The 72089-nt window shown below is 36.1% G+C and overlaps 2 long non-coding RNA genes across 6 annotated transcripts; one reads left to right on the top strand and one right to left on the bottom strand.

Annotated features, from left to right (window-relative positions):
* The first annotated feature begins 21062 nt into the window (after window positions 1-21062).
* Window positions 21063-55917, top strand: LOC138708029 (uncharacterized). Of its 4 annotated transcripts, XR_011334544.1 has the most exons (7): window positions 21063-21684; window positions 25083-25121; window positions 26055-26177; window positions 27737-27888; window positions 31197-31355; window positions 37243-37349; window positions 54275-55917. It is a non-coding gene; the product is annotated as an uncharacterized lncRNA (long non-coding RNA). The 4 variants fall into 4 exon arrangements; XR_011334542.1 differs by lacking the exon at window positions 25083-25121 and having other exon boundaries at window positions 21066-21684; XR_011334543.1 differs by lacking the exon at window positions 25083-25121 and having other exon boundaries at window positions 21068-21441.
* Window positions 55918-58888: 2971 nt separating this feature from the next.
* LOC138708028 (uncharacterized) lies at window positions 58889-69102 on the bottom strand. Of its 2 annotated transcripts, none has more exons than XR_011334540.1 (3): window positions 69005-69102; window positions 66742-66859; window positions 58889-61813 (listed from the first exon to the last, which is right to left on the bottom strand). It is a non-coding gene; the product is annotated as an uncharacterized lncRNA (long non-coding RNA). The 2 variants fall into 2 exon arrangements; XR_011334541.1 differs by lacking the exon at window positions 69005-69102 and adding an exon at window positions 68805-68985.
* Between the last annotated feature and the right edge of the window lie 2987 nt (window positions 69103-72089).

Raw genomic sequence — 72089 nt, 5'->3', positions numbered from 1 at the left:
AATATAAAAAAACGTGAATATTATTCATATCGGAATTTCACAGATTTATTACTGATGTATTTAAGAATTGTAGAAGAATAGTAATTAGTAACAGTGTCCTATTTATTCTTCTTGGAGCCAAATTTGTAACTTTTAAAAGTGTGGTTACTATGTTGAAGTGTATGTGTTGTAACGGATGCTTGATTTGTTATGTATGTGAGTCAGTTATGTGATGCTTGGTGTCGTCGCAATGTCGTAATTATAGTTTGATTGTGTTTGTGTGACTATTGTGTATTAATTTATAATGTATGGTACGGAAAGCTGCGTATTTGTGTTATAGAAGTGTTACGTATGTGTGTTGTTAATGTTTTTTTATGTTTCAAATTGATACCTGATATTTATTTTGCAATCGCAATGTCTAATTTACGGTTTGTTTATGTTTTGTTTACATCGCGTAAGCTAATTTAATTTTCTTTTCTATTTCTCTTTATGCTTATCTTTTTTGTGTATGAAACTGTAGCCCTAACATACATATGTAAAATAGGGCTAACCGCCATTGGAGATACAATAATAATAATTGTTATTCATATCGTTATAAAACGATAACAGAATACAAATGATGACTTGAATTTTATTCATATCTCTAAAGAACGATAACAAAATATAAATAACGTGATATCCATAAAGAACGATAACTGATTATAAATGATAATTTGAATATCATTTACATCGCTAAAGAACGATTAAAAAATAAAATGAAAACTTGAAGAAGGCCCGAACCCACAACCTTTGAATCATTAAACAAGCACTCTACCAGTCCACGCCTGTGGAGTAACGGTTAGCACGTCTAGCCGCGAAACCAGGTGGCCCGGGTTCGATTCCCGGCCGGGACAAGTTACCTGGTTGAGGTTTTTCCGGGGTTTTCCCTCAACCCAATATGAGCAAATGCTGGGTAACTTTCGGTGTTGGACCTCGGACTCATTTCACCGGCATTATCACCTTCATCTCATTCAGACGCTAAATAACCAAAGCTGTTGATAAAGCGTCGTAAAATAACCTACTAAAAAAAGCACTCTACCGCTGGCCTACGAGGCGCAGACATGGAACACTTTCATAGTTCGGGAACTGCTTGTACAAGCACATGCATCGTGTAACATCGCCGCGACCCGAAGTGGACTTTGAAAATATTCGCTGTTCACGAGTGCGGCCACTTTTTTTTTTTTTTGACAGCTGTACAATATCATTTTGTTATATTTTTATTTATCAGTACATCAAAACGAGGTTTTATGCTGTTGGCAGCTGAAAGGAACAGTAGCCTACTGATCGTAATGATCGTTACAGATGTTCGATGCCTGCCTTTATTAAAGTTGATTATAGAAAACAGTTGCTCACAAATATAAATGTTAAGCCAAACATAGCAATCATTTTCACAGCCAGCCTGTGTAGTCCTGGATATTATTGCTAATGTTTAGTCTTGTAAAACTCAACCAGGCTAGTAGTATTATTCAAACGATCTTTAGCCCTTAGGCCACATTGAAGATCAATAAGTCCGAGCTGTAAATCGTTAAATGTTATGTTTTATTTAACGACGCTCGCAACTGCCGAGGTTATATGAGCATACTTAAATGCAATCGACCTGACCCGGAATCGAACCCTCAGCCTCTGGCATAGAAGGCCAGCGCTATGCCAACTGCGCCAACCAGGCCCACCTATAACTTATATGGCATTGTTTCAACTGGTGTTGAAGAAATTATTATGATAACTTTAAACTTCTTTCCAATTAAGACAAGATTTTTAGTAGGTTATTTTACGACGCTTTATCAACAGCTTATGTTATTTAGCGTCTGAATGAGAAGAAGGTGATTATGCCGGCGAAGTGAGTCCGGGGTCCAGCACCGAAAGTTACTCAGCGTTTGCTCATACTGAGTTGAGGGAAACCCCCGGAAAAACCTCAACCAGGTAACTTGACCCGGGAATCGAACCCGGGCCACCTAGTTTCGCGGCTAGACGCGCTAACCGTTACTCCACAGGTGTGAACTTTAAGACAAGATCTTGGAACGTATAATTAAATTCATTTTGAATTTCAATTAATATTGGCACATAATCGTTTAACATGGCTTCATCACGAGCAGTTTCTATCGTTCCAAAGTAAGCCGTATTACCTTCCCGAAACTGACTTACGAAAAGTGTAAATTTACGACTGAAATCCCGTAATTTATTCAACATATCAACACTGAGCTGGCCTTTTTCCTGAAGAGAGATATTAAAATTGTTGAAGATTAATATCTTTAGTATCTTTATGTCTGGACTCGTAATGACGCATTATGTTATGTTTCTTTCTACCTTTCAAAATGTTGTGGCAAATAAAGCACTGAGTATTTACTCCAGCAGCTATGAAACAATAAGCATTTTCCTATGCAACATTGAAAGAATTTGCCTGATCACTACTTTTTCGTCTTTTAGATTCCTCCATACCGTACTGTAGCAGTAGGTAAGGAACGTAAAACAGTTACTGAGAATACACACTGCACTCCACTAGAGAGCTGAGTGGTCGTTTCCCTCTCCTCTATCTATAGCAGGTCTATGTCATTCTGACGTATCTTCCTCTCCGATTCGGCGAGCGGTAAACACAGCTCTCCCGCTCGTTGAGCGCTGTTTGTGCAGGTATGCTTTAAAGCAACACATGGCAATAACGAGAGATACGTATAAAGATAAATCGACACTTTATGCCCAAAGTTGAACCAGGGTCCTCTGGACTTGTAGGTAGAAACGTTAACACTTTTCAGAAAGCCCTACAGATTTTAATGTTTGTCCTTCACCTTGAATCCCAGTCAGCGAGTCTTCCTAGCTCTGCTATCGCTTTCCAAACGCCATATCCCCATAGTTTTGAGAAAACGAAGCAGCTGTCTACTTTTAATTTATGTTTATGTTCTGGACCATGCAGTACAGTCGCGGTCAGACGGATGTACAGTACGCATGTGTTACGAGCTGTGTTGGTTACTGTGCGACCACGGTAAAAAAAAAACATGCGGAAAACATGCACTATAGCTGTAGCAGCCTAGATCTAGGGTAGCAGTCAACATGTCGCGTCTCTGGCTCAAGCCCTAGCGCGCTGGTCTTCAATCCAGGCGGCCAGTGTTCAATCCCTGGCCAGGTCGTGATGTGGGCCCTGGTACTTTCAGGCTACTTACTGTATATGCGGATGGGATCTGGTTCTATCAGGAGCTAAGGCAGGATAATTCACCTGTTAGCGTCGGCTGATCAGGAAGGACTTGGGGCTTCGGGCTCTTGGACCTTATCAGGTTACTCGTCCGCGATATGGGACCTGGGGCCTATTTCACAATGTTTACAATCTTTGTAAATTGTAAACTTTGTTTGTAAATTGTAAACTTATGTTTCACAATCTTTGTTTGTAATGTTGAACTTTACAAAGGAAATCAAATCTTTACAAATTAAATTTTGCGCACTTTGCAAGTATTTTGTTTCACAATGAAGAGTAATTTTACAAACGTGTAAACTTTACTTGTAAAGTTAGCACATTTTCTACAATAGCTCTGAGATGTGTAAAGTTTGATATTGCAACACATTGTGAATAAATACAATACAGATAAAAAAAGGTAAAAAGGTAAAGGTATCCCGTAACATGCCATGAAGGCACTTGGGGGGGCATGGAGGTAGAGCCCCATGCTTTCCATGACCTCGGCACTAGAATGAGGTGGTGTGGTCGGCACCACGCTCTGACCGCTTTTTACCCCCGGGAAATACAATACAGATATATTTATTAAATTAATTTTTGAGTAAGTAGATAATATTAAGAATTAAACTAAAGCAATTTTGATGTTATTAAGTAGTTCTAATGACTCAGACGAAGATATTGAATTTAGGCCTAATCAAAGACGTATACGTAAAATTGTCCGATCAAGAATTAATAACACGTTCGTATCATTGTATGAATTTAATGAAAGGTTTCGAATGAGTTCCGCGCTATACTTCAGAATACCACGTAAGTATTTATATACGAAAACTGTATTTAATAAATACTCGCCCTGCACCAAAAATATATAATTCAATAATTCAATAATGCAATAATGGCACTACTTACGCGGTATTCTGAAGTCGTTTCGAGTTTCGCTGGAATTTCTCCTACAAGGTATGGGACATCACATCCAACATCCAAAAGGGAAAAGTGGTGCCCTAACCTCAAAGCGAGAACTGTATTGTTTTGTATTGGTTGTATACTAGCTGTCAGTTCCGTGCGTTAGCAGATAAGTATGGGATTTCTAAGATATCAGTGTGCAAAAGTGCCCACTGGGTAGTTGATGTTAAAAGAGTTGAATTCGAGGCAGGTTTTTATCACCAAATGTTATTTACTGTAGCACAGGATTTTTATGCTGCTGCTGAGTTCACTAATGTTTGTGAGGTTATGAATGCAACATTAATAAATACTAATGGATCAACACCTGATTTTGTGGTTAGACATTGTAATTATTTTATCAAGTGCATATTTGTACGTGGACCAAATATGTTATTTACTAGACTGAATTTGGCGCTAACTTTGGTCATTTAAGTAATAGTCGTATTGGTATACTCGACCAATCACATCACATGAAACTTCATTGTCACCAATATATAAAAATCTAAATACTTTTAATTTCTTTAACAATACTTTATAGTTTCCGTTGTTGAAATATGAATCAGCAAGCTTAGAATAATATATTTTAGTACAAAATATAAATATATGTATTGATAGTGGTAAACTACAGCGACTTTAGCTGTGCTCCTTAGCGATTTTTGTAAACTGTCGTTGGTAATATTTTATAACCAATGATGCTTATTAGTAAATTTCTTTAGCTGAGTTTGTAAAGTTTGTCAAATTTTACAAATTAATAAGATAGCATTGTGAAACACAGTTTACAAGCATTTGTAATCTTTTATTTTTTATTTTTAAATTGTTAATTTGTAATTTGTTAGGATTGTGAAACGGGCCCGTGGCTCTATCAGGGGCTGACGCTGAATGGCACACCTGTCAGCGTCAGCCACCTGTTAGTGATAGCGACATGATATTTACCGAGATGAGGCTGAAGATTCGCCATAGACTATCTGACATTTGTCTTACAGTTTGGGAAAACCTCGAAAAAATCCCAAGCTGGTAATCAGCCCAAGCGGGAACCGAACCCACGCCGTAGCACAACTCTGGATCCGAAGTTACAGCCCTGAATTTATGTGAGTGCGTTTTGGACTGAATCACACTGCTGGGAGCTAAAGAGGTTTCCTCTTTTGTCGTACCTACAAAAAAATAGTACAAATAGGTAAATTAATAATAATAATAATAATAATAATAATAATAATAATAATAATAGGCCATTATTATTATTAGTATTATTATTATTATTATTATTATTATTATTATTATTATTATTATTATTATTATTATTATTATTATTATTATTGCATAATTTTAACAAGGTGAAAAGCCTTGAATAACTTTCTGAAAAACTCTGTAACCTCATAACACTGTGAATAACATAGTGAAAAATTTAGTCTTTAGCTACAACAATTTCTCCAGAAATAGGCTATATCATCAATATGTAACACTTCAACAATGTTTATATGGGCTGTTGGATGTCGCCTTAAAGATTTAAACTTCTAACAAATCAAAATAACATGTACAGTGTATTTAACGCACATTAATAGGGATTACAAATATTGGGAAGTGACTATACTGTGTAATCGGTTGTTAAACAAAACACAAAACATCAGTGTTCAGAAAGGACGTAATGTCGCCTCGATAATGTAATGGTAACTCGCAGCCAAGCTTTCAATATAATAATTTTATTTCAGACGTTAAAATCGCTGGCGCTAGCACTAGCTATACATAAGCAGTATGTAGTGTTAATGGTGGTGATGGTAATTTTTGTATACCGGTAATAAATAATAATCACATTATGATCAAAACTGCTGGGTACAGAAGAATATTAGGCTATGAATTAGCATACAGAATTCTGATACTTTTCGTGTCTGAGATAGTATGAATTCGTTCTTAAAACAATTTAAATTGACGGTTAATTTCCAGAAAATTCTAAACGCACATACGCTGCTTTCTGTTCCCGGTGATTAAGTACTTCATGTGAAGTTGATTAGATCACACGCATCGCAAACATGTGAGAATTCCTGCGCTGCATGTCATGTGTATAACAAGACTCGTGTTCTAGAAGCCAGTACCTCTGTTCTATAACGTCGAGTCATTATTAGCTTATCCTATGAAACACCATGTTTTCCAATGTGTTACTCAATGTTACGTCATTCGTTACAGTACCTTCACTCAGTTCAGTACTTTCTAGATGGCAGAACAGGCCACAGCACTCTCCTGACATCTAGTTTTCGTAACTGAACTACGCAAAGAATGTTCGTCAGTATCGATTTTGACTGAGCATGCTTTGTGTTATTTTGTGTATTTTACGTCCCCAGAATTTATATTTAATTGGTTGTAATATTGTACTAAAATGTAATCTTCACTTTAGCAATTAATGTTTGTTTCCAATTCAATGAGAATACAAAATTACACGTCTGCCCCTGTCTCACTGACTTTATTAATTATTCTTTACCAGGTCATTTGGACAATAACTCAAGAAAAAGACCTGTAAACAGTAATGTTATTCGAAACAGGAAAAAGCAGGGGCATAATTCCAGTTTTTGCTTGGGGGATGTAAGATTTTTTAGGGAAGATCTTATTTGGCTTGGCTTTTAAGTGTGGTGGACCCGGGACGGGTCAGTACACTTAGGCTGAGCGCACACTTTTCTAGCAAAACAACTTTAAGCGAAAACGTTTTTGCTTAAATATGTTTTTCCAATGATTAATATAGGAATGCTGCACACTTACTAGCAAGATTACAAAAACGCTGTACAGCATGTTTAAGCAAGTTTAAACATGATTGAGCAAAGTGCAATAGCGACGTATAGCACGATTAAACAAGTTTAAGCATGATTGAGCAAAAAGCAAAAACGCTGTACAGCACAACACAGCAAATTTGAGCAGAACTGTGACTGCTCGTCACATAAACACTGACCATTGTTTGAAGGCAAAACATTTCGTTGTGCGCATGCGCTTGGAATATGCAGAGCAGATAGAGAGAGACCAGAGGCCAAAGGGGTCAGGTACAGCTGATAAAGATGTGAGATATCACTCCAGTAGGAGCATGAGAAAGAGTAATCTACCAGTCTGCCAGGTAAAACAAATAATCAATGCTCTGTGTCTATGACAGTAGAGACGATACAAATGCCATTACGAATACGAAGTCAAACTAAATATAACTTACCGTACCGGTAGTTTACTGTCCTGGATGGGTGCTGCTAATCGTGCATGCATTAAAATCTTCGTGTTATTTTTTTTAATCAGTACATAATTCAATACATTTCCAGTTTCCGAACACAGTCTAGTTTTAACTTCTTATCCTACTTAGGTGACACGTGACTTAATGCACTCAATATTAATATGACGTAGAGGTGGTAAAAATGAAAACACAATTTTATTCATAAAGCAATTTTAAATCCAGTTAACAAACAAATCATAAAATTTACAATTGATAACAACCATTAAAGTAGCAAAACCTAACGAGACGGCCATTAAATAACTCGTCTTTTTATTTCTTAAGCCTTTATAAGAAAAATACCCATGCACAATAGAACCTTATGCTCCAGGCAACCTGGTCAGTCTGATAAGATTTGTCTTTACGTAATAATATGAATAATAAAGGCAATATGCTGATAATAAACAAATATTGTTATATTGTCGTTCGGAGAACATACATAGGCAGTAGTACAGGTGAACTAACATTAAATTGTTAATGGAACAGTAGCAGATCTGAACTGTGTAATAGGGTCGAGTGTCACCGATCTACACTCCATACATACCTACACTGCTGAGGGTCGCTTGGAGGCTTTAGGAAACCAAACGGAGTACTCTATTCATAACTCTTTACCAAACGATTACAATTACAACAAAATATTATGGACAATTTTCTGCAATGAACTATATTGTACCGCCTGTATAATACTAACAGTTACACTGTATAGAATAACACCTGCAGTGGGGCGCTCAGAGCATAAGGGAATCAAGTCACTAAAATGAAGTTTTCAGAAAATTAGACTTAAAGGCCCATATTCATAGACATTCTTAGCGCGGGCTTCCTGTGGATGATCAGCGAACTAACGTGTTTCGTATTCATAAACCAGTGTTAGCGATATGATATGATATGAATCCTGCACAAGTAATCAGTCGATAGCCGGGGCTAGTTTAGCGCACTCATAGCGCGGGCTAGCGAAATGTCTATGAATAGCACCCTATGTCTTTATGTATAGTTAACTACCCATTAAAGGTGAGTGTGATTCTAAACATCTGCACCATTGCAAAGATTGTGAGGACATGATTCTTTTATGCTCTGAAAGTAGCCTCATCTGAGGTACCTATGTACAGACGAACTATCTCCCAATTGACCAAAAGTGGACTCGATTCTCTTGTGCTCTGAACCCCCAGTTCTGTCTTCCGAAGCTTTTGTGTTGCATATCGCGATTACGTACAGACCTGTTGGAAGTAGTCACTTTCTCGCTTTACTAACATTCACTCTATTGCAACACACGGATAGCTTCAATTTTCATACTGCAAATTGTATGTGACTAGAAGACAGTAAGTAAGAATAATATAAGTATTAGTAACCATTTTATACATGTCTTCATCTATCAGCTGGGAACTGGTTCTTTTCCAATTACAAGCACGAGAACGCAATGGTCTCCGTTTCTTATATTTTCTGTAACAGTAAAATTAGTTGACATGTTACAATTTAAATCACAATCAAATAACCAAATTTCCTTTTTTAATGTAACAAAAGATGATAGCATTAGATTAACTTTCTGTCATGCTATGAATTTTGAATCACACAATCTTGTTGTATTGTTTGTCTGTTTCCAACATTTGCATATAATTTTGGTCAAAATCCTACTTAGACTTCGAATTGATATTCTGAATTCTATCTATAATTCTATCCAGTTTCCTCGTATGGCATACTTAAAAATTGAAAAATCAAGAATATAATATGTGAAACTCAAGGAGTAGCCTGCCTTATTTCAGTGGAATTCGAAAACCTACTGATCACAGTAATTCTTTGTCATCTCCCTTTTCGAACTCCAGTGGTTAAAGGTGATATTAGAGCAATGGAGGAATGAAAATATATATTTAGAGGAGTGTAATCTTACAGTCAAAGAATATATCTGCAGTGCCCGCAAAAAGTGATATAAATCAGTTTCCACAAACCTTTTTTTGGTAATTTATTAACAACTTACACTGGTTTATGTCGATTTGATTTTTTTCTGTATGAATTATTGTAATGGGAGAAATACTTATGTCTCTTTTTCCAAGCGAGCAGATGTTCCGTAAGTTGTCAATAAATTATCAAAAAAGGTTTGTGGAAACTGACTTACGTCACTTTTCCAAGGCACTGAAGATATACACCTGCTCTTAAATAAACCGCTTTCTGCCCTGTAATGAAACATCGTTTCCGGTCGCGAGAGGTCTGGCCAAGATAGCTAGAATACCATTGGGTCTTGCATATGTGGAACACAGCGCAAGAAGACGCCATATTTGTATATTGAGTGCTTTAGGAGATGTGATTCTTAATTGAAGAGCTGAGATCAAAAATGGGACTTGTCATCTATTTTCGTGTATCCGAGTTAAGAGTTCTCCCATATTATATGAGCGACCCTTCAGCGTTTAATGTAAAAATGTAAGTCACTTGCGTGGAACATGGTAGAATTCTAACGTTAAGTTGAAAAACGGAACTTGTCAAGTGACTAGTCCCCTTCTTCTGACCAAGTGTTTCATGCACTTCGAGATGCAGTGTTAAGCAAAATGACCCAGCATTCCAAGATTCTAGGAGTGAGTTGTGAGGCAGCGAACGTGACCCAGTTGGATAGTGTTTTACTGAAGTGTCAGTTTGTTTATAAATCTAATTTTGTACATCTTGATTACACAAATTTTAACACTATATCACATGGAATATGTATTATATGTCTTTCTCGTGTTAAATTTTACCGTATCTGGTTAACATGTTTCAACCTGTTATGGGCCATCTTCAGAACTGGTTGGTGCTGGTCTTGGCGCCTTTTGTTTGTGTTTCCTCTGGAGGTGTGTTGTGCTACAGAGACATAAACACAGACATGGAAATTCTACATATTCAACCAAAAAGTCAGAACAATATGAAATATATAGACACACAAAAACACATCCAAATGAAATTCTCAACACACAATTCAATTTCAGAACACACCCACTCTTTGACTCCACATTACACTACACAAATACACCCCCACAGGAAACACAAACAAAAGGCGCCAAGACCAGCACCAACCAGTTCTGAAGATGGCCCATAACAGGCTGAAACACGTTAACCAGGTACGGTAAAATTTAACACGAGAAAGACATATAATACATATTCCGTCTAATTTTGTCCTTTAATGGTTATATAACAATAGTAATATAATACCAAAAAAAAAGATTACCGTATTTAATTTATTTACTATTTTTTATGAAATTCTGTTCCTTTAGACCAAAAAGGGGATATGTCAACAGTTTTCAAAAGTATTTTCTATATGTTACGTTTTCTAAAAAAAAATTAACTCCTTATGGAACAATTAGGCCTAGATCTGGCAAAGTGCGAAGTTACAATACCAAAAATAAGTGGTTAAAACAAGTACAATACAGTGTGTGAAGTTTTTGTGTTTTTCTCAAAATGACCTCTGCATGACTAGTCCTGTTTTTATCTCACGTCAGTGCCTCAATTAGGCTAGTAACTCAAATTATAATTGCTTGCTCGCTTCTCAGTTTCTTCTAAGGCGTTGTTGCTTGTCGTTTAAATTGCTAAATTTTCAGTACAAAGCTGCCAATAAATGAAAGCTCAGATCTATTTTTAAAATAGTTTATTAAAATTTGTTCGATAAAAAGAATATGCAATATTTTTACAAGATGTTACTTTCGTAGTTGGTCGTGAACTAACTTGAGTCAGGTACTACTATTGAAGGAAAACAAATGCATGTCTCTTTCATATACAGTATAGGTCTAGGTGTAAAAGGTATTGGAGATTGAAAGTTGTTAAAAATTGGTTTTTCCGAAACAGCAAATAAATGTGATCAACATAATAGTTCAATGTAAAACCTATAGACTTTCATACAAGTGAGATATGTTAGACATTTAGACTGCAATGTAGTTAAAATGACTAAGCACATTATTTGTATGTTAGCCATTTGTTGAACAATTATTAACCAAAATTAAAAAGGTTTGAAAGTTAACAAATTGATTTTCAGTAGTAGGCCTATATATTCTCTGCTTCACAAAATTCTGTGAATTTAAACTAATATGCCTAATTTCTTGTTTCTTTCATTGGGATATCGATAACGAAAAAATGCGATATTTAAATTAATAATAGAGTGTCTGAACAGCAAATTCCAATACATGTACTTCATAGGCGTTCATGGTCGACCACTTAAAACAGATGACATTTGAAAACCGCATCGACATTTAGATTACTTGGCTACGCATCAGTTATAGCTGGTATTTCGTCAGTGAGCCAGCCAAGTGTTCAATATTACACAGATTTATGAGGTTTGAAGGATGGAATAACTATTATACACTTTTTATTGGTCATTTAACCTCCTCTGTTATAGATCTTGCATACCAATGTCTCTAGAAGAGGAAACGATACTAAGGACACGCACTAGATAGACATCGACACATCTGGGGTCAACAGACCATAGAGGCCTCCACTGAAATATCTACAGAACAGAATATTAACAAGGAATATCCACCCATGGCCGTGGCTGGATTTGAACCCACGAACCTTTGGGCCGCGCCACTTAAGGGGAGTGCGCCTTACACCGCGTAGCCAGTAGCTACCTGGCACTTTACACATTTTATCTTTATTTATTTATTTATTTATCAATGCTTCCTCAAATGAGAGGCTGCCATTAGACAAAGCATACAAAACAATACAAGAAGAAATAGAAGATGAGAGCTAAAAGAGTAAGAAAAAAGGCAAACAAATACACAAACAAACAATGACAGTTTACAGAAAAAAAAATTCAAGTAAAGAATCAATGAAAGCTAAGAATGAAAAAGAAAAATGATAATGGTGCGTCAATTTTTTCCATACACTGAATTAGAGTCCATACACGTGGTTCCGTAAAAGTTTGACTGACTCTCTAGTTATGAGGAGGGCCAGTTCATTCAGAAAAGATTTGTGCAGTCCTAGGGTCTTACATCCTCTTGCTCCAAACATCAATCCCGTAACACTGATATCGTGAAGTTGGTATTTATCTTTATAATACGGGATGGTTGGAACGTAGATTGCTCGTTTCTCCTCATGTACGTCTTCGGGCTGTCCTTTATAGGTTTCAAACCTGATGGTGGGGTCGATTATCATACCCTGAGACAGGGATTCGCTAATGGCGATTATGTCAATTCGTCTGTTACTGCCATTGTCGGCGGTTCCGTGGACTTCTTCATAGACGGTGTATTTTAGTTTTCTAAGGGCATCGGCCAATTTAGTTCTAATTGCATGGTGCCTATGTATACGCAATGTTTCGCCATAAGGCTCCCAGGACATGTCCAAGGGTTTCTATCTCACTGAGGCATCGCCTGCAGTGGTTATCCTGAGACCTACCGGGTATGACTCTTACAGCGCTTACGTTGGCAGTCATCTTGATAGCCTCCTTCCATTCACCGCTAGTCATTCCATCGGGCTTAGTTATCCATTTGTTAGAGGGAGTGAATTCACTGTACAGAATAACGCCTTTTCCCGTTTGAGGTAAGTTGCACCATGCGTTGTACTTTCGCTGGCGTAATTCGGTCCTAATTTTTCTGGTGTTTATTGCTCCTCTCGTAGAAGTTAGGTGTTCAGTTTCATCGATTTGAAGGTTGTTCAAACAATGTTTAGCTTCCTCCATTAGACATCTAGTGTTGTTTATGTACATATTATTACACATATTCAACTTCATGCAAGAGTTGACGTGTTGCAAGTAGGCTTCCCAACGTGCGCAGAAAATACCTAAGCCTTTAAATTTTTTGTCGGAATACAACATATTGTCTGGAATATCTCCAGGAAGTTGTAGGATGTCCTTAATTGAGCTTTTAATGAGAAGATCTACATCTTTGAGGAACTTGACAGGTAATTTATCGGGAGGGGTTGTTTGAAAAGGGTATACAAGCTTCGGACAAATGAAAGAAGAAACCACGTTGTATTTTTGGTAAGGCTGGAGCAAGGGTGAGGTGGTCAGACGTTCTAACTCAGATCGGAGGGCTTCCATAGTTCTCGCGGAGTCGAAAACGGTTTCGTCATTGTAAGTTACTCCAAGATATTTGACGGTTTCATTGATGTCTAATGCGGGTACTTCTGTAGTGGAATCGAGGAAAATAGAAGACGTATTAAGTTTGCCGTTTACAATAGAGATGCATTTAGATTTTTTCGCGTTAATCTCCAATCCAATTTCATGAAGTCTTCTAGTTGCTATTTCGGCAATATATTTGGCAGCTTCAGAGTCTTTCCCAACAATTACCATATCATCAGCGAAGCTCAGAACGGTTACATTGGGAAGACCTGATACGAGTTTAAAACCATATTCTTCGGCAAGTTCTTCGGAAGTAAGCTCATGAAGGATGTGATCCGTCGCGATGTTGTAAAATGAAGGCGATAAGGGTGAACCTTGCATCACACCTCTTGATATTAATATAGGTTCCGTTTTTCTGTGGTTAACCTTGATCTGAGTGGTATTAACTTCCTGTAATTTAGCGATGAGTTCGGCTAAGGGAGATGGCACATTGAGAGAGGATAAAGTGTTTCTCAGATGGAGGTGGCCTATATTGTCAAACGCCTTACGAATGTCCAAGAATACCAAAGTGGTGTTCGTTTTTCTGGATTTGGCCTCTTTTAAAATAGAATTAAGTAAGGAAGTGTTTATTAAAGTACCGGGGCTGTTTGTGAATCCGCGTCGGAACTCGTGAAATGTAACAATTTTTCTAAGACGTTTGTCGAGTACACGCTCGATGATTCTTCTCAATATGGAACAAATGGTAATTGGTCGCCAGTTGCCTAAGTCAGTAACATCGCCTCCTTTGTAGATTAATATAGTCCGTGCTTTTGTGAGGCAAGGAGGTATTTCACACAACGACAGCATACGTGTTGCAATTAAAGAAATTATTTCATTGCAAACTGCATTATGAATTGCTCTCATAAGCACGTGGTCGGGTCCAGGTGATGTATCAACAGCTATTTTGTTAGCAGCCGCTACAATTTCTTCTCTGGTTATGGTAGTACTAAACGTTTCAGTCGGGGTTAAATCATCTGTATCAGAGACATGTTCGTAAGAAGGACGAATACAATTATTAGGGACGGAAAAATTCTTCGAGAAGGAGTTGTGTACTTTGTTGACGTTAATAGTACAGCGCTGATTATTTTGTCTCAGTATCGAATGGACAGCCTTTCTTCTTTGATTAAAATATTGGAATTGTGTAAGTTGGTACATGTATTTCGATCGACGTTTTTCCCTATCTCTCTTTGTGGTGCGTTCGGGATTGCTAGACTGCTCGTAAGAGCGTTGATTGTTGAGTAAACGTTTATCCTGTCTTGCTTCGTAATATTTACGAACTGGGTGTTTCGGGCCAGGGAGTAATGTAATGGCGTTAGCAAGAAATTTGGAAAAATTGTTAACTTTACTATAGAAATCCTCTTCAGTAGTAATATTTTCAAATTCAGCTTTCCAGTGAGACATTTCTTGATGATATTGATTTAACTGCCTAGAAGAGGAGTTATGTGGAGTTTGTCTGACAGGAGACTTCTCTGTGGTGATGGGATGCAAAATAACGTCAGGACTAACTGACGATATTAAAGTTGTATCATTGTGTTCATTGCTACTATGTTTTTTATTTTGCCAGTTGGGCTGTCTTTCGACTATAGCAATCCTATGTTTTTCTGGATGGGCACGTGCTATATGAATTTTAATGCCATGTTGTCCACGATAAAATTTTCCACAGTGGGGGCAAGGCGTAGTAGAGGAAGGCATGCTCGTACATTGTGAATTGCATTGAGTATTATCCTGTGTGGAAGAATTTTGAGTGCGGTTAGGTTCGTTATATAATATTAAAGCAGGAGATGTCTCTGAGTTTAATTTGCAACTCATTGTATATGATCATATATAACATTAAACGACTTTGAAGAAGCTAAGAAGAAATCATAAAGTTGTTCCATGTTTTCTAATTATTATTTCACACTAGATCATAGCTTTTTCCTGTTATATTTAATATGCACGTACACAGAAAGAGTTATATAATTTTCGCTCACTTTGTATAGCTGTTCGCATTCATTTACTCGTCTCATCAACTGAATTATATGCAGCCCATTATTAGCTGGAGGAGGAATAATCATGGCAATGAGATTTCTTCGAAAATTTACAAGAATATCTTCAAGATAGGGCAGTTTTAACTTAATTTAAGCGTTTTAAAAGAAATAGCTTGATTCTTGAAAAGTGAATGAATATACAGTAAATAAAATGAAAACGTAAAATATTTCGGAGTTGTCCTTGGTTACAAACGTAAACAGATTGTAGCCATGTCTTCTTCTAATATTTAAAACACTATAACATAATGAAAAACACTCCTAATATTTTCAGGATGCACTGACACACTATTTCACCAATACACAAAATATCCACCAGAATCTTCGAAGAAGAAAGCGTTAAAATTGGACTAATTGTTGTATGCAATAGGAATCTTGCAATAACAAGTCTTTATAGCATTAGTCTATATTTAAATTCTTTTATTGACTCGCACATGTACATTTCACATGTAAAATTATTACCGTGTATGACTAGTTTGGTACATGCTAGAAACCTGTTGAAATCGCTGTTCTTCAGTTGGTTCCCAAACAAAATATCAACAACGTGAGTATGTTCCCCATGTTCGAATATAAAAAACGTGAGTAGGTTCCCCATGTTAAAATATCAACAACGTTAGTAGGTTCCCCATGCTCAAATGAGTACCTCCATGGAAAAGTGTTGGATGTAACATGTTGCGCATCAGATATCAATAACGCGAGTAGTCCCATGGCTGTGTGAGACGGGAATGTTAATCGATCATGTAACACAGTAGTACCCTCATAAACTCAAGCTTCGTGACTGTATATACCAGACTGTGCTAGCGCTGTGTATTACAGGTGGTATGTTCGGTGCTTTATCACTAGGGATGACACTTTGTCCCAGTTCCCCACGAGGTTCACTGGTACTGGTGTATAGAGTACCTGTGTTTACTAGTTGATACGAGCAGAGTCCAACGACAGCACGCGACTGTTTGCTGGTATAGATTGGAGGAATGAAAATGCAGCGTTTCTACAGGTTACCACTGCCATATAATATGTATGTGCGTAACATATGCCTTGATTAGTTACATGTTTACAATATTACTTACACATATTTACAACAACGACGAGTTAGTCAAATTACACGCAAGTATTTGCAATCGAGGCACAACATTATTCTGATACAAACTGTAGTCCGTTACAATATATAATAATGTGCATTTTTAAGTGTGAAAAAGTGAAATTCCTTCTGTTTTCACTAAAAATACGCTTGTAGTGCGAGAAAGTTCGCTCAACATCGCACGATGTTATACAGGGTGTTCAAAAATACGGGGCATAATTTCAGGTATGTATTTCCCACATGTAGACAATCAAAATAGTTCCTTACAACATGTGTCCGGAAATGCTTTATTTCCGAGTTATGGCCTTCACAACATTGAAATTCACCGGAACGTTTTTCTTTCCGCTGGTCGTTGCCGTCAAAGGAGACATTAAGAGGGCACTCTGACAGTTCATTCCGAGGCGAAGGTTACATTCATTGTTGTGTAGGCGTTATACTGTGCGACATGTATTCAAATCAAGAGCTGGCAGAGATACACTTCATGTACGTTAAGGCGGACGGCAATGCTGCGCTGGCTTGTCGTTTGTACCAGGAGAGGTACCCACAGCGACAATGTCCAGATCGGAAGACATTTGTACGTCTCCATTACCGTCTGTGTGAGTATGGAAAATTTAACTCTCCTGGTTTGGGAAGGGGACGACCAAGATCTACAACTCCAGAAGTACAGGAGGAGATTCTGGAGGCTGTGAACATGACTCCTTCTATCAACACACGAAGGGTAGCGTTGCAAGTCAATGTTCCTCAAACGACTGCCTGGAGACTGTTGAAAGAGTATCAATTGTATCCTTATCATTTGCAACGTGTACAGGCCCTGTCACCAGCAGATTACCCCGCACGAGTTAGGTTCTGTCAGTGGTTCTTGCAGCAGTGTAGTGTAAATCCAAACTTTCCTGCCTTAGTATTATTTACAGATGAAGCACAGTTCACACGAGATGGCATAACAAATTTCCACAATCAGCATGTATGGGCGTATGAAAACCCACGTGCAACTGTTCCATCTCATCACCAGGTGCGGTTCTCCCTCAACATGTGGGCCGGTATCATTGGTGATCGATTAGTTGGACCCCATGTACTTGTAAACAGACTTACGGGGCAGGCGTACACAAACTTCCTGGAAAACACCATACCTCATGTTTTAGAAGACACTCCACTGATCAATCGTCAACACATTCACTTCTTGCATGATGGCGCTCCTGCACACTTCAGTCGTACGGCTCGCCGGTACTTGGATCGAAGGTTTCCTGATCGATGTATAGGTAGAGGTGGCCCAATTGCTTGGCCTCCACGCTCACCTGATCTGAACCCTCTCGATTTCTACTTGTGGGGCCATTTAAAATCATTGGTTTATTTGTCTCCGGTGCCTAATTTGGAATCCCTTCGGAATCGAATTGTGGCATGTTCTGAGGACATACGCAATACTCCTGGAGTTTGGGATCGTGTTCGCAGGAGGCGGACATTTTGAACATCTTCTGTAATGACAACGACCTGCGGAAAGAAAAACGTTCTGATGAATTTCAATGTTATGAAGGCCATAACTCGGAAATGAAGCATTTCCGGACACATGTTGTAATGAACTATTTTGATTGTCTACATGTGGGAAATACATACCTGAAATTATGCCCCGTATTTTTAAACACCCTGTATATAGGTGCATTTAAAAAAGATTAACAATAGTTGCACTGTTTACTTTTTCTAGTATTTCCGATGTCAACAAAAATTGCGTTCCTGGTTCATTGGAGAACATCACTCCTACAACAACGCGAGCTACTTATCGTCCCACAGCATCCGATGTCTCATCTTTAGATACAAATATTTTGTTATTACATACAGCTGTTCAAATGGGTTCAGAGTTTTTTCGTACACAGACGATAAATAAGTTGTACGCATTGATGTTATACTAGGCAGTTTTCTAGACGTGTATTTTTCCATAAACCGCTGAATATGTGGATTACTGAGCCGATAGCATCACCTTGCACAAATCATTATAAAACTCAAAGTTTGTAAACCTTGCAGATGAGAGAAATAATAGCAAACGTTCACTATGCTTTTTCGTTTCACAATGCTTTTGCAAATCTTAACGAACGTTTACCTTTAGTTCTGTGTTGCACAGTTTACAGCGTATGTTGTCGCCCTTCACACTAAAATACTCACTTCCAATCGCAGTTGCAATTACATTCGGTTTAGACTCTTGTCTGACTACATTGTATTATGTTTACACTACTGCACACAGTCATGATCACAACCATCTTGCCATTAAGTGACAACGGCACCAGTAGTACTTAGGAACTATAGGTAATGAAATGAAAAACAAGCAGGCAGCGGCAGAGAGCAGCATAGTTTCGAATCCTAAACAAATCAAACGTACTTATGTTCATTCTCCAGTGCAGCACACACAGGTTGCCCTTTCCTGTCACAGTGCTGTACCTTCGAACCCATCGCCTCCGTGACGTCAATATAGGCAAGGAACAACCAACCTAAAATCCATCCACGCTGGGACAAAGTGTCGTCCCTGCTTATCACAATACACCAGGGGTTCGGTTGAAGTTCGCGGAGTATTACAAAGTTCGGTATTCGCCAATGTTAAATCTGCGTAAGAAGACCGATCGTGTTTGTTTCACCATGTTATAAAAGTATTCGCTGCTTGCATTCCTGTCCCCCGCTTAATTCTAAATTTCGATAATGCGAACAGTCCCTGCCCCCTGGTCTCAATTAGTTCGGACTATCGGGGTCCTACAGTAGTTCTATGGATTTGGATGTATGTACGTTATGATGTGTATGAAATAAGTAAAGATGTGTTATTAAGTAATTTTATTTGTATTCTTTATGCTATGTTGCGGGTTGCATCGGTCCGCTGCCGCTAAAGCCTCGTTCACACTTTTCAAGCTGTTACTTGACTTCAATTCAAGTTACTTGAAAAGTGTGAACGTCACTTGATAACTTGAATTCAAGGAGAAAAGTATAACAGCTGATAGTAGGAAGCCAGGGAAATATAAATATATTGAAGAAATGGAAGACGCGTTGTTCAGTATGGATTAGTAAATACATTAGTAAGAGAAATACATTACCATTGACCATTACAAATAGAATAAGTGAAATCTTCAAGCAGATTTGATAATTCTTAATGTAAATGTAATAAAATATAAGCAGGTCTGATTTACCATAATTGATAATGATTATCTTGAAGCTGTTACAGTTCCCAAAAAAAAAAAATCAATCAGCCACATTGAACTATGCCAGTTTCGGCCGATAAATATCATCTCTTCAAGCAACACTCTTCTTAATCCCTCCTATCTTCCTCACTGCTTCTCTATCTACAGTTTAATGGTTTTTAATTGTCTTTCATATTTCATCTGTATCCATGTTAAAATCTCTACTGTTCAATTCTTCAATGAACTCTTCCTTCCTTGGCAGCTTCCTTTGCATTTCTGTCACGAAACTTTATAATCCACAGGCCTTCGTGGAAAATTTAAGTAATACAGTAGAACTCCTCTAGTCCGAACCCCGCTAATCCGAAATTCCGGATAATCCGAACATGCCAAAAGAGAGGGAAAAGGGAAAGGAAAAAAGAGTTTAAACTAGCGCCACAGTCTAGTATATACAGACACGAAGCTCAATACATAGTAAATATGCATCCATAGATAGTTGCTAACCACTAGGATCGCTACCATCGCCTAATTACAGACAAAGCGATATAGTACCTGCACAGTCTATTATGTGTTTTAGAACATCTGTGTACTTCGCTGGTAGCCAAGAGGACTAGAGAACAATTCCAGGATACCACGATAATATATTAGAATTATTACTGCACTTTCTGAAAGGCAAGCAATGTAGTGTATTATAAAAAAAAAAAAAGTAAATTATTTACAAAATAAAATGTCACTCCATGTAGAGGAGCATCCCTCCCATAATAGCTGCATCTACACGGTTCAATTTTCCATGCGCGTACGCATGCAATCAGGGAAGAATATTGAAAGAATAAAGTATAAAACGCGCTTTCAAATAAGATGCATGAAAATTTTGTGTCTACATTGTGCGCGGTTTTGAACGTAATCTTCACTACGTATATATATATATATATATATATATATATATATATATATATATATATATATATATATATATATACATATATCAATCTTGTCCGCATTGCTTGAATGCGTAGAGTTGAAAGAAAAGTTGAACTGTTTAGATAGACCTTATAGGATTGCTACATAAACTGTATGCCTTAAACCTCTTTTCGATATTAAAGGTGCTGAAAATAATATCTTTTAAAAATGCAAATTTATCTTTCTTTTAGTACCAATGGTGTCACTATTCTTCGTGTAATGAAACATCATAGAAAAATCTCTGTGTAGGGAAATTTGCTTCTGCGGGTATATTTCTAATTTGAAGCATGTAGCGTAGGTTTAGCGTCGCCAATTCAGCAATTTTCCAGCTAGATCTGGTGTATTTTCCTGTTAGCTTAGCGATAAAATTTATCAAATTTGTATTATTAATGCATGGAAATAACGATTTCTGAACCATCACAGCAGAAAAGTAGTGTCTATTTTACATTAGTAATACATCAATTTAGAGCTTTCTGTACTGTTTAACAGCGAATTTTCTAGAATCCAGTTGGCAATACAGTTCCCGTTCCATCTTGTCTGTGGGGAAGGGGAGGGGGAATTTACGGCGGTGAATAAGAAGCATGTTGTAGTTCTACTGTTTCTCTTACAGAAAGTTTTGAAGTTTATTAGTGATTCTTCGCGAATGCTTTTAAGATAGTTGTTGTCACTGAGGTTTCCCGTATACTGAAATGGATCCCTGAAATGTTTCCCTGTTTTAATTCATGTAAACTTATGCCTTTATTATATGAAACTAACCAAACCCAACCTGTTACAAATTCGTATAATTACGCGATGTGTATAAGCAAATAGCTTATAAGTTATTTGGTATAAGCGGAGTACGAAGGTAACTACCTCAGGGCTAGTTTAGCCGTAATGGGTGTGTACTGCATTGCCCGAAAATTTATTTACTTAGTAGTACCGTGAGTTTATTGTATTTCGCACATATTAGTGGTAGCGTCTGATGATCATGTTGCACTATGTTTTACCCCCCACTGGCGTGTATTTCCGTAAATATTGCGAGTTAAATGTTAGGTTAGATTAAATTAAGGGATAAACGAGTGGACATGAAGCCGAGGGATGTGTCAAGGTGAGAGTGAGTTACATGAGGGGATTGGTAAGTAACAGAAGACCGAGGACTATGACAAGGTTAGAGTGGGTTGGGGGTAAGAGGGGAAGGGTGCAATCCATGTTCTGGAGTTTATCTGGTTAGGGTGCGTTAGTTGAGGGTTAGGTAAGTTTGTGTCGCTGAAATAAGAAATACCTGAACTCCAGTGAATGGAAGTCAGCTGGGTAATTATTTACTTTAGCTAACTCCTTGATTTGACTTAGGGATTACGTACAAACTACTGAAATTGAACAAAATGCAATAATAACTCTAACCTTGACAGAGTTCTTGGTCTCCTGTGACTTAATTATCCCACCATTCATTCATTCATTTATTTTATTCCATAGATCTTACATGAGCAATGAAGCTTTAAGATGTGGAACATGTCAACATTTTACAATATTACAATTACAATTTTTACAAATTTTTATAGTTTTACAATTTAGTAATTTTCTACAATTTTTACAATTTTGTACAATTTTTTTACATTTTTTTACATTTTGGCGAGATGTAGTGAGATGAGATGAGGTCCGTCGGCATGTTCTTTGGCCTCATGTCACTTAGCTAGCCCCTCATCCAAATTTTGTAATTAGCCACTTTTATTATGATATGATCTGCAACAAGCTCTTCTGTAGAAAGATCAGTTTCTTGTATGAAAGTAATAAACCAGGGATGTCAAAACGCCTGTATTACGTGCTCATACTACAAGCAATACAAATCCAACAGGGTTCACTTTCCAGCAACATAAAGTACAATCATCGCTCTTAAAGAAATGTTTTGCGGGTTCTTGAGAGCACGCATTGCAGGTGCTTTGACATCTCTGTAATAAACAATTGTCGTCGCAGCAATAAAAATCAAGAAAAACTATCAACTCTTGACATTAAAATTATTGAAAGTAAACTGTTTGAAAAATTGCGCTCTGAGTCTCTGCACAAATTTTGGGGGTGTTGTCATCTATGTTTTTGCCTGAGGATCCAGCTACTAATTTGTAAGAAGTAGTCCTAAATGGGAGCTGGTAATTTTCATTTACACTGTCTGTTCTGTTTGCTGATCTGTCAGTCTATATCTTTGTTCACATTCTGCCTTAAATTAGGTTGAATTTCCTAATAGTAGTGATAATACTAACAAAAAAAACAGGTTGGAAAATTATGCCATTTTTCGGCCAATTCTGAGTTCATGAATTTCGATGTTCATGCCTATTCAAAGACACAAGGCCGTTAGTAGAAATGCGTGTCAAGTTAGTTTAGTTTAGGACAGTTTACATTAGGATATGAACACATAATATGCTGGCAAGTCAATGCTTTTAATGCTTGCAACAGTTGGTGCTTGATTCCTACTGTTTTCCTCCGACGAGTTTAGTGCTGGGACCTGAGGTATTCTTGCCATCGGTGCGGGGGGGTTGCAGGTAGATTCTTTTGTTGCTACAGTCAAGCTGAGCCGAGCGGAGTGGGAAGTATTAATCGTCCAAAAATTTGCAGTCTTCAGTTTTTAGTAGTGTGTGACTGTGTGCATGTGTTAGGTACTCTATATACGAGTGAAATGTTTTCAGTATGATTGTACTTCCTTCCAGACTGCCGCTGTCACTGTTCCCTCCCACTTCAGAACCGCTAGGCTAGTCGGAACCACATTCCTCTCAGCACTAAACTCCTCAGAGGATGACAGTAGTCTTGCTTGTGCTTACTGTGGACACACGGAATACTGGAGACCAATGCCAGGAAAGTTTTCGTGGTGAAACATGTCTTCTTCGAGTGAGGATGAACTATTTTTGTTATAAAATATTGATTTAAATCTTTCGCATATAAAAAGTTCAGGAGTCCATGACATTAATTGAGGGGTGATCTGCAATCTGCCTATGTGTAAGAAGTTGGTTTTTGGCAGTAAGTAAAAGTGATATTGCTTTCATTAACAAAGAAAGGCCTCTGCAAATCTGCGTTTTTGAATTCGTATTATTAATAGTATATATGTATAAGTTTCATGTATTATTCGTCAAAATCTCGTTATTGAATTTGTTATTTTAATACATTAACAGTAAAGTACTCCGACTTTCCATGCTATTGCAGTCACAAGATACAACTTGCCTTGTTATTGCAGTCATACGATACAACTTGCCTTGTTATTGCAGTCATGTGATACAACTTGCCTTGTTATTTCATATGCATGAGAACATTGCAGATTACTTCTAAGGTTGTTAAATGTAATGAGGGTTAAAATGTAATACATGAACATAAAATAATTTAAGAATTGAACTTTATTTTCACAATATGAGTTAAGTATACAATACATGATATAAGAAAATAGAACTTGTGTATTTTCTTGTATATCCCAGTACTTTTAGGTAGTGGGGGAAAGAAATGTGACTTCTCAAAATCAAAATAAATCCAAAACAATGGCATCACCTTATGAGTATTGTTACAGTATTGCTTTCAAAATATTTTCTTCACATTGATTTGATCACTTTACGAAGGAATATTTTATGTCATCAGTCAATATTCCAGCTCGGATTCATCACATTCAAAATCTAGTGCTTCTGATCTATGTGCAGCTTCGAAAAGCATCTGGTAGTACTGTCTGATCCCTTCAGTGACATCTGAACATTTGACCGACACTAGAGCTCTCTACTGTCTACGTAACGAAACTGCGACATAGTCATATTATAAGCTGTGCATAAGCAGTAAGACATTTCATACTCGCCACCAATGTGATGGAACAGCAAGATAAGTGCATTTGGTTTCTATTTCTAATATACCGAGGTTTGTGTACATATCTTGTTATTGCAGAACACCCCTCAATTGTGGGCTGCAGTAATTTGTAGGGTACCAATATCTTTTCCTGGTGCTGAAAATGGACCGTGAAAGTTTCTTTACCTAAATAAGGGTGAAGTTGGATGCATTTAATAATGTCCTGAATAGAACAGAGGGAACAATATCCAGGGCTTGGTGCAACTGGCATCATTATGTCTGCTAATACTATTAAAATTGGAAGAAATTCCGTCAGTAAATGAACAATAGATTAGATAGATTAAAATTGAATCCTAGATAGAATTTACATCCAATTTTGATTTCAAGGCTGAGACCTTTTCAATATTGTTCGACTCGGGGTATCCACATTCTGTTAAGTCAGTGAGTCAGGGAGAAGTCAGGGAAATTAAATTTGTTCATGGAAAGTCAGGGATATCTTTCTAATTCTTGAAAAGTCGAGAAAATTTTCCCAATAATGAAACTTGAGGAGAAAATGTTATGTTCTAATCTGCTGTAACTGAGGTTATAGCAGCATTTTTTTTTTCAGTTGTGCGACACAAGTGAATTCATATGGTCACTTTGACTGTATAAATGCACTCGTACTTCTGCTTTAGTTATGCAATATTTTTTAATTTGTTTCAGGTTTTCATTGTTGAAGCTTGAGAAAGAATACCATTATGGGTAAGCAGTGTATATTTTTCAGTTATCTTATTTCTAATCACTTCAGTAATGACTACTCCTAAAATCGGAGTCAAAGCTCTTGGAGTGACAGTATCACTTGTTTTCTACCAAGTTTTAAGAGTTTCCTGAGAAACGTTACAATGTTCTCTCTCTCTTGAAGAAGGGACTCGAAGGCTTGCACTGCAGCCGGAGGCTTATTTTTTTTTTATTTTACTTGGTTATTTAATGACGCTGTATCAACTACGAGGTTAAATATTTCGCTCTCCCTCATTGAACCAAAATGTAAGACTGAAGCAGGTCTAAGGTACAGTTCTAATTACGGTCCAAGATTATATAATGATTTTATAAAGAGGAATCCTAAACTAAAATTATTAAACAATACATTATTCAAAAAACAAGTGCTTGAACTATTTTTAAAATTATAATCATGTAAATTCTTATTCTTTATTTTTTTTTCTGTCACCTTAACAATGTTGTATTCTTAACTTAGTATGTTTATGTATTCTGTAGGCTATAGTACCGTTGGTTTGTTTGTGTTTTTATTCTTTTTCAACTTTATGTGTAATTAGATTTAACAGTTTAATCACAGTTGTGATTATTATTATTATTATTATTATTATTATTATTATTATTATTATTATTATTATTATTATTATTATTATTATTGGCCTATTATTTCACTTATTTTTTTCTTTTATCCAGTTTTCATTCTTGGTCACACCCGACCTCAAGCATCTTGCTTTTTCGAGTGTGACCCAGTTACATTGTATTTATACAATAAATTGTAATATGTAGGCTATTTTACTATGAGATTGGTAATCAGTTTCCAATTTTGAAGAATGTTCATATACGAGTATTACAATAATATTGTAAAATATTTGTTATTGTATTTAATTTTTTGCTTGCAATAAAATCTTGTAATCTTTTATTTAGCGTCGATGGGATTGGTGATAGCGAGATGATATTTGGCGAGATGAGGCCGAGGGTTTGCTATAGATTACCTGACATTTGCCTTGTGGTTGGAGTTGGAGAAAACCTCGGAAAAAACCCAACCAGGTAATCAGCCCAAGCAGGAATCGAACGCGCACCCAAACACAACTCCAGATAGGCAGGCAAGCGCCTTAGCCGACTGAGCTACTCTGATGGCTCTGAAGGCTTATTGTGCTAAACCACTTCTATTCTGTGAATGGTTGGGTGGCCGAACATTCTTGGCAGCCATTCATCTTTTTCTGTGTAGGTTTTTAATTAAAAATTGTTTTGTAATTTCCATGAAATTTGTAAAATAAATATAAAAACAAATTAAAAAGAAAATTGAAAGCCAGGAAGTAGAGACACCTAGGCTAGCTATGGGGATTGTGGAGGCTAGGTTTTCTTTCTTACTTTTTTCTAAAAAAAAAAAGTCATCCCGAATAGAGAGCTTAACATTGTTCATTCAGGTCACTGGTTGTCAGGGAAAGTCAGGGAAAAGGAGAATGTTTTTCTTTTTTGCTAATTGAAGTAGTAGATACCCAACAACGTAAGTTCTATTCAAATGTTTTTTAACTCCTTTATCCTGCATAGCCTGTCTTTCATACACGTTGCTATGAGAAAATGGTTCTGTGCTAATAGACTACATCTCAATGTTAACAAAACAGGCTTCATAAATTTTCACACAGTGCAAAATAGAAAAGATATGAATTTAAATATAAATGTCAGCAACGCACAGATTATGAGATGGTCAGATGTCAGATTCTTAGGTGTAATGTGTTGATGAATGTATGAACTGGAATCAACATTGTATTTGTTTAATTTCTAAATTAAATGTGGTTGGTTATCAATTAAGAATACTGAGTAGTATGTTGAGCTATGAAATACTATTATCCTTTTATTATGTTCATTTTGAATTCCGATTGAGTTATGGTATCTCTTTCTGGGGAGTTTGTCCCATGAATATATTTGTGATTCAAAAGCACATTCTACGTTGTATTTTTAAAATAGCACTTAGGAGTTCATGTAGAGACTACGGTATTTTAAATATTACAAAATTTTGACAGTATATGGTGTGTACTTTTTTAGTTTGATTGAATGTGTATATTGCAACATCACTAATTATAATTACAGTGGGGAATGTTATGAATGTAATACAAGAAACTGTAACATGTATGTAAAACCAAAACATAATTTTTCTATATACAGTAAATCACACATGGTCCTAGGTTTAAAATTGTTTAACAATCTACCTGAAAATAATCAACAAATCAGAGAGAAAAGATTATTTAGGAAATTGGTGGAAGAATATTTAGTCGCACTATGTTCTTATGATAATAAAGGTGTTGAAAATATTTTAGCATAATATATATTTAATATTGTTTTTGCTTGATTTTTTAGTCAAATTTTATATTAGTATTTTAAAACTGTGACTTGTCTTACAACCTTTGGTTTTTTTAAGGACAAATAAATATCTATCAACTGCTCTCTGTCAATGACACTCATATTGTCGAATTAAGTAAAAACAAATTGAGAAGAACAAACATTGTCAAGGTGACTGCTAGCAGCTGAAAGCTGGAAATAATACTTCAAACATTCTTGTGTGCTGCAAGTTCCGACAAGCTTAGACGTGCTTCCTTTTTGTGCAGATACAGTTGGAAGTAAGGCGATATTCAGTCTCGGTTGTTGCCGCTTATTATCGTTGCTGACTCACCAGTGCTTGCAGCCAGGATTCTACATTACATACCCTTCATAACTCTATCTGAAACACATGCAACGCCACTGGGAGCTATGTTTTGATGTGAGTATGAGAAGCATTTTATTTAATGATGTTTACAACTGCTGAGGTTATTCAGCTTCACGCTCAGTGTCATGAGACATGGTTAACAAATTTTTGCATGGAACCCTTTATCCAGGATTTAAGTCGTTAAGTAACGAAAAAAACAAAAGTTCTAGTTGCATATAAGATAGAAGAGTAAAGGAATCCTCTGTGTGCACCATGGAGACACTTGGAGGTCATGGAGGTAGAGCTTCGTGAAGTTGTTGCAGGTGTTGCATTTGAGTTTGTATATGCCTGTGTGGTTGTAATTGTTGTGTTGTTTGTGCAACACAAGATTGCAACCTCATTCAAGAAATTAAATTACAACATCGCATACAGAACAAATAATGAATCACCCCATGCAGAAAGGGCTTCAGTCCATTAGACCTAGTTTTGAGAAAACTAAAAAAACATTCTGTACACTATATTCCTTTCTGCATAGAACTCTAAGCCTGACGCTTCAGTTTCTATCTTTCCAAGCATTGGACTGAATACCTTTCTGCACAGGCTGATGGAGCCTGATAAAGTTATGATTTCCATCGATATCTCGTTTTTTCCAAATTTGTGACTGAAGCCCTTTCTGCATGGGGCGATTCTAATACTCTACAAAAACATCTCAACACACAAACAACACAAACAAATACAACCACAAAAGCGTATACAAACTCAAATGCAACATCTACAACAACTTCTCCATAGGAAATACAGGCAAATCATTTCAAATACGTTACAAAGAACACATCATAGCCATGACAAAACTACAAAACACTTCCACATATGCAGAACACATCACAAATGCTAACCACACCTACAGAGACATAAACACAGACATAGAAATTCTACATATTCAACCAATAAACCAGAAATTAAACACACTAGAACAATACGAAATATATAAACACACACAAACACATCCAAATGAAATTCTCAACACACAACTCAATTTCAGAACACACACACTCTTTGACTCCACATTGGACTACACGAACAGATCCCCACAGGAAACACAAACAAAAGGCGCCAAGACCAGCACCAACCAGTTCTGAAAATGGCCAATAACAGGCTGAAAATAGTTAACCAGGTACCGGTACTGTAATATTTAACAAGCGAAAGATATATAATAGATATTCCGAAGTGATATAGTGTTGAAAGTTGTGTAATCAAGATGTATAAATATAAACGAATGAAAGTTTCATTTCTTTAATTTACCCCATTTTTCTCTGTTCCCTTTTATATCAGCTGCCTCTGTTATTGTTGGGTAAGATCTGAATTATTGTTTCGTTTGCCGTGGGTCCCATTTCACCCTTCCCGATATAATATAAATCCCCCCAAGGGGAAAAGTTCTGACTTAAACACTGATATAAACTGCCCAGATTGAGAACAGTACTAAGTATAGAAACTTGTAATAAACATGCCATTACTTATAATTATGGTGGGGCGGATGTTGAAGACCTAAAAATATACTTAAAATTACCATTAAAATGCCCTTAAACTAATGGAAAAATGACGTAAAATTAAAAGAAATTGACATTTAAATATTATTCACCGTACTTGCATCACAACTCAAAAATTAGTCACCTTGTTTCAATGACTGCCCTGCAAATCTCGGAGAGACGAGGCAACTTTCTGGAATTTGGCTGAGATAAAGGAAAGGAACATGCAACAAAATGGAGGTTTTAAGGGAAAGCTATAGATTTTAATGAGGGTTTGCAATGTGTTTCAATCAGGGGTGGTCCATGTCAGTGCCTTCATTTTCTGTCTCCTCCTCCTTCCGCGCTTTACTTTTGTTACTGGATCCTCCAGATGAGGGAGTGCGAATGACAAAAATTATGGGCGCAGCGTGCATTCTTGAATCTTTGTGTTAAAAATACTGTCTAATATAGTAGACATCCCTTCTGAACCATGTTGAGGACACAACGTCCTGTCCAGGACACTGTGAAAGTTTCCCCCCTTTAAACATAAATTCTAGGCACCCACGTACTGACAAAAGAATAGTACCAGTCAAAGCCCTCACTTAAACTAAGCTGTTGTCAAGCATTTTATATTACTTTTGTTGTGTGAAGTGAAGCCTTCAGTGGAATGAGAGATGGACTTTAGATATTTAATGATAAAACACACATGTTAGGTCAATAATACGTGTTCATTAATTTGATGAAATACATTAAAGGTGATATGTTACAATTGTATGAACACTAATAAGTACAATAAGTTTATTGAAGATGTGAGTCAGACATGTTTCGAAGATGCTTCTCCATCTTCAGTGGCTAATTACAACGACGATGTGCTTCAGTTCGAACCGTGTTCTTGCTTGGCTTAAAGGAGACACGAACACGGTTCGAACAACTGAACCACATTGTCGTAATTAATCACTGAAGATGGAGAAGCATCTCCAAAACATGTATGATTAACATCTTCAATAAACTTATTGTACTTATTAGTGTTCATACAACTGTAACAGTCCACACCTGTGGAGTAACGGTCAGCGCTTCTGGCCGCGAAACCAGGTGGCCCGGGTTCGAATCCCGGTCGGGGCAAGTTATCTGGTTGAGGTTTTTTCCGGGGTTTTCCCTCAACCCAATATGAGCAAATGCTGGGTAACTTTCGGTGTTGGACCCCGGACTCATTTCACCGGCATTATCACTTTCATATCATTCAGATGCTAAATAACCTGAGATGTTGATACAGCGTCGTAAAATAACCCAATAAAATAAATAAAATACAATTGTAACATATCACCTTTAATGTACATATTTCATGGACTTTAGAGTTTGTTCCAAACTATAAAACTCACTGTTATTCATTTATTGAGTAGGTAATTACTACTAACCTATTTGTTTAGAAAATGATGTAACACACTTATCTGTAAGTAAAAAAGTAAAATGCATTCCAAATGGTCTAAAAGTTCTTCAAAATATTAAAAATGACCAAAAAATGCCGAAAAAAATATAAAAATGATCTATTACTTCAAAAACGTCAAGAACTGCAATGTATGAAATTATTCTTACATTGATATTAACACAGAAAGGATTTCTATATTAATAGGTATCGTCCTAATGTGAAAAATAAGAAGATGACTTTTCATCAACATCCGCCCCCTACTTATAATGTTGTAAACTGCATCCCTAGCTAACATTTCAATATCAAGACTGGAGGAAGATGAACGAGGTCTGATGTAACTTCCTTGGTATTTTGGAATGTAATATCCTGCTCATGTTCTATTATAAGGGTTTCGTGATCCATGTACCCTAAATATGAAGATAATCTTTTTATTTACTGCAAATTAATTCCAGGGCATCTGGCTGAATGAGTGAGCCACCAGCAGAACTCTGGTGGAAGTGCATTTGCCTGCTGATCTGAAGCTGCACTTGGGTGTTGGTTTAAATACTCGCTTGGACTGATTGCTTGGTTGGATTCTTTTCCACAGTTCTCCCCAACTGTAAGAATGTCAGGTAATGTAAGCTTCATCTTGCCAAATATTGTCTTGCTATCACCAATTCACCAATCCCATCAACACTAAATAATATATTATTTTGATACTACAACATTGTTAAATACTGTAACTGAATTGCTTTTAGAATGATTTCCTTTATATTTTGTACATATGCTCTGGAACCATCAAATTCAAGGAGAAATTTCATTCACAACTACAGTTGTAGCAGCAAGTGTTTATAATATAGAGTGGTGATTATTATTTGTTTATTTTATAAACTAATATAGGATATGTTTTGACAGTTCAGAGAATATCTGATGTCTGAATGAGGGTTGCAGTTTTAAATTCAGTTTTAGAATTTGTTTAGGCTTATACACGGTCTACTCTAGTAGAAGATTGGAAGGCTCAACTTGGCAACACTGTGTCGTCTGCTGTTGTCATACTGCTGTCATACTTCACTAACAGAACCGAAATGTTTTAATGTTAATATCAGAATAAAACCGTTAAAAAGTTAATCATACATCGTACAAGGAGCCAGTATAATACATTACGGATTATAGATAGATTATATAGCTACATTTGCAGCAAAGTAAAGTAGGCTTAATTCTCTTATATATTTTTAAAATCTTGAATAATATCATCTCTTAACAAATTTCTGTAATTTAATACATGGATTCTTAAGGGGTATGTCGTGTCTTCATTATTTTTCTCGTTATTTCCCACAAGCTATAGTTTTATATTATTTATAAAAATATTCCATACATTATGTACAAAACTCAAACACGTACAATTCATAGGCGTGAATATTAAACACATTTTATTACGTTGTAATTTATTTAGGTCATAGGCCTAAGTTGGTTTTGAGCCAGAATTAATGGATCTATCTAGTCAGCCTAGGCCACTTTTTTCAAACTTCAGTAATATCCATTTATAAAAGACACTGTAGATGTCTTAAAAGGAATCGTGTCTTTAATATTCGATATTTTCATTTTATTTCCAACATCTATACGACAGTTCTATATTGTTTACCAAAACATTATTCCATTTCATTGCTTGCAATACTCAATACATACTGTACAATTCCCAGGCCTAAGCGTACACTATATTAAATAAGCTTTATCTTATTTAGGCCTACATTTTTCACATCTTTTTCTAATAATGTCTGCAGTTTTCTCTTACCATATACTGGTTTACTGGCAACTATGATATCATTCCTTTCCTTTGAATATTATTATTTAACTATGTTCATAGTGCCTGAAAGTGTTTTATCAGCAAGTTTAACTTATTCCATCACACGTGGTGTACATAGTTTACAAAGCCAAGATCACTACACAACACTGTTTTTGAGAGTAACATCAACAACTTCTTTTGATTTCCACACTTTACATAGTTTTCTTCATTAACACTGTTTGAAATCAGTGTATTTACAATGCATTAGGCAATTGTTGCAATGTAAAATACAAAATCTGAAGGAAGAGTAAAGTCCTCCTCAATTCAAAGTGTCAAAATAAATATCTTGTTCGTTGGTTTCTTTCTCTACCAAGTAAGCAATACAAAGTGAGCAATGTAACTTCGAGGATACCCAAGGTACCGGTACCTAGAATATGAGGATACCTTGAAAGAGGCATAAACTGATATGTTCAGAAGGCTGGATATGTCAGCTTCAAAGCTAAAAGTATCAGGGTCTTAGATAACGCTAAAAAAATGGAGCTACCGGTACATCTACCATTTCATTTCTTTCTGATTCTATATCATCTGCTGTTTCAAATGCTTCCGAGGACCATTTTAGAAATCCATACTTGGAGATTTCATGCCAGAACTTAAAGAAAAACTCAGCATAAATTGTAAATAGGTACTCTTCAATACGCAAAAGCAAGGCTTAAATTGCATATACCATGCACTCGTAAGAAGACTGATGCCTGACGCCTTCTGACCTACTAGAGTCGACCATGGGCATATATTATATATTTGAAATATATTTGTATTTAATGTCAACAACCACAATACAAATTATGGTGTGCCTTCACATTTCTGTATTTAGGTCAGACCATACTATCTATTTACATTTTCTCTAATTATATTAATATCATGAAGATAATTCAAGCACTTATGCCCTGATGACAATAAACTGATACTGATATTAAAATTAACTTAACACTGTTACAACAATTTTTTTTTCAAAGTCCATTTTCAGCCACTACCTACCATGACCCTTAATATGTCTACGGTTTGTGGGCCTTTCATCCACTACCTTTTGTCCACAATTTGTTTCATCCACATTCTCTTGTTCACAACCAATTGGTCCACACAATTTACGTCCATCCATACATTTTGTCCACACCTTTTATGTCCATAACCTTTCGTTCATATTAGAATGCATCTGCAGGCAGTGATTGTCACTGAGATGCCGCAATGTTGTTTGGTCTACCATTTGTACCTTTACAAGATGTTTTCGAAATATTTTATTTTGTGGCAGAAAGAGCAACAGAAGAGATTGAAGAAGTTATAGAATTCGTGGGAAAAGTTTATGTGAGAGGAATTCGTCACAGAGGAAGGAGAAGAGGGCACAATGCAAGATATTCACCGGAAACATGGAATCTTTATGAAGCAGTATTGAGTGAGGAACAGAGGACTAACAATGCCATCGAAGGTTGGCATAGTAAATTTAAAAAACTCGTGGTTGTTCATCATCCCAGCATTTGGAAGTTTTCGGAAGTCTTGCTGGATGAACAGGAATCAAATGAGCAGGTAATTACTCAACTGTTGGGAGGACACACTCGAGACCATGCAACATTAAATCAGACAAATTATGCCAGTAATCATGAACGCATCAGGGAAATGGTTACATGGTATGAAGACTACAAGAACGATGACCGGCTGGAAACATATCTGAGAGGAATTTCATATAGATTAAAAATTAACCCTGCTGAAGTTCTTCAGGAAGAAGAAAATGATGACTAATCATGTTTATAATACAAGCAGTATGTACATTCAACAACACATCTAAATTTAAATAAATTACATTTTCACCAAGTGAAATATGTTTCATGTCATCTATATTTTTTGCCATAGTGGACGAAATAGTCAGTGGAAGAAAATATAATGGACGAAGCATGAAAATGGACTAAGTGGTCAGTGGACAAAATTAATGGATGAATCATGAAATGGACAAATGTGTCAGAGGACGAAAAAAAAGTGGACCAAAGGCTCTATAACGATGTCTACCACTTCCAGTAACTTCATCTCAGTACCCCTCTTACGTCACTTCTTCTCACAGTTAAAACTCCTCTAATGTTCATTTTTGTATTCCATTCGCTCCAAAATAACTAGAGTAAAACCTCGGATTACAAGCATAATTTGTTTGGAAAACGTGCTCTTAATACAAAACTTTCGCATATCAAAGCGACTTTCTCCATAAAAAAAAAAACAATGCAAACTCAGATTGATTCGTTTCACAATCTTTTATTCATGTAAAATATAGTATAATTTAGGTAAAATTCAATACAATCGTGCAACACACAAATTATTTTACTGTATTTTGTTTTTGAGTGTCTTTCACCTGTTTTACTGCTTAGTGAACTTGAACATTTCAAGAAAATATTTTCACTATCACTTCTGACTGCTTAACTGATTGAAATCTTCTGCTTTGACTAAGAACCTATCCAATGACACCTGCTTTTGCTTCATTTTGAGGGTTTTGCGGAAATGTGACATTGCATTGTTAAACAGATTTAACGCACATGCTGCTACAACCTTATCAGGGTGGTGAATTTGAACAAAATTTTGTACTACTTCCCACTTTTTACACACCTCTTTAATCTCATTTGAAGCGAGGAATTCGTATGCTCTTTTCTCCTCTTCCTCCTCAGACGAGATCCCCTCCATTGCCTCTTGCTGTTGCTTGCAAGTGAAGCAAGTTACATACAAATCGTGCTGCTCATATTGCAAGACATCGCTTGTCTATCAAACAAAAATGTTTCCTCATTGTTTGCTCGTTTTACAAAACACTCTCAAACCAAGTTACTGTAATCCAAGGTTTTACTGTATAACCAAATTCACAGTCCTTCACCAGTCTCCTTACAAACATATTTAACACTTCACATGCTTCCACACATTCTAGCCCCCATCGTCTAGATCCTTGGAATCTCTGTACTGTATTTCCAATCGCCACTAATTTATCTCCTCTCCATATTATGCTTTCATCTTCACTAATTTAACGCCTTTTCATAATGAACTTCATCAACCATTACTTCATGGAATCAATACCAGTACTGAAATAACCCCTCCCTATAATATTCCCAACTGTCCCAAACACCTTTTTCTCAGACATTCCATACATCAGTTCATAAGATTATATGTTTTGCTATTGTTTTCTTCCTCCTGCCACAGTCGACTTCTCATCAGTCTAGATAACCTACACTCTCCATCCTCATTTCCCCCAATTCTTGTTGTTGTTTTCTAATGCCAGCATTTGACAATAAAGTCAGTTGACCTTTTTCACTCCCATATTTTTCAAAGATATTGTCATGGTCAGCCACTGAAGCAGAGATTTTGAGGTGTTTTGAATCCATTTCTTGATTTGAGTTGCACAATGGACAGTTAGGGGACTGATATATTCCAATTCTATGCAGATGCTTGGCCAAACAGTCATGGCCTGTTGTCATTCTAAATGCAGCTACAGACTATTTGTGTGGTAAATCGGGAATCAACTGTGGATTATGATGCAGAGAGTTCCACTTTTTCCCTTGTGATTGTGTTACCAAATTTTGTTTGTTGAAGTCTAAGTATGTAGATATAATAAATATTTTCACAGAGTAATAGGTAGATTTAGTAACAGGTCTGTAAGTAGCAGTGCTGTCCTTTGCTAAAGCATCCACATTCTCGTTTCCCAGGATTCCACAATGGGATGGTATCCATTGGAATACAATTCTTTTATTAAGTGTTATTAATTGAGAGAGCATTTTAGTTATTTCTGCTGTTTGAGATGAAGGTGTGTGTCTAGAGACTATTGATAGAAGAGCTGCTTTGGAGTTGACAATATAACTGCATTTCTAAATTTATTGATGTGGCATAGAAGATTCCTGAGACTTTCACTTATTGCAATGATTTCTCCATCAAAACTTGTTGTTCCATATCCAAGAGATCTATAATGTGAGAAGAGACAGCACGTAACACCTGCACCTGCACCTTGTTCCCTGGAGATCAAAGATCTGTTGGTGTATAAATGAAGCCAGTTTTGTGGAGGGTACCTAATACTAATTGTCTCTAAAGACAATTGTTTCATTATTTCAGTGTTTACTTCTGATTTCAGAATTTATTGTGTTAAAATTAGGTTATACTCTATATTTAATAGAGTTAAAGGGTCTGGTTTAACTTGTAAGTTTTCTTTTAAATTCGGGATGTTGATTTTCTGTTTCTATTCTTGAACGATGGAATGAAACTTACTTGTTGCATCAGTACTACCCCCACTACACCTGATTTCATGGGTGCTTCCTTTCTTGTCTTTCTCCCTTACTGTATCACTCATTGCCCCTTCATTCCCTGATATTTTATTTATTGTTTAAACTTTGGTTGACTGTTATCTTCAATTTCTATGGCAAAAATTTATGTAGTTTGGAACTGCCAGATATAGTTATAAAGCTGTATTTTGAAGGGGAATTTTGTATAGATGAGTTATTGATGCTCATCTTGGAAATTTCACATTCATAATTATGTAAAGGCACGATCACACATCGCTACCTTTGTAGCGCTTTTTTTTTTCATTTCATTTATTATGTTCCATAGATCTTACATGAGCAATGAAGCTTTAAGATGTGGAACAAGTCAAAATTTTACAATATTACAATCACATTTTTACGAATTTTTACAATTTTTACAGTTTTTGCAATTTTTTTACAATATTTCAGCGAGATGTAGTGAGATGAGGTGAGGCCCGAGGTTTTGCCAAAAGATTACCCGGAATTTGCCTTGTGGCTGGGGAAAACTTCGGAAAAAAACCCAAAAACTCAACCAGGTAATCGGACCAAAGGGGTGAAATGAAGTGAGGCCGAGGACTCGCCATAGACCATCCGGCTTCAGTCCCATGGCTGGGAAAAACCTCAGAAGAAACCATTCAATGAGACCAAAGGGGGATCCAACCCAAGCCCGATGGCTGTACTAAAAATATACAATACATAGCCAATCAGATTATTAAATTTACAAACGCAAACGATTATTCATCAGTTGAGCTATATGTATAATACAAAACAAGTAAGCTAATTCAATTTAAGGCATAAACAATTCAATCAGTTGTGACATACAGAAATTGATAATACATATCATGCAAGCTACTTCAAATTACAAACACAAACAATACATCAATAGAGCTATACAGATTACTATTCAATTTAAAGAATATACAATTCATCAGCCAAAACTATACAAACATATACAATGCAAAGTAAGTAGATTAATTCAATTTACAAGCATACTTTCATTAAGCTATACAAATTTGTACAATTAATATCAAGTAGATTAATTCAATTTATAATCACAAACAATTCATCAGTTGAGCTATACAGACTACTATACAATTTATCTACTATTCAATTTACAGCATATACAATTCATCAGTAAAGCTATACATATTACTATTCATTTTAAAAGCATATACAATTCATCAGCCAAACTATACAAGCATATACAATCATAGTAAACAAATTAATTCAATTTACAAACATATTTTCGTTAAGCTATACAAAATTGTACAATTCATATGAAGTAGATTAATTCAATTTATAAGCTTAAGCAATTCATCAGTTGACCTATACAGTCTACTATTCAATTTACAGCACATACAATTCATCAGTTATGCTAAACAAAAATATACAATGCATAGTAAAAATACTAATGCATGCGCTTCAGTACAAAAAACTGCGCAACTCTCATACTGTGATGTGTGAACAACGGTGCAACCCGAAAAGTAGCGGCTGCCGAACCTGCTGCTCGCTATTTTTTCATGCTGCGCGCAGCTTAAAAGTAGCGGCATGTGAACAGGGTTCTCAGGGTTACAGCCGCAGCATTTTTGACACTGGTTTTGTTGAAACTTTTCCAGCGGTTGCAGTGTTACCACCCATACACTACAATGTTAATACCTTGTATTGTTTCTACATATTTCAGCTTTTAACGTGATGAAAATAAGCGATTTAAAATAACTAAAATTACAGTGTAGACAGAATATATATGACGATAGTGAAATTATTTTTTTTTCGGCAATCGTAGCATAATTTAAAACAGTATAGTTACCAACGCAACACAACTAATTCTTTTAGCACGAAATGTGACTAGACACATAGGCAATACAAATACTCGTATATTCTGATACAGAAAATGTCAGTCTTTAATACAAAGTGGGACAGAGAAAAAAATAAAAAAATTGATAGAGTTAGTTGAACCTAGAGAATGTGTATGGAATATCCAAAGCGTCGACTATCACAACAAAAATAAAAGGCGGTCAGCTTTAGAAGAAATGTCTGTCGAAATGCAAATGTCGAAAGACGACATTAAGAAGAAATTACATACTCTTCAGGTCCAATATAGTAAAGAGCGGTCAAAAATGAAGATTAAATCCAGCAGCAGCTCAAACCAAACATACCAGACGAAGTAGGAGTTTTTTGACTCAATGCAGTTCATGTTTCATTACTCATGCGACATTGAAACTATCGATTCAATTGTAAGTGCACATTAATAATACGAAATGTATTGTATACATTGTATTTATAACAAATATACCAACTTACAATGGCAATCAGGAAATGAAATTCCTGACAGTTTACAAGAAGTGGAGTTTTAAAACATTATTTTCACGAATCAAAACATCATTTACACGAATCATTGAAAACAAATGCAAATAAAACGATTTTCCATATGTCGTATGGGAATAATAATAATAAACATGATCATAATCAATAAACCTACATGTCTTCGACTGTCATTCAAATATAATTGCACTGCCAGTCATCTTGACCTTCGCAACAAAAGTAGTTTTTTAATTCTTCTCTTATTATTTTTGCCAAAACGTCAGGATTGTGATTAACAACATTTCTTTCCATGGGCACCATAGTTGCATCCTCATTCCTCCAACTTCCTGGTGTGATGGTATCATCCTGATTTTCGACATTAAAAGTGCCTTGTAGTGCATACAATGATGTTAATTGTGTTTGTGATGTTAAGAAATTGTACAAAACACAAGCAGCACAAACAATTCTTTCCACTGTCTTTGGTGATAGTTCTGTTGTTTTTCTGAGGTAACGAAATCGTGCAGATATAAGTCCAAAGGTATTTTCCACAATTCTTCTTGCACGTGAGAGGCGGTAGTTAAATATTCTTTCTGAAACACTTTGATTTCTGTTAGCAAATGGTTTCATTATGTATGGCTTTAAAACAAATGTATCATCTGTGAATACTACGTAGGACACAGGTGTGTTTCTTCCAGACAATGGTTTTGCGCATGGGATGTTCAGCAGGGGCAGCTTTCGAAGAGGGGCTGCAGAGCTGCAGCACCCCCAGACATTTGTGGTTCTTGTCTCGTTTTATGTTGTGAAAAACATTTATTATAGAGTCTCTATTTAGCGTCTCGAATTTTTTAAAAAATTTCGCTCTCAATGACATGCACGCAATCGTTAGTGAAGTCACTTCCTCCCCTGGTGCTGCCAGAGGGAAACCAGAGACAAGGACTATGGGTGAAGTCACTTCCTCCCCTGGAGCTGCCAGTCTCGTCTCGGATGCTTTGTGCATTAGTTTTACCCCTCCTCCCTCCTTCCCCTTGCAATGAATCCAGAGTTTCCAGGCACTGCAAAATTTGCAGCAGCTTGTCAGTAGTGTGCAGTTTTAAATACATTTTCTTTAATGTTGTGAGTATAACAAGTGCAAAAATGTTTAATTCTGTACAATATTTACAGTCTATTCAGTTCAGTACAGTTGGGACGGTCGTTCTGTGCCGGTGTGCTTGGTTACTTGAGCAACAGAGTGAGTTTATAGAAACACGTGACTTACCGCCTCGGCTGGGATCTGCAGCGTGTAGTGACATCATCATGCGCAGTTGGTTCCAGGATGTGCGATGAACGGCGCATTCCACTCACAGTTGTCCAGTATCACTTATCACATCACACGTGTTATCATAATAAATACGAACTGATTATAAACATAACATGATATCCATGGTTCAATTATATAGCAATGAAGAGAAACAGACGCAATCAATATATCTATTCATCAGACAAACTTTCGATACCAGATATATCACCACCATTGTCGTCGTGATTTTCGTTATGATCATCATCTTCATCGTCGTCGCTTTCACTACTGCTGTCTCCACCCGGAATTATGAAGCTTTCAATTACATTTTCCATAATTCCATAATTCCTTCCTGTTCAATATATTAATCTTCGATTTTTTCAACATGTTCACATACTTTTTCCCATTTTTCTACACTGATGTCATCAACCCGTTGTTGGCACAATTTCATCACTTGCTCTAATTTAAAAGTTGTGTTTTGACCGGCTACCCACTGCTTTATATCTTCCCAAATCAATTCCAATGGATTTAGCTCAGGTGAATACGGCGGCAATCTGAGTACACAGTGTCCATTCATAGCTAAGAGATTGTCAATCACGTAAGTTTTATGAAGTGGCTTATGTGTTTTAATGAGCCCGTAAAGCTCCACTTTCAGCATATTTTCCTGAAACTGCACATTGTTTCTTCTAAGCCAGTCCTGCATATCACTTTTCTTTGAATTACTTGAGGGAGCTTTATGCAACTGCACGTTATGGTAAGGTGCGTTATCTATTATAAAAACAGATCTAGGGGGCAAATTCGGAATCAACTTTTCCGTTATCCACTTCTGGTAATTGTTGGCATTCATTTCATGATGGTAGTCTCCAGTTTTCCTGTTCGATTTAAACATCAGAAATGCGCCAGGTACAAAACCCGCTCGACCCCCTGCATGAACAATAATAAGCCTAGGTCCTTTCGAAATAGGCGCCAGTAAACCTGAGGTTTTGTCATCACTCCAAATTTTTGGTCTTGTATGCGTGCTATGAATATACGTTTCATCCTCGTATATTAGAGGCCTACCTTCTTCTCTGTATTTCTTTATTGCGCGTAAATATGATACGCGCTGTTCTCGAATATCATGCCTTTCCTGTAATACCGCTTTATTATTTCTTGTCTTCTTCCATTTAAACCCCGTATCACGTAAAATGATCTTTAAACTTGTACTACCCCCGTTAAAGTTTATGGCATCTTTTAGTTTAGGTAGCAGTTTACTGACAGTGGGCACTGTTTTGTCATTTATATAAAAATTATAAATTGTCTGTTGTATAACTCTTGTATCAAAATCATCAACATCTGTGATGCGTTTCGGTACATGATGAACTTTACCAGGCGTTCCAAAAGAGATCCCTTCTTCCTCACACTGTTTCCCTTCTTTAATTATCTTTCTTATTGTTCTTTCGGGCACTTTAGTTGCTGCACTCACTCGTTCTTGCACCTTTTTCAGCAGTATTAAAAAGTCTCCAGAAGCTGCTTCACTCTTCATGAAAGAATGTATATTGTTCACAACTTCCCGAGTTTGGCTATGCAGTGTTTTTGCGCCAAGTTTAGACTGAATAGGAGGCATTTTATTCTACACAAACACACACAACTGCAATTTGCCACGATAATAAATAAACAATATGAATATGAACTAACTAAACTAACAAACAGCAATTATCACGCACGTGGCAGGACGATGTTACACAGCCAAGGCTTTCTGCGAGACTGGCCACTTGCCATATTCTGCGCATGCGCGAGAGAGTAGGCTCACTGGCTAGCTACCATATGATTCTCACCGGCACAGAACGAACGTCCCAACTGTACCTTAACAATTCAGGAGAAATGTGAAATTAAGTGCCCATCAGTTGAATCTCACAATGGAAAGAGCTGCTAAACAAAATACAAAGCCGCGCATATTTTTTGCTAATTTATCCAGTATCCCTGCTTTCTTCTCTCAATTTACACACAGTCTGTATTAGATTAATGTGTTTCAAAGACAATTCCATCAGCTGGGGCAACAAGATGGATTTAAAATAAGACCAGTAAATGTTGTTTATGAGAAGAAGGAGCCATTGCTAGAATGTTCTCATAATGGAATCTGAAACATCTAACATCACAAAAAATGAGGCAAGCACCCTGGTGCGTATTATTGAATATCCTGAATTCAATTTCTGGCTCAGTTTTTTTTTTTTTTTTTTTTTTTCATTTATTGATGTATCATGTAGATATATTATACAACCAACTACAACATCGCCAGTTAGATATTTCTAAGGTTCAAATCTGCGTATAAAAAAATTAAATTATGGTTTATTTAACGACACTTGCAACAGCAGGGGTTATATCAGCGTCGCCGGTGTGCCGGAATTTTGTCAGCAGGATTCTTTTAAATGCCAGTAAATCTACTGACATGAGCCTGTCTCATTTAAACACAACTTACAAGATAAGGCGCATGGAACTAATCTTTAAAAAAGTAAGTTGCTTGGTTTATTTTTGTATGCAGCCCCCCCTTAATTCAATACCCACGAGCCGCCACTGATGTTCAGTGTATTATTTTGAAGGGCACTTGAAAGGGAGCAGTTCTGATAAACTCCACCATCTGAATCACGTCCAGGTGCGCCAACATTGATATATGTGAATCTGTAATTGGCATCTACTAACAATATTATGCTATGTGTATGTTTGTAATTGAAGTACAAACTTCCACTATTTGCTGGTGCTTTTACATTTACATGTTTCCCATCTATAGTGCCAATACAGTTGGGAAAGTTCCACTTCTTCTCAAACTCATCTGCAACTTCTGTCCATTCTGCCTCTGTGTTTGGTGTCTAAAATACAAATAAAACAAAATCAGTAAGTATTTTTATGCAATATTTCTCATACCTAAATGTTATTTCTTTTTTCTGATGCCCACTTCTTACTGGCTATGATCCAAATAGATGTAATCATGGTAGGCAAAACAACTTGACCCATTTATGTTGCCAAGGCATTAAAGTTTCGCTGATTGCTTAATTTTAAATTTTTTCGTAGTTCATAATGATTGATGTAAAGTTTTGAATATCCTCCACTAGTTCCAAGTGAGTTTTATTGAATTTGTTCGTTATGTTGTTAGATGAAAGGCATTAGTGAAAGAATCTTGACTGCTATACATTCATTCAATAACATAAGTATTTTATGCCTAACAATTGTTATACTGCAGTTCAAATTAATATATATAATAGGGATAAATGGAATGTTATTATATTAACAAATAATTGAATGTAGAAGTTGTAACTTATGCATAAAAGCTCGTAAAGATGGAGAGGACAATTTTATTACCAAAATCGAGAGTGATATCCATGGCAGGCAAGAATTTGCATATAACATTATACATATATACCTCTTCTGCCCATGGGCAGGTCTTTCACTGCAAACCCAGCGTTCTCAAATCTCTCCTATTTTCTGTCTTCCTCTTAGTCTCTGCATATGATCCACATATCTTAATGTCGTCTATCATCTGATATCTTCTTCTGCCCCGAACTCCTCTCCATTCACCATTCCTTCCAGTGCATCCTTCAGTAGGCAGTTTCTTCTCAGCCAGTGACCCACTCAATCCCTTTTTCTCTTTCTGATCAGTTTCAGCGGCATTCTTTCTTTACCCACTCTTTCCAACACAACTTCATTTCTTATTCTGTCTGTCCACTTCACACACTCCATTCTTTTCCATATCCACATTTCAAATGCTTCTATTCGTTTTTCTTCATTTCGTCGTAATGTTCATGTTTCTGCCCCATAAAATATACAATGCTACACTCCACACAAAGAACTTCACTAGTCTCTTCTTTAGTTCTTTTTCCATATATCTGCAGAAGATGCTCCTTTTTCTGTTAAAAGCTTCCTTTGCAATTGCTATCCTGCTTTTGACTTTCTGGCTGCAGCTCATGTTACTGCTTATAATGCATCCCAAGTATTTGAAGCTGTTCACTAGCTCTACTGCCTCATTTAGAATTCGCAAGTTTACCTTCTTTATTTTTCTTGCGACAACCATGGTCTTCGTCTTGTTTGCATTTATCTTCATCCCATACTGCTCATAGCTGTCATTTAGCTCGAGTAGCATATCCCTTAGTATCGTCTCCTCTTCTACTAACAACTCCATATCATCAGCAAATCTTATGCACTTTATTCTTATTCCTCCTACTTTTACCCCTCCCATGTTCTGAAACCAGTTCTTCACCAAATCCCCAAATAGATATTGAAAAGGGTAGATGATAAAGGGCATCCTTGTCATACTCCTTTCCCTAATAATATTATAAGACATTTAAATAACACAGAGAGGGATACGCAAATATCAATGTAATTAAACATCAAGAATGGTTAGAATTCTATGAAGTTGTGGATTGAACCATTAAACGAAGAACAACTGGATAATGAAGTAATGAGTAATGTAGATCCCATAGAATTTGAAGAACTAGATTCAGCAACAAGAAAAACAAAAAATAGGAAAGCAGTAGGAAGCGATGGTATCAACAACGAATTAATAAAATATGCACCCAAAAATTTTTAACTTAGATTCCTAGGTCTCTTAAATATGTGTTAGACTAGACGGCATTTTGGAAGGTGGTCAGCTGCTATATGCGCCATAGCATTTCTGATATTTGACGTCATAAGCTTTACAGTAGAACCAATGAGAATCAGTCTATAACAAGTACTTCCCGAGTTCCTTTGTTCATGTGTGAGTGTTTCAATACATTGAATAAGTAAAACTAACATTTACTGTGTACGATAAATAAATGAAATAAGAGACTGTAAAAAGACAAATATTACACAGCCAGGCACGGAAAATAGTGTTTAAGATGTATAATTATTTTAAAAACGTTGAAGAGCAGAACGCTGCCGGCCATCTTGATGCTGGCTACAACATTGTCAACGCGCAAGAAACGACTGCAGAAGCATGTGGTGTAGGATTGAGAACCGTGCAAAGGATACTGTTAGTGAAGGGAAGAGGGTTTGTTTGGTGTCATGCTTACAGTAATCAATGGCTAAGGTCATTATTGTCTTTTGATAATTTAAATTCTCTCCTGTGCTATTTGTATTGCATGTGCTTGTGAAGTACGATGTGACAATGTTGTACGCTGCCTTGCTCTCTCTATCTCTCTCACTTGACGCAAATGCTAGCAGACTACTGCCTTCCGAATTGCCATCGAATCTAGACAAATTAAAATACACCTGAGGAATGGAGAATTTCAGTGGTAAAGCCAATATTTAAAAAAGGAGACTGCTCAAAATGTGAAAATTATCGAGGCATATGTCTACTGAATACTGAATATAAGTTGTATTCCAAAATATTGATAGGAAGGTTAAAACGAATATTAGAAGCAATATTACTGGTAGAGCATTCAGGTTTTAGAACAGGGAGATCTTGTAGTGACAACATCTTCGTACTACAACAAATAATAAAAAAACAGAGAATTCAACCAAGAGAGACAAATTTTGTTTGTAGATTATATTAAGGCATTTGATAAAGTAAATATATCCTTGCTGTGGCATTATTATGGCAAAACGAGGTATCCCACTACATCTAATTGATGTCATTAAGGATATGTACAAAAGCTCCAAAATAAAGATACATGGGGCAAATTGAGATAAAATAGAAAAAAATTAACTTAGAAGTTTGACAAGTCTCTAGTATTTCACTGCTTTTATTTAATATAGGATTGACGAAATTACTAGACAATGAATACAAAAGTGAACATTTTATTCATGTATTTTTAATCAAAAGAAATATGTAATGACACTAATTTTTGCTGGTGACTAAGTAATTGCAGTGCTTTTCTTTCACACTCCTGCTCGCATGCTGGCTGCAGCATCTCAGACTTCTGCCGAAACAGTTATAATATCCCCACAACCACTTCATGTCCTCATAGTTACAATTACAATGATGATAAGCACATACCTTATCATAAGAAATGTTGGAAATGTCCTTCTCTATCCACATATTTCTGGCATCTTCTCAGGAAATTTTCATTCACACTCGAGAATTCAGTATCCGAAATTGAGTTAATTCTCGCCTGATGTTTTTTAGTTCTTCCAATGTATGGGGGTTTGTTGCATACACTTTATATTCCAAGTTCTCCCATAGATAAAAATCGCATAGTTAAATCAGAAGATTATGTTACTCTTCGCTTTCCATCGTGAATAGGCCCCGTTTCCCTGAATTTATTGACAAGTCTTTGTACGGTTTCCCTGTAACTTTTAGTTCTGAAAAGGAATTTTAAAATGTTACATTTGTTGGAATCAAATTTCTGCATATTTAAAGGACAAAACTAAAATTCTTTCAATCATTTATTGTTATAATACACTGCACTCTTAAATTGACTGAGCATATTGAGAATTAAATCTATGGCTTTCCCAGAACACACTATGAAATGTTTCATACAAAACCATTTTTATCTCGGAAAGGAAGGAAAAACGAGCAAAATTCTATTAAACCTTTTTTGTTTTAAACATCTCAAAGAATAACCCCCCCCCGAAAATAATGACATACTTACAGTTCATCATGTATATTTCAGAGAAAGAACAATTGTTACATACATCATTAGTCTGATTAGTGAAATATGTTTCTAGTCAGTCATGTATGCAATGGGGGGGGGGGGGAGAAACTGGCCACCCGGCACAGTTATCACCTGGCTTAGTTGCCTAATGAGCGATGTCTTGTCTTATTGGTGCCATTCATAATGTTCCAACCAATCTTTGGACTGCTGATTATACATACATACATACATACATACATCCATACATACAGACAGACAGACATAATCTTCCTTTCATGTTGTAGTCCTGAAAGAACTACCTATGGTCTACAAGAAATTTCCTTTCATCTCTTTCTAGGATGGCCCAAAGATCTTTTACTGTTTGGTGAGTAATTTAAATTGCCCTAGGGATTCTGGATCTGGACATGTGATTCACATGTTGATGCCAGTTTTGTTGATACTGATGGATGTAATCTACCACCATTTCTATTTCTTATAAGATTCCATTATTTCTTAAATGGTTCTATTTGGTATAGCCTGATGTTTGAAGTATGACCCGCATTTCACTAGTTGTAATTTGCTTTCATCACTTATTTGTAGGATCCATGCTTTTCTCCCATAGTATAAACAGGTAGCACCAATGTATTGTATAAGCAGGTGCAAGTGTTTCTTTGAACCAGCAAGAGTTTCATTACGTTATTTTTTTATTCCCACAGATTTATTAAATTTTGCAACCTTGTCTAAACATATAACTCTGTTTAAAATGATGTGAAACCAATATAATTAAATTGATTTACTCTCTAAAATGTTATTATGCATACTTACTTTGCTTGGTAGGTCTACTGGTCCTTACCAGACGAAGCCATTATTTTAGTATCTTCAGTTGATATTTTCATTGGAACAACAGTAACAAATATAAATGACACTCGGAAGAAAGAATATGGGAAATGCCTGTTGTTATTATTCTGTTGAGAACCTTTGGTCATCCAGTCTGCTCCCAAAAAAGCTAAAATGTAGAATTTATAAAACAATTATATTACCAGTTGTTCTGTATTGTTGTGAAACTTGGATTCTCACTTTGAGAGAGGAACAGAGGCTAAGGCTATTTGAGAATAAGTTTCTTAGGAAAATATTTGGGGCTAAGAGGGATGAAGTTACAGGAGAATGGAGAAAGTGACACAATGCAGAACTGCACACATTGTATTCTTCACCTGATATAATTAGGAACATTAGCTCAGTTGGTAGAGCAGCTGGCTACGGACTGGAAGGTCCGGGGTTCGATCCCAGGTGGTAACAGGATTTCTTCTCGTTGCCAAACTTTCAGAATGGCCCTGAGGTTCACTCAGCCTTATATAAAATTGAGTACCGGGTCTTTCTCGGGGGTAAAAGGCAGTCAGACTGTGGTGCTGACCACACCACCTCATTCTAGTGCCGAGGTCATGGAAAGCATGGGGCTCTACCTCCATGCCCCCCCAAGTGCCTTCATGGCATGTTACGGGGATACCTTTACCTTTTTTACCTTTAAATCCAGATGTTTGAGATGGGCAGGGCATGTAGCATGCATAGGTGAATCCAAAAATGTGTACAGAGTGTTAGTTGGGAGGCCAGAGGGAAAAAGATCTTTGGGGAGGCCGAGACATAGGTGGGAGGATAATATTAAAATGGATTTCAGGAAGGTGGAATATGATGCTAGGGACTGGATTAATCTTGCTCAGGATAGGGACCGAGAGTGGTAATGAACCTCAGGGTTCTCTAAAAGCCATTTGTAAGTAGTAACATTTTCCATACAATATTTTTCAGCTATTAATTTTTAATTTATAATCTTTGTAATGATATGTGTCAGAGGAAGAACAATTGTTTCTATGCATCTGAAGTCTGATTAGTGTAATATGTAGCTAGTCAGCGATATATGCAATGAAGGGAGAAATGAACTGGCCACCCTACCCCATTATCTCTTGGCCTAGTTGCCTCATAAGTGGTGCCTTCTTGGTGTCACTTGTGAGGCTCAGACCTGTCTTTGAACAATTGACTAAACAACAATCTTTGTAAATCTGTTTCTAAGGTAGCTAATAATGCCAAATTACATGTAAAAATTAAAAATATTTTAAGATAAATTTCGGTTTACTGTATTTCACCATGTCGTGTATTTCTGAATTCTCTAATAATTGCATTCATGTGTATGTTGAAACGAAGGGGTGAAAGTGAACATCCTTGTCTCACACCAGTAAAGATCTCTTTTCCATTATGATAGCGTGTCCCCACTTTTAACTGAAATTAAAGTTTTCTTGTACAAGTTATAAATATTCTGAATAATTTCTTGTGGAATTTGATCATTAACTAATATATTTAATAACTTATTTCGATTTACACGACAAAAACTTTCTTCATTCATTCTTTCATTCATAGTGTTGTGCCCAACGGCAGGTCTTTCACTGCAAACCCAGCATTCTCCAATTTTTCTATTTTCTGTCTTCCTCTTTGTCTCTTCATATGATCCATATATCTTAATGTCGTCTATCATCTAATATCTTCTTCTACCCCGAACTCTTCTCCCATTCACCATTCCTTCCAGTGCATCCTTCAGAAGGCAATTTCTTCTCAACCAGTGACCCAGCCAATTCCTTTTCCTCTTTCTGATCAGTTTCAGCATAATTCTTGCTTCATCCACTCTTTCCAACACAGCTACGTAAAGATTTCTTAAAGTTCACTAATGCAATGTGTGTTTCTGTGTGTTGTAAATATAGTTAGGAAAAAGTATTACTATCTGCTAACTATGCAATGTAGTATATTTGTGTGGCATAGGATGGGGTTGAACAACGATAGACAGTCTGATGCTGGCAGCAGTACAACTGATTCAAGAGAAATAACTGATTATTAAGTACTTTTCATTTTGTGTTGGCATTATATTTCTAAACTAATGGTAAATTAATAATCATTGTCAATTTACCTAGTATTTATTTGTGTAATGATGAGATCTTTTTCGTTTTTGTACATAGGCCTATGCGTTTCTCAAACTCATCTTCAGCACTATTCAGATTATGAACAATATTAATAATCAGTGTTATTTGAGAAGTAAATTCTGCACTCATTGTTTCTAAGACTATACAATAGCTGGAAAAACCCAAAATTCGACTAACTATAATTTATATTATATTCAATGGCTGCATCATTAACTATTTCTTGGGATATTTTGATTGTTACATCACTTGAGTCAAATGATTGAATCACCTTCTTTACTGATTGGAAATGGACAGGGTAATATTATTGCATGCTTTCAACCTCGTTTCCCATCGGCACACTGCTTTATAAATTCATAAATACGATTCGGTGCCTTAACAAACACCTTTTGTAACATTAGTCTGTCAACGTCAGGAAATTGTGCTCTCACCTCTTCTACAAGTATGTGCAAGACATTCATGTGTATCATATTCGGATAATGCTGTTGAAGAAACTTTGCCGATTTGCTCATGTAGGTTGCAGCATATGAAATTTTTTTGCAAGATATTTTCATATAGCATACATGATGGCGAAAGCAAACATATAGCATTAAATAGTTCATGTATGGTAAAAATAAATAACCTTGTATAACACTTCATTGGTTATAACATAGATCTATCGGCACCTTCTGTGCTTAATCACCTACAACTACATCAGCAATGTGGCATCCGGCTGAGTCCATACTTTCATATCCAAATTTTCTTATCTTTTAATTTATTTTTCACTTCAGTAATACATTGGCCATGTGAACGTTATACATAATTCTTCCAGAGTGTTGATTCTATAAGAATTTTCCTCCATGTGTACTTTCCCAAAAACCCTTACAGTTTCTCATTCTGCAATTTATTTAGCAGCAAATTCACTGCAATAATAGAAAACATTCTTTCACTTAATAGTAATATAGACTCTTGTTGTGCCTAGGTAACTTGACATTTTCTGTCACAAAGACTTGTATATTTATTACTATTTTTATGTTTCCTAATGTTACAAGCTATGTAACATACTACTTTCACTGCACACAATTTATAAGAGTTCACAGTCATGAATGGAAAACTCATTTTGTCCCTACTGGTCAACATATTTTCTTAGAATCTCTGTCTTACTTAATTATGGTCGTGGCATTCTTAACATACATCTAAGTCGTTAGTCTGTTGTGTTACTTTTGACTGCGCTATACTACGCTGTGCTCTGGCATTACTGTGAGCTGCCCAGTGAAGCGTGCACAGATATTCTGCGTGTAAACATTAAGTATAGTACATCGCAAGACTAACTATAAGCAATACTTTTTCCTAACTCTAGTTATAAAGTACACAGTGTGATTGAACTAGCATGAACTATTACTCCCACAGTAATACTAGTATTGTTACAATACTATCTTTATTACTCTTATATTTAATAGATGAAATTAGTACACTAACAGTCACATTAAAAACTATTGTTCATCAGTGAAAGCATAAGAAAGAAGATGAGATCGCCTTTTAAGTGTAATTTATTTACAAATGCAAGACAACATTTTGTCTACTTTTACCTACAAGAAGTGAAATGTTATATTAGATTTTGTACAAGATGAAAGTTGTGTAACAGTTTAGACCAGTGATCATCAACTCGCGTATGAATGGGCATGGGCAGTGCTTGGCTGATGCATGCTTACTGTTCCGGGCAGAGGACCGGTTTGTGACGTTGCGTTGTAGTGAACAGAGGCGGTTCTTGCTACCCATTCAAACAACAGATGTGAGGACCAGAAGACAATTAAAACGTAGGCCACACTGAAGATATACAATGTACAGATGCATTATACAACTCACAGTAACGAATATGGCAGATACGAAGAGAAGAGCGTGTAGCATTAATTCGACAATTGAAGGAAACTGAGCTAGAAGTTGTTTAAGATCACAATGTTAGTGAATCAGCTGTGCGACTCAGTTATAAAATTTCACTTGTAATAGTACGATATTATAAACCTTTTAAAGATTGAAAATTTGAAGAATGTTTAATTACAACTGAAGAACTTTCTCTAGTGTAGGAGTCTGAATCTATCAGTTTGTCTCCTTCCACCGTGATGCATCCCATCCGAGGTCTAGCCGAGGACGTTCAGGTGCAACTAGTAATTATTTGTCGGTCTGTCATTTGTTGTTCTTTGGCAGTAGATGAAAATACTTATGTAAGCGATAATCCCCAAATGGTGATTTTTGTAAGAGGCGTTATTGAAAACCTTCAGATTAAGGAGAGCTCATATATTGTTCTCATAAAGGATACTACTACTGGTTCCGATATTTTCATGTAGAGGCTGTAGAAATTATTTTGGACTTCCTTGGAATAAACTTATATCCTTGGCAACCAATGGTGCTCCTTCCATAGTTGGAAGTAAAACGGGTGTAATAAAAAATCTAAGGGACGAAGTGAAAAGCATTAATGTATCCCATGAAGTTATTTCTATTCACTGCATTATACACCAACAGAATTCATGTGCAAAACAAATCAAAATGGTGTTATAGAAGTAGCCCAGTTGGAAAAACTACCAACACAATTATATCGAAAAGTCTCGTTCATTGTCAATTTAAGTCTTTCTTGATGAATGCAATAGCGAGTATGGCGATCTGTCATATTATAGTAAAGTACGGTGACTAAGTCGTGGCAAATTATTGAATAGGTTCTTTGAACTGAGGGAGGAAACATCATCATTCATGGAGAAAAAAGAAAAGTCTGTATCATAAGTGAAAAATGAAAAAATGGATTTGTGAACTTGCCTTCTTAATGGAATTATCTGAATGCTTTAAATTGTTTTCTACAAGGTAACAACAAGATTATTGCACAGTTATATGACAGAGTGAAGGCGTTTAATATGAAACCACTTCTAATTATGGAACATTAGCTTAACTAAAAGGATAAGTTACATCACATTTTTCAAAATTAACAATGATATAGGCATACTAGTTTCTTAAGACTTTGGATTTCGAAGAATATATTCACACATCATGACGATCTGCGCCAGGAATTTGATTCGAGATTTGAAGACTAGGAAAATTTTCAATTTGATTTTCTATTATTATTTGTAATTAGAATTTATTGATTTACTTTATGATAGTGAATTGAAGGACAAATATAAAAACAAAAGAAGTTATCTGACTTTTATATGAACTTTCCATGTCTTAGATTTCCCCGATTGTACAGACATCCATTTTCGGATTCACATTTCTGTGCGAAAAGTAATTTTTTTCCTATTTTGAAGATAAACAAGCCATGTCATGGAAGCCAAGTATCGGATCACAACTTAAAATGTGCTGTCACATTATGCACTATACAAACAATAGTTCCAAACGTTGAGAAAGTGCTGAGGGAAAAGAGAATTAAACAAATCCCGAAAAATCAGTGCTAATGCCAGTGTTGAGTGGACTGAATGGAGTTAAATTTTTGCATTACTATTCCTAGGGTTTTTATGTGTTTTGTTCAACATTTTCTTTAACAGAAGCAGTTTACACATTTACAGTAATTGTCATGCATTACCCGAATAATTAACATGAAATGTACATTGCATTTCTAAAAGTAATTATAAATTTATTAACTTCTAACTTTGTTGAAAATAGGCTACAATGTTTTATTTTTTTCAAATTGCCTAAGATAGTTTATTTAGTTATTTCTACTCGGCCTGTATCTTTTTTCATCAGAAAACAATCATAAACCTATGCAGTAAATTCATATTGTGGTCCCGCCGCTGAACGTCTTACCTGCCCTGTTACAACTTTCCGCAGGCGAGCGGGCAAGGCTTGATGACGACACAGTGCTCTGAGTTGGGGACCACTGGTTTAGACATTGCACTGGCAATCAGAGGCACACATGTAGAAATTGTGTAACAAAACTCCCAACATCTGTTAATTTCACAAAGCAAGCAGAATAAAAATATGTTCACTGGTTTCAAAGTAATTGTTGTGTAGTCTTGTTACATTATTTTATGTACATGGTATATTATGTTTTTGAAACGGTGACATCAGAAATGCTGACCGTTTTGAGTTCTAAAGGAATTTGCTGAGCAGAAATAATTTCTCATTTTAAAATCAGTAATATCCCACATTAAAACATAACAATAGTCTTTATTACAAAAATATGTACAACTTTCAGCCATTTTTATTTGTTGTGGACACCTGGCTTGGGACCTCAAGAGTGAGGGCAGTTGTGGAGTTTTGGTGGAATGTTGATGGTAATGGTGAGGGAAAATGGGAGAACTCTGAGAAAATCCCCTCATGACTGCTTTGTTCAACACAGTTTCCTTTGTAACCTAGACAGGGATCGAAAATAGAGTTCACCATGGTGGAAGGTAGAGAATGTAACTACTCAGGCAAGATTAATATATATTAAACTGTTTCAGGTTCTTCTCTGCTTACTGGGAATCAACACACCAAACGAACAAATGTTATCTTTCATGAATAGTTCATGGACAGGTGACAAAACTTATGTAACTACAAACCCTGATAGCAGTCTTAATCAACAAGGTAAAATTTTATTACATCTAGATAGATTTCTATAAAATTCTGTGTGGTGAGAAAGGAAGTGCTAAGGAAGAATCATTCAACAGAAAAATATGTTACAACAGCAGGAGTGTAAGATTGTAATATGTAAGTTTGTTTACATGTTCTTTTTTACTTATTATTACTAACATAATATAAAATATGTAATAAGAAAAATGGTTTTAATACTTGGAAATCAAAAATATTTAACCCCATTATGGACATTCATTCCCCTCCCCCTGCTTAGTGTGTGTGTGTCTCTCTCTCTCTCCCCCCTCCTCCCCGGCGCCATAGTGTCATCATCTAAGGCAGTGGTCATCAGCACTCGCTGAAGTGGGTAACGGGTAAGGAGTATATCTGAATATGCACCATTGTGCAGAAGGGAGAGTGAGAAAGCGTACCATGCATCTCATCCACAGGGGTAAGAGATGCTAGCCCGAGGGAGCACTGTGTTGTTGACCACTGGTCTAAGGCATCATGCCTATACAGAATGCACGCTGGTTCAAGTCCTCATGTGGAAGGAATTTTCTCATGAAATTTCGGCCAGTGTATGGGACCAGAGCCCACCCAGCATCATGATGAATTTGGGGAGCTATGATAGGTAGCAAAATTCGGTTCCACGAACCAGCTATAATGGTTGGGGGATCATCGTGCTAACCACATGATATTACTTCCTGGTTGGATGATCGTTCACCTCTGCTGAAGCATGTGGACGTGAGGTCAGCAGCTGGCTAGTTGGCTGTTTATGGTCCTCTTGATTTACAGGCCCTGACAGCTGACATAGCAATGTCATATCAGCTGTTTCAACTGGCCGACAATGTTAAGCAATGGACTTTACACACATGACTTTCCTGATATAATACTATTACAAACACCTTAATAAAACAAATTTTCCGGTATAACGTTGCTGTAAACATCTTATTAAGCTTTATAATTATGCTATAACTATAAAGCAAGGAAGTTAAACTAATTATACCCACCAAGTAACACAACACTTCTATCCCAGTATCTTATTCTGAAAGATTAAAATAGTCAAGAGGAGTTCAATACAGAAAGAAATAAATATAAATGTGTAAGCCACATTGCGTTATTATTGATGCAACAAATCACAATAGTTTTGCAATAATGCTTGAATTTTTTTTTTTTTGTATTGACATCCTGACAACAGCAATAATTTCTTAACTTTGTGTAGTTATTTTGCAGTATGTTCGAAACATTCAACAGAATTTTTTTTTTGCAACAGGCCACAAACACACAATCTAATACATTACATTCCAAACTCTTCCTAATTGCATCTACAATTTTATTGCATTTCATTTGAAACACTTAAAAAGGGCATGTTCATAGTAATTTAAAATCAAATTTTGGATAATATCGTAGACCCTACACAAACTGACCAATTACAACTAGGCTATTAGCTATGAAGGAGCTGTAAGAGCTTCATGTGAACTGCATACTTCGGTAATTTCATAGAGATGTGTATTAAATTCCAGCTGCCGTGAACATGCGCATAAACAGTTGGTTTTGTGTGGAAGGACACATCGTAACTGATGTCATATTAATATATAGTAGAAATAGGAATGAATATTATAATTTTCCATATCATGTAAGTAGAGACGATAATTTCGTGCACTATTAAATTCCAAAAGATGCATGCATTCATGCATTATCAAACTATAAAACATGCACGATCAAGCAAGAAATACATTAAAATATCCACTTTCATTTTTGTTCCAAATGTCTTATTTCATTTCACTTCACTCTTTTTGCATACACTAGTTAATAACCTAACAACATTTCTAAATTTATTGGTTTCTGTGAGGTTCTTGCACTTGTCAGTCAATATGTTTTTGTAGACAAACACATCTCTACATCGCAAGAAGTTATAGGTGCAAACTTGAACATATATGTGACAGTAACAGATCAAAAGAATCCATAGTCCAAGTTCGCATTTATGACCCTGTCCAGTATGCTTTTTGCCACTACACCCACTTTCCCATGGCATAACTAAGGGATCTATGGAATTCTTTGCAGATTCTTTCCTTTTTTGCATTCTTGCAATAAGTGAAGCAGATACAACATAGTGATCGACTTGAAATTGTTTAGTACATTTTATCCGAATGGAAAAACCTTTAATTGGAAGCATATTAGAACCACATTAACACGTGCAAACAGAATAAACAAACACATTAACCACTTCCGAGGTTCACACACTGCAAAGACAATTTAGCGAATGATTCCAATTTTAGAAGAATCTAAATTGCTACTAGTATTGGAAAAGGGAGAGAATTTACAACCTCCTTGAAAGGAGGTGCTTTTGACCTAAATTATTTGTCAGCAGTTTCCTTGAATCCGCTATATTTCCTCTCTACAATTCTCAAAATATCCAATGTGATAAATCCATTTATTTGACACATAGTCTATAGAGAATTGTCTGTAAAATGTTGTAAAAGTGAACTTCAGTCCAGGGAAAGGTCCTCTAACATCTTATTGTGAAAATCTTAACATTTTATTTCAATTTTCTGTTATTTCGTTTTTTTTTTCTTTTCCTTCTTCAGTCCTGATTCCTGAAGTTAAAATAAGGGACATAAAAATCGAGAAACTCAAAACCATTAAAACATGCATTTAAAGTGAGTATAATGTATATTATATGCATTATTAAGCTAAAAATTGCTTAAACATTCATTATGCATGTTTTCATCCCCAAAGAGGCCAAAACATGCAAATATGCACGTAAAAAGTACACATACTTGGAACCGGAAAGTAATGAAATGGATAAGTACTAAGTTTGAGCTATGTCCTGTGTTCCTATAAAAACATGCATTTGCATGGAATTGTCGTCTCTACATATACGAGTAGGCAAAACTAGCGCGTGGGAAGTTCAGGTGGTTTTGGAAATTAAAATCCTCGAATTTATAGGTTTTTTTTTTCTTTTAGATGAAGTTTAATATTTAAGGCAATATATTTCAGTGAGACAGCCATGGTAGTATATTCATAAAACACAAGTATTTTCCTTGAACCATCAATACAAAATGACTAAAATCACCTGAACTTTCAGTGTGCTAGTTTCTCTTAAAAGTAATTATTGTTGCATATTTCAATTACTTACAAATTACATTTACCTTTATCTTAGCCGAGATTTTATCAAACTTCAGTTCTGTGTTCTACCTAATAAAGTAATGTATTAATCATATCTGAACCTAATTTGGAATGTAATTTTGAATTTGTTGGGGCCTACCGCCTGTCCATGCCCCCCACTTGTACACTGTTGCCCCCAAAAGCCCATTAGGACTTAATAAAAATAAAAAACAGCAGTAAAACGAATTAAATACATAAATACAATAAGCAGTACTTCCATTGAGGCCAATTTAGCAGAAAAATGACACTACTACATAAAGGTAGGCCTCTCCTACTCGATTATTGAAATTTGTATACTTTACATTTCTATATCTGCCTTATTATTAACGTTCTGAAAAATAATTTAAAATGGCTTATTTGTATTCTTTAGCACAGACCACAGCACCTTCAGCACGATGTCATTAAGATGTGCTTCGTGGTTTGTCTTTGAAACCAGTATACCACTTCTATGAAATTACCAATACTTTCCCATTACTGCTAACAAAATCCTCAAGTCTCTCTAAGGAAACACTGACTATGAATTAATGAAGACAAAGAGAATCCACGAGTACCTAAATTTGCATAGGGTCTAGTGGAGAATATGATAGAGAACTTTACATTTTTTTGTAGATAGTTTTTGTAAGACCAAATAATCAGTGACAGGTTAGATTAGGTTTGTTGGTTTTGGTATGCCTTGCATATATAATAAAATTATTATTATTGTGATCTAAATTTGTTGATCCAAATATATTATGCAGTAATATATCCTTGGGGGTCAAAGGGGTGGGAGGCCTCAAGGGAGTATAGTCAGCTGATGACTATATTCCAGTAAAACTTGGGTAATGCCAGTTATACCTACCAAGTCTTATGCATGCATGTCCCAGTCATGATGGCCCCTGGGTAACGCTAAGTCATGCAAGGGCGAAAAGCGAGTTCCTGACGCTATAATTGGGACTTATCAGCTAAGGGAGTAAACCCCGACAGAAAATCATCGTCCAACTGGGATTGCCGGATGGTTGAGCTTGGGGCTGACGACCCCATCTCATAAAAAACAATTGTCACGAAATCCAATGGAGAAATAGCCGGATGGACTTATTCATGAAGACATGGGACACGAAACAAGGACATGATTATCGGAACTTGGAATACTCGATCACTCTATTATGGGAGGATGTTATCAGGGAGAATGCCAGAACTATTGGAGTTAAAAACTGGATGAGTGTTGCTAGAAATAGGGATGAATGGCGGAAACTCCTATGGACAACCAGGACCCATGATGGGTTGTCGAGCTAAGGATGATGATGATATATCCTTACTTATCATATGGCATTGAACTATAGGAAATTGCATAAAGAATGTACATTATCAGAATATTTATATTGCAAAAAGAAATCCATAAGGATTATATATAACCTGAAATCTGTAAAAACATGCTAAACAACATTAATTAATAAAATAAATTATATTCACTCTATGTTTATAAAGCTATTCTTCTAGCAATCAAATATAAAAGTAGAAAAAACAACAACATTCACCATCATTATACTAGACATAGGCCCTAATAATGATTATTTCAGAGAAGGTTTTAGTATTAAGAAAATAGGTCAACTTTTCATATACAGTCAACAGCAAATTGGGATTTCGTATTCATTTAATTGTTTATTTTTTAATACTAACAGATTGTACAGAAACAGCAGTGTTTGAGGTTATAACCTATTGTATGTACTTTTACTCATAATAGTAAAATTGTAGCATTTTTCTGAGAATTTCGTACATAACATAGTATGAAAAAAAGATAGACAATTAAGAAATATGTCATTTCATAAGAAACAAACATATTAATCAGACACACTACATGCAGTTATCTTTAATTTTAATAATGTTTCAATATTTTGTAGGTCCACCATGAACTTCAATAACTGCTCTGCACTTATCAGGCATAGTGTATGAAGCAGCAGCCTGATATTGACACTTCGTAGATGTTGTGAGATTTTTAATATAGTCAGATCCAAGTTCATAGTAGCACTCGTTTTATTACTTGCAATTTTTTCTTGTTACTCTTAGGTTTCTATGAAATTTTAACTCCAGCATCATACCAACAGTTCTCAATAGGATTGAGATCAGAGTTATTCTGAGGTCAGTCTAACAGTGTAATTTAAGATTTCTGAAGATTTTCCTTAAACTTAAAAAAGAAATTACGAACTTTATTTTTAAAACTGTGTAGAATGAATCACTACATGTAAGATTAAAATATATATATTTTTTTTTTTTGCAACAGGCCACAAACACACAATCTAATACACTACATTCCAAACTCTTCCTAATTGCATCTACAATTTTATTGCATTTCATTTGAAACACTGAAAAAGGGCATGTTCATAGTAATTTAAAATCAAATTTTGGATAATATCATATAAAATCACAAAAGAATATAATGTTTTTCTCTACCAGTTTAGTTGCCTGATGTCGATGCAAATTTTCAGTTGCAAAATGCACCATTGAAAGAAAATGTGTCCACTGTTAGAATACAGCTTACAAAAAATATTAAATATTTTCACAAATACTAGTCATTAACGTCCTTAATGTAAAATGGTGAGAACATTACCCACAACAGAAAAATTTGTGTCTCATTTTTAACCATTTTTTTGTATATCTCATAATTATCCTGGTTGACCCTAGTGCTTTACTTTCACATTTGGCTGTGTGTCATGGTGCCGAATCTTGCTGGAAAATGCAGTGTCTTCTTTGGTGAAAGTTCTTCCTGATGATAGGTTTTAGGCATTCTTCTGAAATATCGTTCAGCATTGACTGTACCACTGAAAATCTGCAGTGTTCCAGTGCTTTACTTTCACGTTTGGCTGTGTGTCATGGTGCCGAATCTTGCTGGAAAGTGCAGTGTCTCCTTTTGTGAAAGTTCTTCCTGATGATAGGTTTTAGGCATTCTTCTGAAATATCGTTCAGCATTGACTGTACCACTGAAAATCTGCAGTGTTCCAGTGCTTTACTTTCACGTTTGGCTGTGTGCCATGGTGCCGAATCTTGCTGGAAAGTGCAGTGTCTCCTTTGGTGAAAGTTCTTCCTGATGATAGGTTTTACGCATTCTTCTGAAATATCGTTCAGCATTGACTGTACCACTGAAAATCTGCAGTGTTCCAGTGCTTTACTTTCACGTTTGGCTGTGTGTCATGGTGCCGAATCTTGCTGGAAAGTGCAGTGTCTCCTTTTGTGGAAGTTCTTCCTGATGATAGGTTTTAGGCATTCTTCTGAAATATCATTCAGCATTGACTGTACCACTGAAAATCTGCAGTGTTCCAACCCCTCTGCTTGTTATGCATCACCTCACTTTTAGGAAACCTCACTCTTTGCTGAATACAGTCAGGATCATGTGCCATGTTTTCTTTTAATATCTCATATCATATTTTCTGTTGATCGATTACAACCAATTTCAGTTAGATAAGTCTTTCTTATCTGAAGCAACTATTAAGGCTGGTTCACAATAAACCGGGAACGAAAACGACAACGAGAACGGAAATATTGTTAAAATAAATGTATTTAAATGTGAACATTCCCAATTAACTATTATGAATGGTCACATTTAAATACATTTATTCTAACATTATTTCGGTTCTCGTTCTCGTTGTCGTTTCCGTTCCCGGTTTATTGTGAACCAGCCTTTACACTTTACTTCCTCGGTGTTAACTGCATGAAGACACACAGAGACACACACAAATACTGAACAAACGGAATAGACTGATTTTCCCATACTATGTTTGTTCCTCTAGATAAGGTGGTGCAATCACAAGCAGATGCAATATTACGCAACAATAATGCACCACATCAACAAACAAACATTGTGAATGCATACAACTTGGTATTCAAGGAATAAATTAACTCCCCACTCTGCTAAGTACAAAATTTACAGATTTAGAAAAGTGGTGCAATTTATGTTGCTGCTACTATATATTACATTACGCCATTGTCACTATCTTTGTTTCAGGCACAATACAGCCATTATGCTAAGCTTTCACAGTTAAATTCACTATTCGTCTTAACACGGACTTTTACAGTAGGAATATTATCAAAGTCCAACTGAAAAAACAACTATGTTTGTCGAAGTTTCATATTTCCAGCTCACTAATTTGAGTTTCACTTCGCCTCACTTCAAATAATGGAACTTCACAATGTCTTCTTGCTGTCGTTGTTCTTCCTTTTCTTTTTGCTGAAATAAGCTCGTCGGCGTGATTCAGGAAATGTTGGATCTCTAAAATCTTCCAATTTTCAACCTACAATGAAGAAAATACACATATTACGGAATGAGTAAGATATTGAACTCACTGCAAATTGCTTTTAGATTAAACATTGGTATATATACTGCGTGTTCAGTTCAAAGTGTGTCATGGCTCGCTATATGCCGTCATGTGGCTAACCGATAAGCCTAGAGAATTCAATCTTCCTACTCTTCCACAGAGGCATATTACCTATGTGCCAGAGAAGTTGCCTAGCAAGTATGGCGTTCATTCTGAAGAGTACTTACCGATATGTACGGTAACGCTGGTAGTGGCAGGAATGTGAACTGTTTCGAAAGATGTACTGAGGTGAGTTTTTTCTTATTGTCGGAATATGGGGAGAGGGTTAAGATGATTACTTACATATTTATTGACACGACGGTCAACATGGACACAGAGCATTTGATTTGTATTGTGGAATGTTGCCGTATGCAACCGATGATAACAAATACCCTGCGTACAACTTGCCCGCGCAAAACACAGTTCGAAAGAGGTTATGGTAGCACACAGACTTTACAGACCGCCATCTGTTGCTACGATGTTCAAGTTATACCGTACACATTCTCAAGTTCAGATTGAACGCCTTGATTAATAGGCAACTTCTCTGACATAAAAGCTGAAACTCACTTCAAATCGCTGACTCACAACAGTGACGTCATGACACATTTTGAAATAAACACCCAGTATATATACAAAATCATAGTTTTTGTGCCAGTAACAGGCACTTAGGATTAGTAGGCCTAAATTCATTTACACAAATGCAGTAGAAGTATCTCCTACCTGGTAAAGAACTGAACAGTTCTCGCAGCAAGAGGAAAGATAATTTTACACGCTTTCCTTTTAATAACAATAATTTAAAAGTATGTATTATAATTGTAGGGCATCTATTAAGTGTGAAGAATTTATATCTTTTGAGTTTAATACATCTGAAGGACTGAGACAAGGATGTGGGATGTTCCCATCTTTATTTAAGATCTATTTGGACACAACTTTAACACACTGAAATGATGCATGTCGAAATATGGGAATTAGAGTGGAAGATCAATTTATTCATTCATTACTCTTTGCTGATCAGGCAATCATTGCACAAGATCGAGATATTAAATTTATGAGTAATTGATTAACTAGCGGACTTACTCGTGTAAGTTTGTGCGGCTTACAGCTGTTTCGGTGCTTCATCACACCATCCTCAGAGCCTACTAGATCCCGGCGTCATCTCGAACTTCTCTGCCTGTTATGTGGGTGCGTTTGATTGTTGAAAGGTGTTGAAAAGTGGAGTCAAATAGTGTGTGTGTGTGTGTGTATGTGTACTGAAATTGATCCGTGTGTTGAGAATTTGATCGGGGGTGTGTTTTAGTGTGTTTGTATATTTCGTATTGTTCTAGTGTGTTAGTTTTTGGTTCTTGGGTTGTATGTGTAGGATTTCCATGTCCACATTTATATTATTGTATGTATGGTTAGCATTGGTTATGTGATCGGCGTATGTAGATGTATTGTGTCCTCTGGTTATTGTTTTAATGTGTTCTTTGTAGCGTGTATGGAATGATCTGCAGAGAAGTTCGATATGACGCCGAGATCTAGTAGGCTCTGAGGATGGTGTGATGAAGCACTGAAACAGCTGTTAGCCGCACAAACTTACATAATTAACACGAGTAAGTCCACTAATTATTAAATTACTTATATTCAAGTGTTAAAAGTAGTGTACGCAAGATTCAAAATGGATTAAATTTATGATGCGAAAACTAATTGATTGTTATAACTCGGCAGGCCTTGTAATAAATTTCACAAAGACAGAATATCTAGTAAATGGTGGGGCTGGCAGGAATTTGAAATTATCTAATGGCATGGTGAAGTCAGTAGATCAATTTAAATATTTGGGATCGGTTCTCCACCAATCTGGTACATGCTTTAGAGATGTGGAAAATCGTGTCATACAAGCAAGAGATGCTATAAAACAACTTAATGGTATGCTTTGGAATAGGGATGTTAGAATGGAGACAAAGAAAATGATATTTGATGTAATTGTAGAGAGTATCTTGACTTATGGAGGAGAGAGCTAGACTCTGACAAAAAGACCATGTTAGATCTGTGGAAATGGATGGACTAAGAAGGAGTCTATGCATATCTCGTCTCCAGAGGGTCAGAAATTACACTATTTTGGAAAAGTGGAACATACAAGAAGATGTGATCGACCGTTTGGAATGTCGAAGACTTCAATGGTTTGGACATGTTCAGAGGATGGCCGAGGAGTGATGGCCTAAAAAAAGTTTTGAATTGGTCACCCCCAGGGAGGAGAAGAAAAGGATGATCTAGACTTACATGGAGAGGAGGAGTTGCTGAGGCCATGGAAGCTAGAGGATTGGAAAATGGATCTTGGGATGACCGACAACAATGGAAAAGGGGAATAAAAGGCAACCGCTGAAAGTGGAAACGCCTATAAAAGTAAGTGCCAATTCTCTGCCTTGTCGATTGGAAGCCATACCAACTGTTCATCTATTGTAATGTTGTAAACTTGTTCCATTAAATTCAAGATGTTTAAGGATTAAGTATGGATTGTGAGAGCAAAATCATAAACTGTAAGAAAAACACCCTTACTCTCAGCAAGAATAGAAAATGAGAATGTGCTTCTACCTGCAGCATTCAAGAGAGAAAAAGAGTTCATAGAAGTGAAGATTGAAGTAGAAGATGAAGAGCTTGCATGCAGTGAGTGTCCTCCTGCTTCTATGGATCTCCAAAACAATGAAGCTTCTATTCATTGTAGTAGAAGAGGTGCTGTAAACGCAAAAGTTCAAAAGTACATGCCCTCTTCCAAGGGCTCATTCAATATGACATACATACAAACGTAATGAAAAGAGGAAACGAAGTTTCACAAAAGATAAAAAGTGGTTTCTCTGTTCAGTTGAACTTGATACCATCACAAAATGGGCAACATTGTATCATCTCTTTCATCAGGTAAAGGAAAAGAGGTTGGAAATCCATCATTTGACAAAGAAAAAAATCCCAAGCACCTGCATTACAGACACCAGGGGAAAATTTCGTAAAATCACCGCACAAAAAGAGGAAATTAGCAGACTCTCTTACAAAGACTTTGACATATTGGCAAAAAAACAATCAAAATATCATGCACATAAGATGTTTCTTCTCTCCTTGCTTCCCCATTTTAAAGCTCATACCTCAGGTAACATAATGTTAGCCCAGACTGAATTTTTTTCAAACTCTTCATCACCTCTCAACACCACATATTTCTCCTTCAAATGTAGAGCAACATTCGGAATTCACAAAGAGTTCAGTTTCGGACACTCCTGATGACAGACACTTATGATGACCTGATACTTCCCTCGGTTACATTATGACAAAACTAATATTCTTCGTATGTTCTTTCATCAGTGAGGTTAAGTCAGATAAGTGTTAATAATGTGGTAACAGATGTATCGGTAAAATGTTTCTGCAATTTGTGATAGAACATTGTAATCAGTGATTAAATATAGGATACTGTACTTCATCCACAATATTCCTTTTAGTTTACATTGCAGGCATGTGTATGTCAACAGAATACAATTGTCATTACGGAAATTCCACAATGTTGCCAGTTTTGTTAGATTAAATAGTTGAAGAGGTCCATTCCAAACCATATTAAGTCCATTGATGTAATTGTTTCAGGAGAGAAGGTATAATGTTCATTAATGCTAACGATCTTGATCAGTTTTCTTTTTTGTTGAAAAAAAAAATGCTTTCCTTGACCCTGCGTATATCATGTGCGGGAATTGCACAACAGTGGAACCGACTTTCCCTATGCTAGCATGGTGCTTCGAACAGTGTTAAATCAGGATCCTTACCAATGTTTCTGGAGATTGAAACAAGGATTCCCTATTGTACATTAAATGATTATTGTAGAAAACAGTTTTTTTAATGAAAATAAGTCTCCTAAACACATATTAATTATTATTAGAAAATATAGTAAAAATATTATACCGAAGTTCACTTTCTTGCTGTCGTGCTGTTCTCTTCTTCACTCTTTTCCTGTGTCCTCTGCTATTCTCACCTATAGACACTTCTTCCTCCATTTTCACGCATATCACATGCACAACTGGACTGTAGTGGCACTGAATTAATACAAAGGTCGACAATAAGTCATTACTGTGAATTGGCGCTAGTTTTTCTCAGTGTAGGAAACTTGACACGCAACCTTATGACTGCAAAACAAATTGGAAGACCTGCAACTAAGTTTCAACCGACTAATAGACTGGGCAGAGACAACGGACTAAAAATAAATAAAGACAAAATCCTACAGATAGTCTTCCGAAAAGGAGGATAAATAAAAACCTCAAGAATGTATCTTCTACAGAGAGGAAAATCTAGGCATCACCAACTGTTTTAAATATCTAGGAGTAACATTTCAACCCAACAGAACGACATTCAGACACCATGCAAAAGAAAAGGCAGTTGCAGCCACTAGAGCTGTGAGTGACATAATCCACCTGCAGCCAATCTCATTGGAAACAACTATGAAGATTTTTCCGAGCAAAAATCGTTCCAATTCTGACCTACAGAATGCATGTAGAATGGGAGTACATGAAGAAGAAAGACCTAAAGGCATGGGAGATCAAATTCACATCCACTGTATCGAAGTTCATGCCATCCAGACTGGTACAAATGTGCATAGGTTAAGTTTATCACTTGATACAGAACTTTGGGATAAATTTTAGAACATGGATACCTTCCTTTCTCTCTTACTCCAGAATTCCAACCTTGTACACACAAAATAAATTACTGGCAGTGAAAAATGCCTTTTCGTAAGCATGATGATGCGCATTTGACAAACACAGACAAATCTACTCGTTTTAGTATTTTAAGATAATTTTTGTCAGTGAGGTATCCATATACTGAAATTTTCCCTATACACTCGGTATTTGTTCGTGGTAGACCTTGGTTCTGCAGAGCTTGAAATGGAAGCCATGTACAGCCATTCAGTTGATTAGATGCCTCAGCTCATAGTTACCGCGTGACCATTTGCGATTTATCATGGCATCAGGGGCCTGTTTCCTAAAAGTAATAAATTAATATTATTAGTAAAAAGCTAATAGTATTGACTAACATTATTAATATTCTGCTTCATAAAATTATTATTTAATAATAGTATTTATTACTATAAACGCTCCTAATATAAGTAAAGTGTTTCATAAAGCAGTAAAGTAATAAAATTTATTAATATTAGATAGTGTTAGTTCCAAGGGTATATTTTAAGTAATAATTTTATTATTGGTAAAATGTAAATGCATTGTAGGGTTAGATTTTGAAGGTAAAACAGTGGAAACATTTGAATGAATAATTCTGACTCAAATAGTGATGTCTCCTCAAGCTGTTTTCACTTCTTTTCCCCATTTTAAAAAGTATCTGACACAAAATGAATGACCATCTCTCCATACTTACAAATGACTGTCACAGGCGCCAATGTAAATGGCCTAGGTTGAAACTGAAAGCCATCAAATCTACTACAATACCCATTATGCTTAAAATGAGGAAAAATATACTGATTTTTTTTATCTAATTTGGAAATAGGAACAACTGGAAAGGGTGAAACATAAATTAAATTAAATTACAGTATAGAACTCATAAGAAGCAATTATGTTTTACATTTTTTTTTAATTATAATTGTTCAGAAATTTATGCCTAGGCCTATTGATCACAACAAATTTCTCCAATTGTTTTAAGAGTTGTTTTAAAAGAACATGGGTCATCTACGTCACAAAATAATATTAACATTTTCTGTATTGAAATGTTTTTCAGTGTATACTTGTGACAACTTGAATCTATATAAAACTGTACATAATACTCTTCGCTAATTAACATTGCGAAGATCTTGTATAGGCCAACATCAATAAGTATATCTGTTACAAAATATATTGGCTACCGTACTTTAAACCACCCCTATTGATGAACTAATAGTAACTTACGAGTAACTTTTCCCGTGGAATTGGGAGTACCAGGGGAAAATTTTAGAACACGGATTGCACCTACCAAATTATGTCTTAAGATATTAAAAAGAGCAGATTTGTTGCGTTTGTCGAATGCGCATCATTATATTTACGAAAACGCACTTTTCAGTGCCAATAATTTATTTTGTGTGTACAAGGTTGGAATTTTGAAGTCAGAGGGAAACGGTGCAATCCATGTTCTGGAGTTTATCCCCTCATAATCACGACAAAAAATTAAGCCAATTTCAGTATTTGGATAAATTTCAGAACACGGGTTCCTTCCTTTCCCTCTTACTTCAAAATTCCAACCTTGGGCGCACAAAATAAATTATTGGCACTGAAAAGTGCCTTTCCGTAAGCATGATGATGTGCATTCGACAAACGCAGACAAATCTGCTGTTTTTAGTATTGTAAGATATATGTCGGTGAGGAATCCGTATACTGAAATTTTCCCCAGTATTTTCATTAATTTCATCATAACAGTAATCTTCTACAATACCTTTAAACTCCTCAATATTTTCTAGAAATGACTTCACCGCGTAAGTACTTAGTGTGTCATTACTGAATTTATTTATTTTTTTGTGCAATAGTCTTTTTCGTGTGTTCATTTACTCTTGTAACACCAAAAAATGTTTTTTATTTATTATTTTTAAGTCTCTTTATGTAAGTACTTACGCAGTATTTCGAAGTATAACGGAACTTGAAATATCTGAGACAAGACGCTTTGCAACGACTATTAAATCTGTCGTTTAACTGTCCTAAGGCTGCTACAACATTGCCATCAAAAGCGTTCACTGTTTAACATATTGATATAGTACTTCTTTAGATAACGAGGGTGCAAGTTTTACAAACGCACACGCTTGTGTGACATACAATGTATTTAGAATTACGAACTTTGTACCCGCAGAGACGTGAATAATTATTAGAAATGACAAATGTCTGTTCACAATGTTTACATTCATCATTGTTTCTCCGTTTCTTTTATATAGCTCAACTGTAACAAAAACAATTACCTCGAATTGCACTGAGTTAGAATCCTGCCTGAAATAAACTGTCTCCCAAATATTTACACATATTACGAATTACTCTGCTGTTGCTATTAAACACAGTACATCGAAACCTATTTCATGCAACATTTGTAACTGTTAACAGAGAAGATAATATCACAGTCTATAATACATAATATAAAAAACTGTACACCAATATCACCTACTTCGTTATATTTGTCAGCCTTAACCCCAAAACATTTATTTACATTTGCTGTAAACAATAATATAAACACACACTAACCACTATATTTACCACACATGACCATCCCCGAATTAGAACCAAAGATATAGCCAAAGAGTTTGTTATATATGAAAAACTCTTTGAATATAGCAAATGATCAAACTTTGAAATAGTTCAAATAATCTTCAGAAGGTGGCACTATTAAAGGGGATAGTAAAAAAAAAAAATGTTACAAATAAGATGTAGATCATAGACAAGATATACAGGGACATAATTTTGTTTTTACTAACATTTTTATTATTAACTTGCCTATAACTCTGGATCAACGCCGTTTGCTACCCCCTTCCACGACTGGAGTTCGATGATACTGGCGTAATATACAAACAAATTACTTTACTAGGTATAGGAGGGAAGAAAAGTAGTTCATCCATTTACGTAAACTAGGAAATATTGCGCTTTTGAGTTTAATCATTTTCAGTTGCTTTTTGTTTAATCAAAATACAGTACAGTATTAACAATGAGTGTTTTTACTCACGAACTGAGCTGTTCATGCGGACGTATTCAGTATGCAGTGTATATTATAAATTAATGTCTACAGTACATTAGCGTACAATATAGAGAATGAAGTTAAATATTCAAAAATAATCATAATATGGATATTTAAACTCATTTTTGAAAATGTTGGCCGTTCATTTCGATACAGACTTCAGTTCTAATGTGCATATTATCGCACTATAGACTATAGTACCTAATTCCAATTACCAGTTTCGTCTTTCGTACTAGAAACTGATTAATTGATGAACTAGTGGACTTACTCGTGTTAATTATGAAATATATGTCCGGTTTACAGCTGTTTCAGTGCTTCACGCACCATCATCAGAGCCTACTAGATCGCGGCGTCACCTCGAACTTCTCTGCCTGTTAGGAGGGTGTGTTTTATTGTTGGAAGGTGTTGAATTGTGGAGTCTAATAGTGTGTGTGTGCTGAAATTGATCTGTCTGTTGAGGATTTGATCGCGGTGTGTTTCAGTGTGCTTGTATATTTGATATTGTTCCAGTGTGTTGAGTTTTTGGTTCTTGGGTTGTGTGTGTAGGATTTCCATGTCCGTATTTATGTTATTGTATGTATGGTTAGTATTGGTTATGTGATCGGCGTATGTAGATGTATTGTGTCCTCTGGTTATAGCTTTAATGTGTTCTTTGTAGCGTGTTTGGAATGATCTGCCTGTCTGTCCTATGTAGAAATTGTCGCAACTATTACATTTGAGTTTGTATACACCTGTGTGGTCGTATTTATTTGTTTGTGTTTTTTGTGTGTTGAGATGTCTTTGTAGTGTGTTTTCTGTTCTGTATGTTATGTTGTATTGCTGTTTCCTGAATGAAGATGCGATCTTATGTGTGCTTTTGTTTTCATATGTTAATGTGATGTATTTCTTGTGTTCTTGTGTTTGTGTTGTGTTTTGTGTATTTTTGTGTTTGTTAATTTTTTGTTTTGTCTTCCTTATGATATTGTCTATTATATTTGGATTGTATCCGTATATTTCATATTTAACACGAGTAAGTCCACTAGTTCACCAGTTAATTATATTCCAGTGTTAAAAGTGGTGTACGCAAGATTCAAAATGGAGTAGAAACTGATGTTGAAATAATTCTGTACCTACTCTATAAAAGAGTACCTTACGTACTGTAAATTCAGTCTTCATTTCTGCCCGATGAGAAAAGATAAAATTACTCAGACATGCTATCTACTGTCCGTCCAAGTGGTTATGTCGTAGGGTCGTAGAAAGGGACGAAATCATGTGACAGTTAATTACTTAACGAGGCCCTTTTATTTAAGTTATTTTAAACAGTTGTATAATATTGCGTAAACGTCCAATTCCTAACAGAAATTAATGTTCTCGGAAAAGAGCAAAGACAGCCTAGCCACTAGCTGGCGAATAAAAGCTGGTGGGGGAAACCGAGATACGATGTAGGCAAATGGACGATAGTACCTGTGCGAAAATGATTCAATATTGAAAGCTCTTTCGTCACTGGAAAACTCGAGCATATTTTTGGAACGTACTGTTTACTATGACCGTAAGGCTACTATGATTGTATATGCGGCCTTTGATCTGTGTGGAGGACGGTTCAATTTCGTTAGTAGAAGGGGTGGGAGTGAAGTGCATTCAAAAACTCAGGTACATTAAAAACTGAAGTAAAAATAAAATGATGTCCCTGTAGATTAAGCATAAATTATTCTGAAGGAAATTCAATGATTGTTGCAAATACATTATTCCCACAACATAAACGACAAAGATATACATGGACATTCTCAAGGGACGAAAGCGGATATCAGATAGACTATACAGGGTGTTTCAAAAATACGGGGCATAATTTCAGGTATGTATTTCCCACATGTAGACAATCAAAATAGTTCATTACAACATGTGTCCCGAAATGCTTCATTTCCGAGTTATGGCCTTCACAACATTGAAATTTACCGGAACGTTTTTCTTTCCGCAGGTCGTTGTCATTACAGAAGATGTTCAAAATGTCCACCTCCTGCTTGAATACAGACCTCACATCGATGTCTCATTTACCTGCGAACACGATCCCAAACTCCAGGAGTATTGCGTATGTTCTCAGAACATGCCACAATTCGATTCCGAAGGGATTCCAAATCAGGCACCGGAGACGAATAAACCAATGATTTTAAATGGCCCCACAAGTAGAAATCGAGAGGGTTCAGATCAGGTGAGCGTGGAGGCCAAGCTATTGGGCCATCTCTACCTATCCATCGATCAGGAAACCTTCGATCCAAGTACCGGCGAGCCGTACGACTGAAGTGTGCAGGAGCGCCATCATGCAAGAAGTGAATGTGTTGACGATTGATCAGTGGAGTGTCTTCTAAAACATGAGTTATGGTGTTTTCTAGGAAGTTTGTGTACGCCTGCCCCGTAAGTCTGTTTACAAGTACATGGGGTCCAATTAATCGATCACCAATGATACCGGTCCACATGTTGAGGGAGAACCGCACCTGTTGATGAGATGGAAAAGTTGCACGTGGGTTTTCATACGCCCATACATGCT

Source organism: Periplaneta americana, chromosome 10 (assembly GCF_040183065.1).
Source record: "Periplaneta americana isolate PAMFEO1 chromosome 10, P.americana_PAMFEO1_priV1, whole genome shotgun sequence".
In the NCBI taxonomy this organism is placed as follows: domain Eukaryota; kingdom Metazoa; phylum Arthropoda; class Insecta; order Blattodea; family Blattidae; genus Periplaneta; species Periplaneta americana.
This window is presented reverse-complemented; position numbering and strand designations above follow the sequence as displayed.